Here is a 72,089-nt window from a genome sequence, read left to right as displayed (position 1 = left end):
GAGAGCCTTAGACCTTTTATGCACTTTGCTAACAAAACACTGTTATCAGCTGCTGCTGTGTCGCTTTGTGCAGGTACATATCAAACTTATTTAATATAGCACTTTATCTCTGACTGCTGTTAACTGACAGCACTTCAGGTGCATATTTCAGCACTTTCTCTGTCCTGGTTCAGATGCTGACTTGGACGTTATTTGCAAGTGGGAAATTGGTCATGGTGACTTTTGTGTTTTAAATTCAGTTATAATGAACACAGATCCAAAATAATTTCATGTTTTAAAGATCAGTTTGCAGAGTTTATCAGGTTACTGAAATCAATCAAAATTGCAGGTTTTTAAATATTTCTTAGAATAACTGAACACTGCAGAGATGTCTAAAAGCAGCATGATTCCTCCTTTCAGTAAATGTCTAACCAGCCATCCCGAAAATCAGCTTATCATTTCAGCACTGCCTAAAAAAATCAGATTTTTTTTTCCTCACACAGTTAAAACTGTGAGACTTGCAGGTTTAGTTCTACAGCACAGAGATTTCACCAAAGGCATGAAGAAATGCTTTCTCACTTTATTTATTTATTTTATTTAATTTTTGTTTTTCGAGTAGTTTGAACTTTCAGATTAATGTGAATTATAGCCAGGTTGTAACATAAATGGGGGCTTGTCCAGGATCATTTGGACCCTATTTTGGATATTTTTGTGGAGAAGAAACATGAAGGGGGTTTTCTTGGTGCGTGAGTGATGGGTTACTTATGGTGTTTATTGTGACTGAGCAAGCTCCCTTTAGTATGCTTCAGCTGGCTGGCTGTACTGTCTTTCCATCGAAGCACTTGTTTGTTATTTTGCTTTGTTTTAGTTTATTGTGTTTGGTGGTTATCCTGGTTTGCTCACGAGTTTAATGTTTAAAGTTGACTCGAGCCTAGTACTCCACTGAAGACTAATTAGGTGAAGTTAGTTTTTGTTTTGTTTGTATATTAGGCTGGGAGTTGCTCAAATTAAACCAGTGACATTTAACTTTATAATACATTTTTGAGAGCAATTTGAGACCAATTGAGACCAGCAATTTGAACAGGTTGGCCTTTTGTGGAGTTTGGCACGTAGTGACTGTACAGCTGTTTCTGTACATACCTGTGTGCATCTGTCAATATTCATGGATGCCAAATAATGACGTGAGTATGTTGTGGAGAAGCTGGCCACTTGTGCCACACTTGTGATCATTGTGTGGATATGGTTCTTCATTCGTGGTTGGTTACTAGTACATTTGCTTTACTGAATTTTGTAGATTTAACTTGATGTGGTATAGGGACCTCTTGTTTTGTGAGAACAACAGATCACTTGGTGGGATTATTGGTTGCTACTTTTGTGTTGTAGTAATTATGTTCGAGTAATCCTTTTGGTTTGTGGCTGTTGTGCCTCTCTTTGTAGGTATGTGACAAAAAATCTAAATCTCAATGGATCGTTATGAAAGTGGAACCATTGGAAAGCCCCTGAAAAGACCTTTTCAAGGACATCAAGATCAGCACCATAGGACAATAAATAAGGAAGTTATCACATTTTAAGTTATGCAAAAAAGTGCAGCTTCTTCAGCCCCTAATTACACTGGTAAAACAGATGTTCTGATCAGTCGTATGAGTCACTGTACTTGCTGAAACTTTCTTATTTCTTGTTCAATTTTAATGATTCCCATACCATTGGAAAGCTTATTAGGAGCTCTATGAGACTAGCCAATATATAATAGTTTCAATTAAAACATGACTGGTTGAAAACAGTTGAAAATACATGGATTGCGTTACCGCTGCCTGCCTCACAATAAATTCTGCATTAAATATAACGTACTTTGCATTATCAGATTTTGATGAGATTAGGCAGGCAGTTAGATAACACATTAAAGTAATGCCCTAGTTGTCTATAAAGATGTTACATACATCTGATCTTTGATTTTGAAAGCATTGAATCAGAGACAAATTTTCAAGTCGAGCGTAAACACAGAAAGAAGCAACATATTTTCACAAATCCAAAACGAGACTAAAGTAGAGGAATTCCTCTATGCCACAGAAAGGAATCACTGGAAAATACAAACAGTTAACCACTTCAAAGCCCATAATTGAAGGAGTGTACAGCAGCCTTCGGAAATGCTGAGTGCAATGCGATCATTGGTATTAGAGGGGTTTGTCACATACCTACTCTGTGTTGTCACATGTTACTTTACTGTGTTCTGTTCCACAACTTTTGAACCTCATGGTATTCGCGCGAAAAGATGTCCACTTAAATCCTTTCCACCATCTTTGGGCAGGAATGTTGTCTTTTAATGCACGCGCAGTATGACGTTCAATAGTTAGAGATTTGTACTCGTAAATTTGAGATTTGTACTTGTATTGTTGCAAAGTTGTAACTTTATAGCTTGTTTTCGTAACTTGTAAAATTGTATTCTCAGAACCTCTGATTTCACATGTATGTATGAGTTTGAAAACAGAACAAATACAAATCTTAAATTTATGCACGTTTATTGACTTACATTTACAAATTTAGACTCCTACGCTTACATTTTTTTGACAGTTATCTTACCCCATATTTTTGATGCTGGGCTAAGCGAGCACCTTTCCTGGCTCCACATTTAGCAGACCGATGTGAGAGCGATCCCAACACCCGCAAACTGTGAATAAATCAATGTTGGACTCCTCCTTTAAAACAGGACAGTATTAGGCACATGCACATTATGTAGAAGTTGCACAAAAATTAGCCTTAAAAACACTAAAAAGTGAAGAGGAGACTCCCTGTGAAGAAGAGTGTTTTTGTGTGTTTCAGTATATTTGTTTGAGATATTAAATGTTTTTATTTATTTGTATTTTTGTTGTGAGGTAAACCTGATCCCTGTGAAGAGACCGCTCTGCTGCTTTTAAACCTGCCTTGGCAGACTGTCGGCCTCTGCTGGATAAAGCAATGAATTTCAAAATGTCATTCATATGCTTTGTTTAGATGCACTGTCAAAGCACTGTTTTTATTTTTGTAATCTTTGACTCATAATTCCATGAAAGTTCAGCAATAACGTGAGCCAGTTACATGCTGACGTGAAGTCGTATCTTGTCCCAGTTTATGTCACATTGATTTAATTTAAATTGTGAAAGCCTCACTGACTCCTGTGCAGCTGCTCATCTCAAACATGGTTCGACACTCTCTATAAATGTACTCTTTTATAACTATTTTAATATCAATAAATGAGTTTTCTTCTATGATTTGTCCTCTTGTGTGTTTTCTGTAACTCCTCACGTGCATCTGCATGTAGCAGTTTCTTTTCTCCATCATGTGGGGGCGCTGTGGTGCACAGTGCCAACATGACCAACTTTTGGCTCTTTGGGTCGAGACACCAGGGAATCCAGTCTGTAACCAGTTTAGAAAACCAGTATGTGTCCTAGCTATGGTACCTGTGAACGTGTGCTCATTTCTTTGTTCCGCTGTGCGAATTAATCCAGTGTTCAACATCGTTTGCGCCCAACCGTGTGTCCAACCAGCGGGGTGCACCCCACAGTTTGAGAAACATCTATCTATCTGATGTGGTGTTAGCAGTACTGGGGCAATACAAGGGACAGTCCTATCTCAATTCCTGTTTACTTTGTATACCTCAGATTTCCAGTACAACAGTGAAACATGCCACCCTGCAGTGGTTGGGTGTATTAATATGGGGCTATTATTGTAGCAAAACCTTCGTGTGTGCATAAGTCAATCCGCGTGTGTGTATTGCCATCTGCGCATATGTATTCAGATCCGTGTCTTTAATCAGATATGTAAATGTGTAAATAAACCTGCATCTGTGCGCAGATATTATTGGCTGAAAAGTCTTAAATTTTGCTCGAATCACAGAAAACACACACAAGTCCTCACTTACAAGTCACCCAGCTTTTCAACTGGCTCTCATTACACACGTGACTTTTGCTACACTCCTACCGTAGCAGAGATTTGTCTGTATCAGTGGCTCTTATGAGACTTATTGAGGAAGAATTCTGCTCAGCAAAGGAGAAGGAACCTCACGGTTAACATATGCAGAATATTGGTTTCAGAATACCATCGTATGGGTGGACCAGTTATTCAATAGTGAAGGACTTTTGCTCATCTGAGAAGAATAGGAAATATAGTATCCCTGTAACTCCTGGAGACTATGCCAGGGTGTTTGGAGCCATCCTCTCTGGTTTATGTGTGCTTTTCAAGAGCCAAAAGAGGCTTGATGCTCACAGCCTCACCTGTCCGTCTCCAGCAGACACACCTGTAGGGAAAGTCTGTCTATCTGGTCATCGTGCAAATAACAACAGATCTATAAGAACCTTCTTTCGAAAGAACATCACAACAGGAGCAGGTGTTATTCCATACTGAAATAGGTTTGTGGATGTGATGCCATGGAAAACAGTCTGGCTTCTTCCAAACAGATATCTGATTACAAATAAAATCAAAGAAATCTCTTATAAAATTGTCCATAAAATCCACATTAAAAATAGATTCAACAGCGATATAGAGATTAACTGTAGCTTTTGTGATCTATGTCCTTATCCTGTTTTATCCCATTTGTTTTATTCATTCTTCTTTTCTGTACGGAGCTGCTGTAATGCACAAATTTCAACGTCACAGGATCATTAAAGTTTTATCTTAATCTGTTGTTCACCTGTTTTGGTGTTGCCCATTTGTTAATGTATTTTGGCAGGAACTGTGTGACTTTATTCAATAACATTGAAAAAGACTTTATCTTATCATGGATTAATGTTTGTTTGGCCTCTTTAAAAACTGTACACGCACACACACACACAAAAGAATCTCTGGCTACTTGATAAACTTTCTATTTATAAAGTCAGAATATCATATTAATTGTAGCAAATACTCTGGAAGGAAACCATGCTTTACTGCTTTTCAAAATGAGGTCAAACAATACATTCAGACCATTAAAGACACTGATAAACAAAAAGGATTTCTCACATGCTCAGTACGTACCACCAGGTGGCGTATTACTCAGACTTCCAGTGTGGCTGTGCTGATGCACGGCCGGCTCAGATGGACAGCTCACTGGATTCACCACATGCTAACTTAAGTACCTGTTTCTGTTTGTTCAGTAGCTTCATCAGCAGCTTGTATTGGAGCTGTGTGAAATATCAAATGCATCTGTAACTGGAACAGCTGATTACTCAGCTGATAGTTCAGCAGCAAACTGCAGTCAGCTGGCAGAGAGGAGCTAGCTGAAGCAGTTAGCTAAAACCGATTGCAGCATTAATTTCGTTGATGAAATATTTTTGTCATAGTTTATGTGAATGACCCTTTTTTCATGGTGAAAATGAGACGATAACTAAATAAAAACTACCTAAAATGATAAAAACGATGATGAAATTACTGACACTTTCGTCAACAAATGAAAACGAGACGAAATTGCTTGGCGGGGACGAAATCCAATCAGAACTGATTTAATTTTGTGGCAGGACGGGACAAGTTAGGAAAACATCCAATCAAACGCACAGTTGCACAAATCTGCTCTAAACCTGGGAAGGACAAACTAGCCTGTGATTGGTCGTTACTTCTGCTAGAACTAAGTTATGTAAGTTGTGTCAGCAGGGAGAAAGAGAAGAGCCGATGTATGGACACATTTGTCCTTTGACGTTGTGACAAACTAAACGATGTGTAAACCATGTGGGGCGACTATCTCGGGTAAAAACACGACAAATATTAAACTCTGCAAACCAGTCACCCAGATCTCCATGCAAAGGTCAGCATTTTAATGTCATGCAGGGTAAAGTGTTTTTCCCAGTTTGTGTTTAGAGAAAATCTCCACACCGCGGTGGATTAGCCTTTATAATCTTAGTCCTGAACACTGCCCTGTACCTTTCAGAGCGTCCTGCTGTAAAACGCTCGGATTATCTCAGTAAGGTGGTGTTAATGATCAGGTGTGTGGGAAGCAGGTGAAACGCTGATGTTAATATTATTAATAATATTCCATAACTTTGAATAAATGTTTAATTTTGTGTAAGTGTGTATAATGACTAATTCAAGGGAACTGAAGAAAAAGCATTTACATTTTACACCCTTTATATTTTAGTCATATGGTTCTTTTTTCATTATAGTTTGTAAGTCCTGTTATTGTCTCTGGAGCTTGAAAAAGGCGACTGGACTTCTTTTTGTTTCTTGAGACTCCCGCATAACCCATGCGGTTACCCCAACTGGGCCTTCATCAAATCAGCTAAGATGCACAGGAATGAAGGCCAAACACAAACTACAGAGAATAGGAAGGACAAGAGGAACAACATTGTCATCCCCAGAGGTGGCAAAAGTACTGACATTCTGTACTTAAGTAGAAGTACAAGTACTTATGTTAAAAAATACTTTAGTAAAAGTCGAAGTACTGGTTCAACTTCTCTACTTAAGTAAAAGTAAAAAAGTACAGGCTCCGAAATGTACTCAAAGTAAGAAAGTAAAAGTAGTTCTTTGGAGGATGTTTCTACCTGCTATTTTTGTGTAAAACAAACCGAACCTCATTATATATTATTGTAATAATATAAAATAATATATACTGAGAATACAAACGTTATTCCAATCTAAATTTTAATCCTAATGAGTGCACTCAGCTTGAAACTGTTATGTAGGACACAAACTGTGAAAGTGAATTTAAACACAGCTCTATTCTCTGTGTCCTCCATAGTAGAGGGTGACTGTGCCTCCACCTAAACACCAACATGAGGATACTCAGGGGTTACAGTGGGATTCAGAAAGTGGAGGAACCCTAAGATCAGCTGTAGTGGCTCTGCATGGGGAGAAGAATCACAACTTTCTATTGTAGCTGCAGTAAATGATGTTGGTGTGCAGGCTGTGATCAGCTGACCTGCTGCTGCTGCTCTGAGGTTTACTGCTCTGTGTGGATGAAGTGAACTCACAAAGATGTAACCCAGTATTTCACAGCTCTCTGAGCTGATCTCCATCCCCTACACTGACAGCATACAGGCTGTAGAAATGTTGGATTCAGTGAATGATTCTCAGCATCAGCAGCTTTGATTCAAACTCATCTCTGCTGCACTGATGTAACCTGTAACTCTGACCATGAACACAAACACTGTGCTCCAGTCCAACACAGAGCTTTACTGTAAATACAGTACAACAAGCTAACCTATTTATTACACACTAAACTGCAGTATTTTCATACAATCTTTGAATTACACAACGTCAGCATACTTGAGTTTATTTTCCAGTCCTTACCTTTAAATCTAACCTCTCTTCTTCCTCTCCTGTCCTCTTTCTCCATCTCTGAGTGAACTTCTCTCTCTTTGCTCTCCCTGAAATACAGCAGCTCTTCTTTTAGCTAGCAGACACACTGTATGACAAACGGCACACACTTTGTGTGTTTGCTGATATTTGTTGAGCATTTAGAAACGTTGCATTTACCTGCCACACGTTACTCCCTTCATGCTCGCTCCTCTATAGTACTGTAGCGCTAGCTAAGCTGTTTATGTGCCGCAGCGCAACTTACGGACTCGGTCCGGCCCGATTATAGCGCTATAAATGATACATTAATTATATGGGTTTGCGTATTTAATCCCTTTGTACGAGATCAGCCCCGATGATGAAGGATACACCAGTACGATTGTCTCTTGTGTGTTATTATTCCTCCGTTTAGGCTCAGATCGTTTGATGTTTGACGGCGCACTGACCGGAAATGCAAACTTCTCTCTGACGTGTTAAAAAGTAACGAGTCTGTTTGAAAATGTAAGAAGTAGAAAGTACAGATACTTGTGTAAAAATGTAGGGAGTAAAAGTAAAAAGTAGTCAGAAAAATAGATACTTAAGTAAAGTACAGATACCTGAAAAATCTACTTAAGTATAGTAACGAAGTATTTGTACTTCGTTACTTCCCACCTCTGGTCATCCCATATGTATCAGGCTTGTCAGAGAAACTCAGAAGAATTTTCTCCAAGCATGACATCCCAGTATACTTCAAACCAAGTCACACCCTAAGACAAAAACTGGTTCATCCCAAGGACAAACCCGCCAAACACAAGATCAGCGATGTAGTGTATGCTGTTCAGTGCAGTGAAGAGTGCTCGGACCTCTAAAAGTTTCAGTCAGGTTTTAGAATGCGGCACAGCACAGAGACGGCTCTTTTAAGAGTTTTTAACGATCTGCTTTTAACTGTGGACTCTGGTAGTCCTGCAGTTTTAGTACTTCTAGATCTGTCAGCTGCCTTTGACACTGTGGACCACGAGATCCTTCTATCCCGCCTAGAACATGAAATTGGCATTAAAGGCACGGTTCTGACTTGGTTCAGATCTTATCTTACTGATAGAAGTTTCTCTGTCCATCTAGGAAACTGTTTTTCTACCACAGCAAAGCTTTCTTGTGGAGTGCCTCAGGGGTCCATTCTGGGCCCAATTCTTTTCTCATTGTATATGTTGCCTCTAGGGTCGATTTTTAGGAAACATAATATTTGTTTCCACTGTTTTGCTGACGACATCCAGGTGTATATGCCCATCAAACTGAACAGCAGAGATCCATGGGAACCCCTGCTGAACTGTCTAAGTGACATCAAGTCCTGGATGAGAAACAATTTCCTAAATCTTAATGAAAGCAAAACCGAGGTCATATGCTTTGGTAAATTTGACCCCTCAAGCTACTCCTCTGGCACTCCGAGTCATTTGGCTCCTCACTGTCGTGATGCTGTGAAAAATCTGGGTGTTATTTTAGATAGTAGTTTTAAAATGGAGAAGCAAGTAAGTGCTGTTACCAAAATCAGTTTTTACCAACTCAGAGTTATTGCCAAGGTAAAACCTTATCTCCCGCAGCAGGACCTGGAAAAACTTATTCATGCTTTTATTACTTCCCGCCTGGACTACTGTAATTCTCTGTACTTTGGCATAGATCAATCATCTGTGCGCCGCCTGCAGGTAGTCCAGAATGCGGCAGCTCGTCTTTTAACCGGTTTAAAAAAGCATGAACACATTACCCCAGTCCTGTCATCCCTTCACTGGCTCCCTGTCCGTTTTAGAATCGATTTTAAGATTTTATTGCTTACTTTTAAAGCCTTAAACGGACTGGCACCTTTGTATCTGTCTGAGCTGCTTCACTGTCACACCCCTGTAAGAGCTCTGAGGTCATCGAACCAGCTGCTCTTACAGAGGCCTAAAACTAGACTAAAACAGAGAGGTGATCGAGCTTTTGCAGCAGCAGCACCAAAGCTATGGAACGATCTACCTCTCCATATCCGCACAGCTCAGACGATACACACATTTAAATCTCTATTAAAAACACATTTCTTTTCCTTGGCATTTGGCTGCAGTGCTACCTCCTTTTAGATGATTGTTTTATGGTATTTTATGGTACTTGTTTTAAACGTTTTAATTTTTAATTTTCTTATGTTATTTATTGTTCTTAATGTTTTTATTTATTTATTTTTATTTTATTATTTTATTTATTTATTTTTGGGCAGCACGGTGGCGTAGTGGTTAGCACTGCTGCCTCACAGTTAGAATACCATCTGGAAGGCCTGGGTTCGATTCCACCTTGGCCCAGGCCTCTCCCTCTCGGTGTGGAGTTTGCATGTTCTCCCCGTGCTTGCGTGGGTTTCCTCCGGGTACTCCGGTTTCCTCCCACTTTCCAAAGACATGCACTTACTGGGGTTAGGTTAATTGGCTAATCTAAATTGCCCATAGGTGTGAATGAGAGCATGAATGTGAGTGTGAAAGGTTGTCTGTCCCTCTGTGTTGGCCCTGCAACAGGCTGGCGACCTGTTCAGGGTGTACCCTGCCTCTCGCCCTATGACAGCTGGGAGAGGCTCCAGCCCCCCCGCGACCCTTAACAGGATGTGCGGAAGTGAATGGATGGATGGATGGATGGATATTTATTTATTTATATATTTTTATTTTTATTTAGTATAGTCCTTGGGGTTACAGATCTTGTACAGCACTTTGGTCAACGTCGTTGTTTTAAATGTGCTTTATAAATAAACTTGACTTGACTTGACTTGACTCTACATTGGTGAAACCAAACAGCCTCTTCACAAACGAATGGCACAACATAGAAGAGCCACCTCGACAGGACAAGATTCAGCAGTACATCTGCATCTGAAGGAAAAAGGGCACTCTTTTGAGGATGCCAATGTTCACATTTTGGACAGGGAAAACAGATGGTTTGAAAGAGGAGTGAAAGAAGCCATCTATGTCCACTGTGAACAACCATCATTGAACAGAGGAGGTGGATTACGTCACCAACTTTCCCCCGCTTACAGTGCTGTCCTGAGCTCCCTTCCCAGACGTCTCAACCCCCATTCACACCTTTGTTCCAGTGACCTCAATAGGCCACAGGAAACAATGGAGCGGAGTCCTAAATTGGTTTCAACTGAAACCACTGATTAAATATGACCCACGCCCCCTTCACACCTGGGCACATGTGTTCAAGCACATGATCAATAGAGGGTCATAACCACCTCCAGGGAACTACGCCCACAGGGGTTTAAATACCTGGGTCTCTCCACCATTTGGTTGAGAACTGAAGAAGCCTTTCGGATGAGAGGTGAAACGTCTTCAAGAAACAAAAAGAAGTCCAGTCGCCTTTTTCAAGCTCCAGAGACTACTATGACCTGGATGACTGAGAATCTACACAGACAAGTCCTGTTATTATTTATAGTTATATTGAATCCCAGTGTTCCGTCTCGCCCTCGTCTCTGTGCTCCGGTGTCCGTTTGTGCCGTTCCTCTTGTCTCGTATGTGTTTTGTTCCCAATGCTGTGACGAGTCTGCGTCCCTGTGCTCATGTGTTTCCTGTGTTACTTTGTCAGTCCTTGTGTTTAGTTCTCTCTCCTGGTCGTGTCTTTAGTGATGCCCTGCACCCGTGCTTCCCCCCTGTTGCCTGTTCCCTCGTTAGTCTTTTTGTATATATTGTCTGTGTTTTCCTCTGGTCCCTTGTCCTGTCGTTGTCATTGTCCCCCCCCCCCCCCCCCCCCCCCCCCCCCCCCCGCTGTGTGTCACCTGACCAACTCCAGTCTAACTGCAGCTACCACTTCCAGCGTTACTCCTCAATAAAACTATGTTGAAGTTCTGTTTTTGTCCTGAGCGTCCTGCATTTCTGGTCCTACCTCACCAGCCGACCAGCATCCGTGACAGCCTGCAGATCTCTGTTCAGAAACTGCAATTTAATTCAGCACTCAGATATCAGTGTGTTTGACTCCAAAATAAAGAACACAGAATAAAAAATACCAATTAAACTTTTATTCTGAAAGGTGAACCAATAATTCACACACAATTTAAATACAACAAAAGTTCAGTTGCACCACTTGGTTTAGCTCAGAAAAAAAATTAAAAACGTTTAATGAACTAAAAACTTGTCAGTGTAATCATCATTAATTATAAATAAAGTTCTGCAGACATGATTTGCAGAAGAGTCTGACTACAAAACAGAATTTATCTGTAACAAACTACTTTCTGCCATTTTTAGAGCTCCTTCAACATTCTCAGGGCCTTAAAGTGCTCGCTGATGATTTTTTCTTAAATTCTTGCAGATGCATCTGTGCATGTTTCCATTCAGGATCAAGGCAGATCCGCCTTTTCTCAGTACTGACTCTGTAAGAAACACAAAATGCACAATGTAAATATACGCACACTCACAACACACACAGTGCCGCTGATGGTAAGTTGATTGCAAGTAAAAATGATTCATTCAGAGTCACCAAAAAAACAAAAGAGACACAGCTAACAAACCCACTGATGAATATCACATAAATCTACAAATAAACTGGTTTTCTGCTTTACTTTCATACTGGCTCCAAAAGACCTGAACTGATTTTTCACTCTAACAGGTAAAGGCAAAAACTACAAAACTAACATTTTTACTTTAAAAAATGTAAATTATCAACAATAAAGGAACAGTGCAGTACACTACATATAGACGAAATTTATGACATCAACACCTGTCACATGACTTCCTGTCTATACTCACATGATTGCTTCACGAGGGCAGCCGCTGGTCATCACCACATGTGTCACCTTGTTCTTTGGTATGTAGATTTTATTACTCATGGTCTCACAGCATTCAGGATTTGTTATTGTCATCTGTATACCAACTGGTTCTGTGAACACACACACACACACACACACAGAGTTAATATGAGTGCAGCTCAGACTCACGACAGTCAGGAGGCACTCAGAGGTCAGAGGTCAGAGGTACTCACTGGCAGAGCTGTGTTTCAGGAAGCAGAGGAGAACCAGGACTGTGAGAGCCAGCAGAGTCTTCATGGTTCCCGACACAGACGGATGTTCTTCAGCTTGAATCTGCAGGCTGATGTGCTCTGACCGGCTCTCTGCTCCCTTTATATACAGCTCCACTGTGCACTCATTCATGATGACTTCTTTTCCAAGAAACTATGATTTCCCTTCTTGTTCTCCTTTCTCTGTCTCATGGCTATTTTTTTTTGTTCTATTACAAATTTAATGTGAAATTAGAAAACAAGAAAAAAGCAAGTTTCTACTGTTGTTTATTCACTCAAAGAAAGCTCACCTCATTTTAAATGGTCCAAAATCTGCATGCATGTCCAATTTTATACTTTACTTGACATCAAAACAGAAAAATTAAGACTGAAATGTCTGCAGAGCTGAAGCATTTTTAACAGTTAAAAAGTCTGAGGTTGATTTGAAATTCAGTTTGTACCGGCAGAACCACAGACTCTATATTAAAGAGGGACACAGCTTGCAGATCAAAAAAGTAGAGCCATTGCCAAGTGCCTAAAATCTACATTGTGTCTAATGTCCAGCAGGGGGTGCTCCACTGACTGCAAAAAAGATTTCTAGTAATGTAGATTTCTGCGAGAAAACAACCCTCAGCTCCCTTAATCTGATCTCAGTAAACACTTTCCTGACGAACTTATGGTCTCAGTCTCTAGTTTCTTAATGTCTCGCTGATTGATTATGGTAGTTACAATATGGGAATATTTTATATAAAAAACAACATCTGTCTGTTAAAGATAAATAAACCACATCCAGTTTTTGCACATTTGGTTATTGCTAGCAAAGACAATGCCACCCACAAGCACTCACTCTTTAGCATCACAACCACATGTCAGCAAAAATCTGACAGGAACTCAAACATAATCGTGAGCAGATCTAAAAATATCTGAGTAATGGTAAATGGACTAGTTCTTATATAGCGCTTTTCTACTCTGTCTGAGCACTCAGAGCACTTATACAACACGTTTACCGCATTCACACTCACTCATACAAGCACCTCCATGATTAACTAAGCTAAGTGCTTTTATTATCTAACATTCACACACTTTCACATTCCGACACTTGCATGGGAGAGCAACTTGGGGTTAAGTATCTTGCCCAAGGATACACTGGCCTTCCAATCAGTAGGTGACCTGCTCTACCTCCTGAGCTACAGCCAGGAGGTAGAGGAGTCAGTTAGTGGAACCCGTTCACTAAATATCAGGTCCAGTCTCTGCACGTGCTTTAGGCTACGTCCACAGAGAGGTGATTTAGCAGAGTCAAGTTGTAGGAAATGTGTTTGTGTGCTGTATTATATCATACATGATAACACCAACTTGAATGAGGAACCAGACACTTAATATTACATTGTGGTTACATAGTGCCCACCTGTCCCCACAGAGGAGGCCCCAGATGTGGCCCACATTTTACACCGGCACCAGGGCCCATAGTGGGCTGCCCATCTGTGGCCTACAGTGGGTTACCAAATAACACCCCACAAGAGGTACTTTTCATGTGTTTATTGAACACACAAAAAAAGTAATAACTTTGAAGTTCTTCCCCTGATTGTACAGAATACATCTTGCACATATCTTGATGGTATATGCTTAAAAATGATTAATTTACTGATTCACTTTGGGACATTTTATTGCCAAAACATTTATTTTTATATTTCAGACACCCCAAAAATACAGAGAAAATTATTAATTATTTCATTAATTCATACATAATAAGGCAACTGTTGCAGAGCAATAAAAACATCAGAAATGTTTCCAGAAATGTCAACAAATTCTGAAATAAAGAGCTGGAAAACACTCAGGCTCAGGTTTGTAATGATCCATTGTAACGTGGCTCACGACGAGTGAAAACTGCTGACCACAGCTGTAAATTAAGCTGGTGTAAAACGGGGTCTCGGTACTTTTCTTTTCCTGCTTTCACTTCCTCATCTGCCTTCTGCAGCTTTTCTCTGAACTTTCTGTGTTCTGCGTATGTTCACAGAAATCTGCAGAGAAAACATTCGAAAATTCCCTCCTTTTAAATTAGAGGAAAGGAAACACGTTCGTCCTCTTCGTCAAATCCACACCAGATCTCACAGCTTGTAGGTCGATCAGCTTCTTCTCTGTAAATCTAAGGATTCATTTTTTTGTAAGCATATTTCTGTTGAACTGTGGAATTAAATTCTTTTCTTAACCCTGTGAGGTCTCAGTCATCATTTGTGATCATCCTAACCCTGATGTGCAAGTCTTAGGGCCAGTTAGGGGACAGAAATATAATTCTAACTGAAAATACATTAATACAAACAAACATTTATTTTCCTTTCCAGAAAAGCAATTTTTGCTTTTTCCAAGACCTAGTCTGAGGGTTAGAGTGTGGGGTCATCACTAATGATGTCACAGGGTTAAATAAAATCATGTCAGTCACAAATAGTCCAAAGAATGAACAACAAAATTTGTCTTTGGTATGAAAAACAAACAGTTGTGACTGATAACCAAACAGCAGCAGAACCTCTGAAAAGACTTAAATGAAGACACTGAAGTAAAACAGGAAATGAATGTGGATCAACCCACGGATCACTTCAGTAACGGTGGACTAAACCACAGATCTTAAAGTCACTGACTCAAACTGTGTTCCTGTTTCTGTAAATATTCCTTCTCTGTGTTGAATACATTCTTTTTGCATTGAGGTTTTTTTTGGCATCATTCACACGCAGGCTCCATAAAGAACAAGTCAAGTCTGAGTACAGCCAGCACCTTCCATGCCCAGTAGCCCTAACGTTTGAACACAAGTGTAATTAATGTCACACTCAGCATGGGAGACGAATGACACACATCTGAGCTGTTTAATTTATTTAACCATCACACTGCCCACAGCAGGGAAACCATCTACAAACACACAGACCGCACAAAGCCAAACATAACTGTGACACACAAACCACAGTTTCACCACCACACCACCCGACCTTCGTCACCAGGTGTTGCAAACAGGTGAATGTAACTACCTTTAACCCTAAAAGACACACCCAGAGTGACACAGGGCCACAACCAAAACACAGCGAAAACTAAAATGCTCAACACACAAACAAAAACTTAGATAAATGACTCAAACACAAATTATGGAAGCTAACACTTAAACTGTGTCAGAATCACACTAACATCTGCTTCATTGTACTGTTGCTTCCTCCACCACGTTGGTCCAGACAGAAAAATTTAATTTAAATAGTAAAAACCTCCTTGAAATACCTTGGGGTAGAAGTGACACGCAGCTTGTCCTCAGTCTTTACTAAAAATTTTAAAGTTGTAATAGAAAATTGTAAGCAGGATCTAGATCTATGGAAAGATCTTCCTTTACCTGCAACTGGTAAGGTTAATGTGGTCAAAATGAATGTGTTGCCAAAATTTTTATATCTTTTCCAAAACATTCCTATTTTTATTTGAACATCCTTTCTTTAAATCACTTGATAAACTCTTGCTCTCCAAAGGCAGAAGAATAATGCTGGACTCTATTATTATTGGACTTGTAACATACATAAAATACTTCACTGGGTCCACTTTGATTCTGAAACCATAGACCATGATGGTCTGTGGGTGTCAGTGGAATATGCCACTAGCCACCTTAGGCTATACAATCACTTGTGGGTGAAACAATTAAAATTTGGAGGCAGTTCAGAAGACAAGTCTTTTTTTATACCATGTCTAGATTTCTTTTCTCTTGATCTTTTGTTTGTTCTTGATCGATTTTAATTCATTTCTTTTAATTTGTTGTTTCTACTTTCTCTTGTGTGAACACAGCAGAGTCTGCTGAGTCCTGCAGATACAAACTGATGATTTTTACACCAACATCAGGCTGTGAAGATAGTATGACAGGCAGAAAGGAAGAACCATGATCTGCTTCTGTGGATGTTGGAGCTGTATATAAAGGGAGCAGAGAGCCGGTCAGAGCACATCAGCCTGCAGATTCAAGCTGAAGAACATCCGTCTGTGCCGGGAACCATGAAGACTCTGCTGGCTCTCACGGTCCTGGTTCTCCTCTGCTTCCTGAAACACAGCTCTGCCAGTGAGTACCTCTGAGTGCCTCCTGACTGTCGTGAGTCTGAGCTGCTTTCATATTAACTCTGTGTGTGTGTGTGTGTGTGTGTGTGTGTGTGTGTGTGTGTGTGTGTGTGTGTGTGTGTGTTGACTTAGACCAAATTTATGGACATTTTTCAGAATACACACCAGTTGATTGAGGGCGGCTTTTCAACTGGGGACAAAAAAAAAATTGTCAGATTTCATTATAATCGTATCCTACATGCTCCATCGTGCAATTCTGTCTGAAATCATCACTGTCCCAAAAAGTGCTGCTATAGCCTCAGAAAATGAAATGAAAGTTTCTTTGCATCGTGCAGTGAGTGCAAACTAAAATCAGGACAAAGACAGTTAATTCTGCTCTTTTCTAATCTGACTCACTGTGTACTCTGACTTTATGCAAAGAAAATTCCATGAAGTGGAAATGCACAATGTAGGCAAAATATGACAGTTATTTTGTTGGTTATTCAGACATTACTTGTAATTGATTACTCTTTTCATTAAAAATGAATATACATGATATTCTCTATTCACTTTACTCCCTGATAAATCTGTTTAGTTTCATTCACATAAGACATTTGCTGCCTGTGTTGTTAGATCAGTTAAACGACATTTAGATAGCAGTCATGTTATATAGATTACAGACTGCTGCCAGTAACATTTACCATAATGTAATAGTGATTATAATAAAGTATGACTTTGATCGTTCACTTAAAACAAACATTCTTGCAAATTCTTCTGAAAATTTTCATTAGTTATTCTCTCCATTCAAAAGTTGTAAATGATCCAGCAATGGAGATACCTCAGCTGAATCAACAGATGAGAGCATTAATGCTGACTACAACGATGTTGATTATATACCTGACACGGCTGGAGCCGACTCTGATGACAGCCTATCTTTGAGCATTGAAGACAACCTAGAGAGGTCACCATTTCCCCAACTAATGCCTGTGATGGGGAAATGCACAGACAACAAAGCAGCTCAACAGTCATCCCAGACAGAGAAAGTTTCATGGAGAAAGACCAGGCAGTAATCCAGTCATCCAGCCCCCCCAAAAAAGGATAGCCAGCTCGAGGAAAAAGAGGAAGACGCTACTCCACGGAGAGAAAGAAAAAGGTTTGACAGTCAGCCGAGAGAAAGACAGCAGCTCCATCGTCAGCCCAGTAAAAGAAAGTTCCACCGAAGTACTGTGTACTACAAATACTCAGGAACTATTGCCTTTATTGCTCCAAAACAACATCAAAGATCTCCTGACACCTTCAAACTGTTCATCGCAATCAGTCGATTATCCACGAGATTCCAAAGAACGAGCTCGGATGGCCTTTTTAAAGAATGCAGGAAACCACAGATTTGGTTAAAAAAAAAAGGAACTGGGCATCTTGTTGCACTTTATCGCGCAAAGGAGGTCAGACATGGCAAAGATTTTATTCACTGTGTGCACTGTCAGGGTGAGAAGATGAGAAAAGCTGGAAGAAGCTCGAAAGGCTACGCCGCTAAAGAAAGTGGAGGAGTTCCCTTCATTCCCAACAACTTTCCACAGGTTATATCTGCAGTGTGGAAAGCAGCAGGATATGATCCTAAAATCAACACGTATCAAACCCATCTTTTTTGGCCACACTCTAAAGAAAATGCCCAGTATTGTTGAGAGCAGTGCTTTGATGCTTGGTGATCACATCACAGCACAATATGCTAAAAGGTAACAGGGCTATATACATGACAGCAGAAGAGTTCATCCCCGCGGCACACTCAGCACTCTGAGGGAGGCCGAGTGTAACACGCCACAGGCGTTATTATTTACCCAAGATGTGACACTGATGAACTTTTACACGGAAAACGAGCAAAGTATTTCTGAGAGAATCTCCACCACTCCAGAGAACTACGCTGCCCTGACTAAGGTAACACTTACTTTAGCAATTACATTCAAGTATCCTGGATGTTAATGACTGCATTCAGCCCCCACAAAAAATCAGTTCTGCATGATGACGTGGCGATCTGCTTGACTCCATTAGAGAGGAAGATGTGTGAGTTCTTCACATGGGTGGAGATCCGAGGGGAACATAGGAGGATGGTTCCTGTGCTGTCAAATCTGTGAATGGTGACTGCTCTGGAGCTGCTGGCTGAGACACGCAGTGCACCCAGTGACATATGTCACAGTTCAACGGGATGAGAGTGGATGACATTGAGATCGACCCTGAAGCACGCTTGTGGATACTTGTTTAATATTTCTGTTTCCAGAAGCACCACACTGGATTCTGCAGAGTCGGTGATGTTCTGCTTATTGCCTTCCCGTGTTGTGCTTCACCAGAGAAAGTGCCATAGTGCAATGAAGAAGAGGAGGCTTCAAGTGCTACTTCAGGCGAGGAAGATGAGTACCCCACCACTGACTGGGTATGTCATATGTCATACATCCTGGCATGGACACACCTGCTACTCCTCCTATACAAGGCTAAAATTTAGATCATGTGACAGAGAGAATGATGATTTATTGTGTCCTTTGTCTCCAGAACACGACATCCTTGCCAAACCACATTGTGGCTTTTGTATTTGTGTTGCGGCTTTTACGAATACGAATACCTATATTTGTCCCACAATGGGGACTAATAAAGGCATTTGTGTTGTGGCTTTTGTATTTGACCTGACACCTCTGGGCCACCATACTAAAGAGGCAGACCAGCATTTAAGTGAGGACTTTGGTATCCCTGCTGTCATATTCATATTCTAAACAACGTTCAGTTAAGCATCACAAAGATTTGTTAAGTTCACTGAAGTGATTACATCACAAATGTTCAAAATGTTTGGGTGTACACGGTTCTTTTTAGTTTGTTTTGCCCTTTTGTCAATAAAAGATAAATGAGGCTGCAAACCTCATTCCCAGCGTAGCTGCATGTGTGTCACAACATTTACTTGTCACAGTGCGACGCTTTGCTTTGAAGTAGCCATTAAGACGAGCTAGCAGGTTTCAATTGTCAGAAATCAGGCTAAACAGGCAACCATCAGACCTGCAGTCAGGTTTGGATTAGGGATTATCATTATACACAATGCCACCAAAGAGAAACGCTGTTAATGAGGACGAACTGGAAGATATAAAGAAGTCCCTTAACTTCTTGTCGGAAGAAGTTACAAACATCTCAAAGCAACAAAAAATGATTTTGGATTTAATGGGAGAGATAAAAGACCTCAAAAGACAAAATGAAGAAAAGGATAAAAGGATTACTGTTTTGGAAAATCGAGTTTGTGATTTGGAACAATATCTCAGACTAAATGATGTGATAATTAGTGGACTGGAAACTACTCATCGATCATATGCAAATGTTACTGCCGCAGATAATCGGGAACCTTTGGAACATGAAGTACTGTCCTTAGAACAACAGGTTACAGCCTTTTTTGAAAATAAGGGTATTCATTTAGATAGTAATGGGATTAAGGCTTGTCACTCTCTCCCAAGAAAAAACAAAAATGAAAAACCTGCGATTATCATTCGCTTTATTAACAGAAAACAAAAGAAACAACTACTCAAACAGGGCCGAAAGTTGAAAGGAACTAACGTTTATGTAAATGAACACCTAATAAAGAAAAACGCTGACATTGCAAGACAGGCAAGGCTATTGAGAAAGCAGAAAAAAATACAGTCGACATGGACGTCCGATTGCAAGGTGTATATAAAACTCAATGGAACTCCAGAGCAGGCCAAAGTCTTGGTCATCAGAGAGATAAATGAATTGGACAAGTACCAATAATTTCTCTCTCTTTTTTGTTTTGACTGTCTTGTTTTTTTTTTTTAAAGTGAGGATTATTTAAATTTGTTTTGTGTTATTTCTTTTTATTCTTTTTTGACAGTTTGGTATTAGATCTAATAAAATAAGGATGTTAGATAATGATAATGATTTAGATCCTGATCAAAATTTTCTAAATAATATGGAAACTAACTGTTGCTACTATAATGAGCAACAGTTAGATGACACAATTAAAAAGGTTCATGGAATTTCACTTATTCATTTTAATAGCAGGAGTCTATATAGAAATTTCCAGAACATAAAAGATTATTTAGTGCAGTTTAGAAAACCATTTAATATTATTGCAATCTCTGAAACATGGCTTACAGCTGATAAGGTAATGAATACTGAGTTAGATGGACATGAATTAATGTGTATGAATAGAAAGTCCAAAAAAGGGGGTGGTGTGGCTCTGTATGTTCAAAAGAGCCTTAGATATAGGATTGTGGATAGTATGACATTAGCCATTGATGACTTATTGGAGTGCCTTACTATTGAAATAGAGATGGAAAAAATGAAAAACATAGTTGTTAGTTGTGTGTACAGAACACCAGGATCTAATATTGAATTGTTTATTAATATAATGGAGGATCTGTTCTCATTAAAAATGCAAAAGATTAATTTAATTTGTGGGGATTTTAATATAGATCTGCTGAATCCCAACAAACACAAACGGACGGATGATTTTATTGAGTGCATGTACAGCATGAGTCTTTTTCCAACAATCACAAAGCCAAGTAGAATAACACCTTACAGTGCCACTCTGATTGATAATATCTTTATAAATAATATAGACAGTAATGTAATCAGTGGATTGTTGATGAATGACATTAGTGATCACCTACCTGTTTTTTTAGTATTAGAATGTAGCTATAGGAGAGAAATTGTGAAACAGGAGGTGCTATATAGAAGGGTGAGAACTGAGGAGGCCATATCCGCTTTCAAAATGAATTTACTAAACTATAACTGGAAGAGTGTATATGAAGAAGGTGATGTAAACAAAGCATATGAATTGTTCATACATACTTTTAAAACCTTGTACAATAAACACTGTCCAATACAACAATATTGTCACAAAAACAAGTTCTCAAAATGTCCTTGGATGTCCAAAGGATTACAGAATGCTTGTAGAAAAAAAAATACTCTTTATAGGCAATTTATAAACTGTAGAACGAAACAAAATGAACAAAGGTATAAAACATACAAGAATAGGTTAATCAGTATCATTAGGAAATCCAAAATTGAGTATTATAATAAGATATTTAATGAAAATAAGGACAATATTAAAGAAACATGGAATATATTAAATATTATTCGAAATAAATCAAGCAAAAATAATTATCCTGATTATTTTATAGAAAATAATATGACAATTACAAATAGGAATGTGGTGGTTAATAGATTTAATGATTTTTTTGTTAAGGTGGGTCCAAGACTGGCCAAGGAAATACAAAATATACCATCAGAGCAGAAAAGTGTAAGTGAGTTTTGTGGACTTAATAATTCAAATTCATTATTTTTGAAACCGGTAGAAGAAAGAGAGATTATTGAAATGGTAAATAAATGTAAAAATAAACTTTCCACAGACTGTGATGATATTGATATGATGGTAGTAAAAAAGGTAATTGATGGAATTGTGTCCCCTTTAACATATCTGTGTAATTTATCATTCAGAACAGGTACATTCCCTGAGAGAATGAAAATTGCTAAAGTTATTCCTTTACATAAAGCCGGTGATGTTCATGACTTTACTAACTATAGGCCAGTCTCTTTACTTTCACAGTTCTCTAAGATAATGGAGAAATTGTTTGTGGCAAGGCTTGACAATTTTAATGAAAAATGCAATGTATTAATGGAAAGTCAGTATGGTTTTAGGGCAGCCAGGTCAACAACATTGGCAATGATAGAGTTAGTGGAACATATAACGGAATATATACAAAACAGAAAATATGCAGTGGGGATATTTATTGACTTAAAAAAGGCCTTTGATACTATTGATCATAAAATATTAATATATAAAATGGAAAGATATGGAGTGAGAGGGGTAGCAAATAACTGGCTGAAAAGTTATCTTGACAACAGACAGCAATATGTACAAATTGGTCAGTCCAAATCTTTATGTTTGAATATTACATGTGGGGTTCCTCAAGGCTCAGTATTGGGTCCCAAATTGTTTATTATGTATATTAATGATATATGTAGAGTGACTAATGTTTTGAATTTTATTATATTTGCTGATGATACAATTATTTTTTATACTGGGGATGATCTAAAACAGGTTTTGGATGATGTTGGTAAAGAAATTGATAAACTTAAATATTGGTTTGACAGAAATAAATTATCTTTAAATTTAACTAAGACAAAATTTATGTTGTTTGGAAATAAAGAAATTAATACTGTGGTAAAGTTAGAAATTAATAATGTAAGGATTGAGCAAGTTTTTCAACATAAGTTTCTAGGAGTAATATTGGACCACAAGTTATGTTGGAAACCCCATATCAAACACGTGTGTAATAAGATGGCAAAAATTATAGGGATATTAGGGAAAAATAGGCATATCTTGAATATTAAAACTTTGCACACTTTATACTGTACAATGTTACTACCATATTTGGAGTATTGTGTTGAAGTTTGGGGTAACACATATAAGAGTTCTCTACAAAAAATATGTATTATGCAAAAAAGAGCACTGAGAATGATATATAATGTTGGGTATAGGGAACACACAAATCCACTATTCTTTAAATCAAAACTTATGAAATTTATGGATTTAGTAAAATTTAAAACTGCTCAGATGATGTTTAAAGCAAAAAACAGTATGCTTCCAAAGAATATTCAAAATTTCTTTAAAAATAGAGAAGGAAGGTTTGATCTAAGAGGGAAATGTAACTTTGTTCAACCATGTGTTCGCTCAAATCTTAAAAGTATGTGTGTATCAGTTTGTGGAGTGCGTTTGTGGAATGGTTTAGATGATGAAATTAAGTTAAGTACAACTATTGCACAATTCAAGAAAAAATATAAGGAGCATATAAATAATGTGTATAAATACGAATGAGATGTTTTGTTATTTTTGTTATTGTTGGATTGTAGCTTCATGTACATTAAAATGATCTATAGAAGATTGGGTAGATTGTATCACAGGGCACTTTGGCATGGGTAGGTGTGTGTAGCCATGCATGCTGGTGTTAGAGTATGCATGTTTGGTTAAAATGTTTGGTTAATATTATAATTCAGTTTAATTATGAACTTGTAAAAGGCAATGGGGACAGGACTAGATAAGCTATTGCTTCTTCCTGCTCCCTTTTCGAACACCTTGAGATTGTTATAAAATACATTGCTGGTCATTTTATTTATTTATTTATTGATGTTTGATTTGCATTTGTTATATAGGTGAATATGTGTATGTATGCATATATGGATATATGTATGTTTTATTTTCTTACACGTTTATTTATTTTTCGTTGTTGTTTTTTTTTTTTATTTTATTTTGATTGTTCGAAATAAATTGAATAAAAAAAAAAAAAAAAAAAAAAGTAAGTTCTGCTTTTTGGAGGGTGCCAGCCAGTCTCTCTCTCTCTCCTGACACGTAAGATTTTACAAACCTTTAAAGGATGCAAGTAACATGAGGACAAAGCTCAACGTATTCATTCTCTGAACTGCAAAATCGAATTCTCCGAAGACGAGTTCTGTCAGCTTGTGTATGACCCACATGCGCGTAATTTGCACATGTGTAATCCCCCCCCAATAATCAATAATTTGATTATTGGGGGGGTTAAAAAGTTACATCATTTCGATTTACAAAAAACATCTTACATGAACAACATGATCACCCAACCCGCTTTCTCTACCAAGAGGCAGTGTTCGCTTGTGGAAGCAGCTGCTGGGCAGCGGGTGTAGTTTGAAAAAATGAAGAGCACAACACCCCCTTGTAAAAAAGCGGAAAAATAAAAATGAGGTAAATGTATATGTATTGCTAGCTGATGATTTAATAACTATGCCGCTGTGTACCAGACACACTATGAATACCAGTTCAGGTATTTTAGCTCCGTTAGACCTGCTCCTCCTAATCTGACAGTGAGTCAAAGAAAAAGCACGCATGCGGCACAGTACAATACCTGTAATATGTAATAAACTAAACTCATCAAACAAGTATATAGTTTTACATAACATTTTATGTATTTAGTTAGTAATGACTAATATTAGTACTGATAACAGGACTGAAGATGAGTCCCAGAAAGGTCCAGGATGAGACTCGTTTTAACTTGATGAAACACATCAAGTTAAAACCTTTTTCTCTACAGAACGTGTTTAATAGTAAAGATTGCATTAAACTCTCACATGCTCAGTGGAGAACAGACTGCTGTAAAATATTGTATTTATTATATTTGGCCAAATTAAAACAGTTTCTTTAAAAGTGGAATGAGGGGCTGCAAAATTGGTAGTAAAACAAAACAGGTTCATGAAAGATATTTGTTACTGTTGGAAGAAATGTGAAAAATGTAAGCCTTAATTGTTGAAGGTGCAGAGTAAATACAAAGAAAGTTAAATAAATACATAGTAAAAGCATTACAATGTATTTCTAATACATTTCTAATTAACCTCAAATCTCCTGAATCCTTTTAGAAAAGTAAATGATTTAATAAATGAATAAATAGGCAGAGAGCTTAACCCCCCCAATGTTGGACCCAAAGTTACGCCCTTGATGACCCAAGTCCCCAAAGGTCACTTAAATAACGTATGTCCCCAATCTCTGAGTCACACTGGACAAAACGAGCTTTAATAGAAAAAAATGTGATTTTTGTCATTTTTACGTTTTTTTACATAAGGAAAAGTTGTTTCTCTCTAAACCACGTAAAAATATGCAGTTCCATTGAGTCAGGAAGCCTAAGTACATGTGTGTCTGTGTGTGCGTGTGCGTGCGCGCCGACAGCCGCTTCATGTACAGATGACGATGATGGTGAATGCTGTCAACCCGTCAGTAATAAAACCTACATGTGTTATGTATGTGTTGCTGTGTGCTGTTATTGTCCTCATGATGAAAACAGGACTTAATTGTCGCATCAGCCAGATGTCGCTCCCCGAGACGCAAGAAGAAAGCAAAAATATATCTTTGTACTGAGGAAGATGACAAACATAGTAACACACAGTGACTTGGATAAGTACTTTAATCTGATTACTGGACTGCAAATAGTAACGTGTTAGATTACTCGTCGAAAAAAGTAGTCAGATTGGAGTAATGCGTTACTGACATCACTGATGGATGGATTTTTTGACTGCTTCATTATTAAAATGTAATCCTTCAAAACATACTACCATCACTGTTACACAGCTAACAACAGAAGAAAAGTTTATTATTTTTACCTCCACCGAGGAGCTTCTGGGTTTTGTGAGTCATTCTGTCTGTTAACACGATAGTTCAAAAAGTTGTATGAATTTTGATAAAAACGTTGCAGTGGTGCATAGTGGGGTCACGTTAACAATCCCTTAAAATTTAGCTTCCATCCACCAAAGTCTTCAAGGTCAACGTCATGATTTGTTGGTCGAAAATGGGAAAAACGGCATATAACTTAAAAACAATGATTCCTGCAGGTATGGTGTGTATTGTCAGCATACAGAGTATGGTATAAAGATTTACTTGTTACAAATTGAATGCAACTTCATCACCACATTACATTTTGTCATCTTTGAACTTAGAGATTTCTAGTTTAAGGATGAGTTTAGCTGTATAGTCTGTGTAGCTCGATTTATCTGGATAACGGCATATTTCAGTGTAATCTTCATGTGCTTTATCTAAAGCAGACTCTGCTGAATCACCTGCATTCACATTATTCTCAAAGTCTGCTTTTAGGAATTTGCTAGCATAGCGCAGCTAGTAGCTTAGCTCTTAGTCGACTCACTAGTAGGGCTGCAACTAAAGACTATTTTACCATTCAAATAATCTGTTAATTTTTTTTAATCGATTAGTCAACAGTTATTTCAATCTTAACTCACCTGTTTAAGCCTGTCCACCTGTTAACATCACTTTGTTGTCTCTTATCACAATTAAAATAAAAATAAAAATACGAGTTTGAAACTAATCAGTATATTTTAACATTAATGTAAGTATGTTACAAAAATTTTCATTCTTTCCAGTTACATCTGAAACCCGAAAGAGCATGGTAAAAAATGACATTGTGATACCAAAACCACACTAATAGCACAAATAATAAAGTTACACGCAATTAAATACTCAGCATGCACTGTTTTACCATATAACCAATGGAAAACTGTGATCCTAACGTGCATTACACGCAGAAAAATCTAACATTTTTTTCTCTGACTTTAAATCAATATTTGAATGAAATTTTCAGGAAAGAGATGCAGAAGTACAGCAAACAGAAAATGTAAGAGCTGAGAAAACAGCTTTTTAGTTTTAGTTGAATTTTGTATAAACTGACTTTTTTTTCATTTTTTGAATGCGTTGGCCACCATGGACTGTTGCTTTGACAATGTACATTTTCCTTAGGTTATTAAACTACTTTCTGATCAAGAAACCTTGATGAAACTTTAACTGTTTTAAGTTAAAACCTAAAATTACATGTCCGTATACTTTAAATTGATGTCCATATGTGCCATTAGTGTTTTGACAAACAACGTAAAGACAAACCTTACCTTAACTTTGGCGAGGTTAATGGAAAACAACCGTTCAATACAAAAGACTTGACAGAATGAAAAAAATTCTACAAAGAGGCTGTCCAGGGGGAGTCCCCCTACATTACAGCAAAAAAATCACGGAAAATACACGCCTTCATTTGATCCGAAGCCCGGTTTTTGGCAGACCGCTTCAGCGTATTATCCAAGGCTACAAACAGGTTAGCTCGGACTGTGTTGCTAGGCTATTATGCAGTGATTGGAACATACCTAATTAATGTAACTATCACAATAAATATCAAATAAACCATGCATATATAAGTGAATACAATTTTTATTTTTAAATGAAAATATAATGTACAAATGAATAAAAATGGCCTCTGTCCAACAGTGCAAATAAGGCTTCAAATTAAAGTTTTTTCCATCCAAAACAACTGAAAAGTTTACAGATGATTCAGTTCATGAAGAGGTTTACTATTCAGAATGAACGATAATATTAATGTGAGAAAAAAACAGGAACCAATGTAGCTGCTCCTGTTGTCCTTCACTCGTTAGCCACATAATTGAAATGGTGGCGCTTAACAAACATCGTCCATGAGAGCTTGTTTCCGACAGGTAAACTAACAGAAACATTACTGTACAAACATTAACAGGTCTCTATGACGCACTAATGTACCCATCCAGAGCTGACGTCACAGCTCCAGGGTGCCGGCGTTTTAAACGCTCAGCACTGCAGTGATGCTGCCGTGGAAGGAAAGCTCTGCTCTGCATTCAGCTTTATTTTGGTTTTCTGTCAAATGCTCCCACACCTTTGACATGTCAGACTCCGTAGTTTTCTCTGAGCCCCTCCCCAATCAGACCAGGAGCGCCGTCTCAGACCGGCTGTCTGAGTGAAAAAACAACGTGGGCTTCATAGATAATTGGCAAAGTTTCTGGGGAAAACCTGGTCTTGTTAGGAGAGACGGCATCCATCCCACTTTGGATGGAGCAGCTCTCATTTCTAGAAATATGGCCAAATTTATTAACCCTCCTAAAACCTGACCACCCAGGGTTGAGACCAGGAAGCAGAGTTGCAGTCTTACACGCCTCTCTGCAGCTTCTCTCCTCCTGCCATCCCCCCAAAACCCCATCCCCACAGAGTCGGTGCCTGCTCCCAGACCACCAAAAAACAAAGCTGAAATCAGCAAAAACCTATTTAAGCATAAAAATTCAAAAACAATATATAATACAGCTTCATCAACTGCACCAAGAATAAAACAATTAAATGTGGATTATTAAACATTAGGTCTCTCTCTTCCAAGTCCCTATTAGTAAATGATTTAATAATTGATCATCATATTGATTTAAAATATATGTTACTTTTTAAAATGTTACTTTTTTGACATTTTGCCTTCCCCTCCAATTGAGAGGGTTAAGCAAAATGTCAAAAAAGTAACTTAAAGGGCCAAATTGTATGTTATTTTTGACATCAATTCGCGGACCGGAAGTGGGCGGGGCCGGAAGCGGCCCGCAAGTTTGGACACCCCTGACTTAGAACCTTCTTCAGATCCAGTACAGTAATTCCTCTCTTATCGCAGGTTACGTTCCAGGACCACCCGCGACAAGTGAAAATCCACGAAGTAGGGACGCTATGTTTAATACTTATACATTATTTTAGTAGTTATTTTAAGTTTTTATAAACCCTCCCCACACACTTATACACCAAATATATACATTACTGTACAGCACGTACTACGCATGTGAAGAACGTCTACCGCAAAAACCAGCGAAACAGCGAAAATAACACGGTAAATATTTTACACTAATATTGATTGAAAACCTGCGAAACAGCGAGTCCGCGAACCGCAAAATAGCGAGGAATTACTGTAGTGCAAAATGCAAATTCTTGCAATTTTTTAACTGGTTTTAAGATTTTGATCAGGAGTGTATATCAACATTCTGACTACCGTTTTTTACACTTCACTTATCGTCAGCTCCACCTAGTGACCTGGAGTGGGATTACACTACATACAAACAAAAGTCTCTGACACACTGACTGTTGTGAAAGTTGGGTTGAAATGCTTTTAAAGGTCTGCTTTCGTGACACAAGGACAGATTCTCAAGGTCATGATGTTGAAATTTGAATGGGCACAAATGTAGCGATGGGAACGCAATCCTCATGCAAAAATCAAAAGTAAATATTATTTTATTTAAAATTCTGAAGGCATTTTTAGGGCCAAGGATGAACTCTCTCATACTAGTTCTTTATTTCTAGAAGCAGAGGAGAAGGAGGCATGGAAAGGAAGCAAAAAGCTCAGAGTAAATGTACTTAGTTACATTTCACCACTGAAAAGCATCATTTCCAAGTCCTTAGTTTTTCTCATTTAAACCAACTCAAATAAATTGAGTTGATCACTTGTAACTAAAAGTGAGTGTTAATAAAAAGCTGAAAAAAACTGAGTTTATCTGATTTTGTAGTGGCCATTTGTCCACATCAAAACCCAACAAATCCAAATGGCCACTGAGGCACCTCAGAACTGGATCTTACGCAGGTCAAAGAGGTCTTAAAAATAACACAATGTCCATACAAAAGTGCATTTGGGTCGGTTTATTCTCCATTACGCAGCAAAACTTACAGACATAAGCAATTTGGTCTGCAGCCTTTCTGTCGCCTGGTAAAAAACCGTATGACCCGGTGCCTCTGACCCCTCCCACTTGACCTACTTACCGTATTTTCCGGAGTATAAGTCGCACTTTTTTTCATAGTTTGGCTGGGGGTGCGACCTATACTCCGGAGCGACGTATATGTGACATTTATAACACATGAACCAAAATACTCCAGCCACTTGACATCTCCGTGAACTGCAGCTTTAAGGCAGTCTTGCGTAACCTGTGGGCGCAGTGGATGATGGATGGAGAGCACAGCTTAACGGCAACTGGGAGAATGCGCCACCCAACTTTCCTGGAAGTCATTGGATGGATCAAGAAAACATGGGCTTCAGTGACAAACCATCCTGTTGGGATTCAGAAAGGCTGGAATAATTGGAACTGCAGCTGACGACGAGTCTGACTAACGCGACACAGAAGAGGAAGCGGCGCTTCGTCTACGGAGTGTACGGAATTGTTTAGAAGTGACACCGAGGATGAAGAATTCAATGGATTGATGGTTTGGTTAACTTGTTAGTATGTTCTTTATGCTATGGTTATCTGAATAACTTAATGTTACGTTAACATACCGAACACGTGTTCGTTGTGCGTCACGTAGCTGAATGTGTTACGTTAGCATAACGTAGGCGTAACCGTGTTCGTCCTGTTCTTTAATCCATTATTATTTTAAATTGCCGTTCAGGATGGAATTTCTGCTCTGAGTCTCGGATTCTATCAACCCCCCCCCCAAAAAAGTGCAACTTATAGTCCAGTGCGACCTATATATGTTTTTTTCTTCTTTATTGTGCATTTTTTGGCTGGAGTGACCTATACTCCGGAGCGACGTATAGTCCGAAAAATACGGTAAGTAGATTAAGTGTACGCCTGCTTAGCCATAAACCCAAAAAGTGAACCCAAATTTACCAAAAGAATAATAAACCATAAACTTAACCTTAGCAAAAATAAACTCAACACTTTAATCCAAAAGCAAAAATAACCCAGAAATAGCTCCAACAGATTTAATTGAATTAATAATCAGCATGTCAGTATTTCAGAGTGAACCCCTCACACATAAACATAATGCTGTCCACTAGGCAGTGCTGTTTATCACACTGTTGCAAAAAAGATACCAAAACACCAGAAAAATCAGTCAGATCACATACAGAACAGTCCCAGATTGAGGTACTATTCTGAATTAAAAATACTGCAGTACAAGTTAGAGTGCTGGTGTTTATGTGCTGTCTGTCTGTTTGTGGTCATTTGTTTAATTGTCCAACAGGAAATGATCTCTTCAACTTGCAGCTTTAGGAAAATATCAAATGTTACTGAGTAGATTGAAACTTGTCTCTCATGATTTTTTGATTGAGAATATTTTCTCATTTCATTTCCCAGAAGCTGTGTATGATTTTGATAAATCATATAAGACCAGAGAACAGGGACAGGAACAGGGAAAAAAAAAACAGCTCTAAATAAACATGACAGAGAGGTTCACATACTGGGAAGTTGGTCTGTGCGCTGGTATACATGTTGAAGCCACAGGAAGTGAGGCTTTCTGGGTAAAACCACCAGGAACAAACCAACCAACCAGTGTTATACTTGGTATGAGTGACCTCAATAACTACAATTTCAATTCGTAACAGCAACATTGGTTTTAAAATATCTCTGGACTTTTTCATTTTCACTTCCTTGTCTGTGTACGTGGGAGAAAAGTGACACAATGTGACTAATTTTAAATCCATATGAAGAGTTGAGGAAGCCAGTTTTTTTTTTTTTGACGCCCTCATCCTTAAAACCACAACACGATCTCTGTTGCGTCTTCTGCACTGATGCAACACTGCTGGTGTTTCCTGGTTGATCTGAGCAGTTTTCAGTTTGACCGCCAGCAGCAGTGGAAAAGTATTCAGAACCACAGCCAAAAAAAGTATTACCAGAAAAATGTCCCTTTGGTATGAAAAGCAAATGACCCAAGTATGGTTGATAATTACATCTTAAGGTTCAAAAAGTCAAATCATACTAACAATGGATGATTTACCACTTTGGTCCAAAAATATTTTAACAAATAGAAAAGTCATCCTCCAGAAACCTGCAACCTGGATTTATGCTTCAACGATCTCAACGTAGCTGCGTCAAAAGCACAAACTCCTCTGAAACCCTACGCCGTAACCTGATGCGCACCTCCCCAGAAATGCAACTACACGTCGATGCAGCCCGCACCTGTGATTGGCCCGTTCAGGTCGATTCCTACCACGCATTTCCGCATTCATCACTGAAGGAATAATAATTATCTCAGCATAAGAAACAATAATCATAGCATCAATATAAGGACACACAAATGTCGCAATCGCTGTAACTATCGGATGTAAGCAAATGAATAAAGAAGTGGAAAATCCTGACGAACAAATACGTAACATCATTTAAAACACCAGGACACGACCACACGGTAATTAAGCCATAAAGCACCAGCACGAGCATAAATATTGGTCACTTATGTCTGAATCAGGTCTAAGTCAGCAGACTGCACTGCTTTTTTTGTGACTGTTTGTGCTAAATAACAGAATTAAGAACTATCAAAACTAAATTATTATTTAAATACACAGCTAATCACACGGCCAGCACTGAATCAGAGGTTAGACTGATGCATTTTCATTCTCCTGTTTCAGACATTTGGAGTTATATTTTTGATCAGGGTTATTGTGCGTGTATGTATTAACATGTTTAGCTGTGACGATTGCAGGAATGGGAGCAGGGGTGAATAAGGAAACTGAAACTGGTTTTCTTTCACCTCTCCCCTTTTCTGAATGGTGTGCCCAGAATAACGAAGTACAAACATTTATTGTGAATGTGTGAATTTTTTTTTTCTTCAGAGTAACAAAACAGATTCTCAGAAACTTCCTTTTTCTGGTGGGAATAGGCATGGAAGTGAAACTTGTATAAAGCTGACCCCATGTCAGGTTTGCAGTGATCTAAACTCACAGCAGACAGCTTTACAGGTTCCAGCTGTTTATCCTGCTACTGCTAACAGAATTACTACTATTATTTCACTTAACACAAAACGTGAGGAAATTTGATTATTTCTTTGTTGCTTCTTGGCAATAAATCTTACACCACTGGAAAGCCTGTTTATTGTTCATTTATTGTTTGGTATTGTTTATTGGATCAGATGATTGAAGTCTGAAGAAACAATTTATTCATGTAGCAAACAGGAGCCTCAGCAGCATGTGGAAGAACCACACACAGCCTGGCACCTCCTCATGCTGGTCACCATCTTGGTCACACTGCTGTGGGATGGCATCCCATTCTTCAACCAGCATTTGTTGCAACTCAGCCAGTCAGCACATCAAAGTTTCAATGGGGTTGAGATCAGGCCTGCAGGCAGGCCGTTCCTGCAGTTATCAGGTAGTCTCTGACAAAGCCGCTCTGCGGCGGCGAGTGTTGTCATCTTGAAGGACAGAGTTCGGTCACAGACTGTGGAAATATGGGACTGACACTGGTTGCAGAATCTCATTTCAATATCTCGTTGCATTGAGATTGTAGTGATGACGAGCCTGACTGTCAGCACCTGGGGTACCAGTAGCTCAAAACAAGAGTCAGTAGTAGAATAAGCTGTTTTGTCTCCATATACACTTCCAGTCACATGAAACTGAGAATATTTCTGCCCCACGTACAAATATAAAAGAACTTCACTGAATTCAATCAGTGGAAGACAAAACCATCCTAACCATCCCAAGTTTATCTTCAAACTCCAACTTTAACTGTAACTTTAACTCCAACTGTTACAGATTTTTGCTCACGCCCATCTGTATCTGTTCATTCATTTGCCTCACATGGAAAACACTTTAGATTTGAATGTGTTTTAAATGTGAAATATATAAGCACTACACCCAGTGGTAGCAACACTGATTCCACTTCTTCGGCCATTATCACAGCAAACACAGCAGCACTTCAGTTTGATTCATTCTTGTATTTACTGCACTCTTTCTCGTTGTGTTACTGTGGCATGTGGGGCTGCAATTCTCAGGGTTAGTTCATGTAACAGTAAACTACCTAAAGTATTATTCATAAAACTCTGAGTAATTCAGACTCAAACACTTCTGTATAAAACATCTGATTTAGAGGTGTTTCTATCTACTCGGTGATGACACAAAAACTGCAGCTAATCATCAGTGACTGACTCCTTGGTGCCTGTTGGACAGGGCAGCCCGTTCCTACGTGGCTCTAAAATAGCACCAGGTAAATTTTTTAAAGACGGCTTGTCAAGCTGTACAGAGCAGGCGAGGAGGGCAGGAAGTCAGACACAGGGATGGCACACAGAATCCAGTCTTTTTTCAAAATAAAAGACCCTGTGTGGTCTAAAAAACCCTTCTGAAACGGCCCCAGTGTGATTTCAAGGGTCACAAATTAATATTAAAGACCTGCAGCTGCAGCAGAGGCAGCTCGGCCCTGCTGCTCACTCTTTTCCGGGTCGTTCTGCCAGTAGCATGTTGCTCTTGTGTCAGATGTTTTCAAGATGGGAAGACGTGGTAAAGTGACTTGTTTTAGAGAGAGGATGAACTGAGGGGTTGCACCAATGCCCAGTAGATAAAGAAGGATTATTTTGATCTTTGCATTATAAAAAGCTTCTCTAGAATCCAGTAATCCAGTGGAGCTGGGAATGAGGAGGATAGGGCCCCTTTAGCTACTAATCATTTCCACTACATTGCATTCCTCTCTCCTTTCTGTGTGGGTTCTCTCCAGGTTCTCTGGCTTCCTAGTTGTGTACATGTCTTTGTAGCTGTGTAAATTGTTGACCCACAGATTTGAGCTCTGCCAATACAAACTGGCAATTTTCAAATCAACAGCAGCATTTTTATTAAAATGCTTCAGAAAATGCAGCACTGGCATGCAAACGGTTCTTTTTTCTCAGTATTGGAGAAAATAGCCCGTGTGAAAGAGAAAGGAGAAGCGGAAGCAGAGGGGAAGCGTGATTTCTTAGAACAGATCTAACCATGAATGAGGCAGAGTGGATGTTGGAGCTGTATATAAAGGGAGCAGAGAGCAGGTCAGAGCACATCAGCCTGCAGATTCAAGCTGAAGAACATCTGTCTGTGTCGGGAATCATGAAGACTCTGCTGGCTCTCACAGTCCTGATTCTCCTCTGCTTCCTGAAACACAGCTCTGCCAGTGAGTACCTCTGACCTCTGAGTGCCTCCTGACTGCCGTGAGTCTGTGCTGCACTCATATTAACTCTGTGTGTGTGTGTGTGTGTTCACAGAACCAGTTGGTATACAGATGACAATAACAAATGATGGCTGCTGTGTGAACGTCACTAATGAAGTGCACATACCAAAGAAAAAGGTGAAACATGTGGTGGTGACCAGCGACTGCACTAATAAAGCAATCATGTGAGTATAGACAGGAAGTCATGTGACAGGTGTTTGAACGTTCATGTCGTCGTATCTGTCCACGTGTGGTCACTGCAGTGTTCTTCCACTTTGTCTTTTTGCTGACATAGAAACAGCAACATCACAATGTAGAAATATGTCTTTACAAGTAAATGTGGCTGTAAGGAGGCGCTCCTGTGAATGAGGCATGTTGTGTAAAGTGCTTTGAGTGTTCAACATAGAGTACATAAGAACCAGTCCATTTAAGTATTTTCTTCATAGTTAACCCCTTTAACCCTGAAAGTGTCAGTGCAGGGAACAGGCTGTCTCCATTATGAAATATAAAGTGTAAACTGATTGCCATTAAAAGTGGATTGCTGTGTTTCATTATGTTGCATCAGCGTTTTTAGGTCAGTAACATCAGTGTGACTGACTCTTTGTTATCAGGGTCTTTTTAACTCTCTAATTTGCAGTTTTTAAGTAAAATCATTTGTTTTTTTTATTCTCACTGTGACCCACTCGCACTTTTTCTTGTAGTTCAGTTTGGCCTCAGGCCTCGCTGTGACTGAATCTTACTGGTGATTTTTTTTAAACTGCTGAGACCATTAAGGTTTAATCAGCTACAGTACAATGACTCATGTTGTTGCATTATTGTGGCTCATTGCTTAGCTGCTCAGCTACAGCTTCACGTCACCAGTACAGTCTCAGCCTTCTCGTAGCGCTGCTGATTGTCAGTGAAAAATGTTTGAAAGTGTAAGTCTACTCTGTTTTGGCTCCATTTCTGGGCTCCTCCAGCAGATCTGTGATCATTCTCTGTGGGTTCATCATCTGTTCCCCTTCTTTGGGTTATACTCAGGAAACATTTTTATTTGTAGTCAGGTATTTTGTGTCTTTCAGTTTCTTTCCATCACTGACACTGTGTGTGTTGTTCATGTGTTTATTTATAATGTACATTATGTGTTTGTTTCAGAGTCACGACTGTGGCTGACAGGAAGATCTGCCTTGATCCCAAATGGAAACATGCACAGATGCACCTGGAAGAATTTAAGAAAAAGACATCATCCAGCACTCAGTAACTCTGAAAACCTTGAAGGAATTTTGTGTGCATGTGGAACCATTACAGATAAATTATGTTTTTAATAACGGTGTTCATGTATGTTTTGAACTGTTGCAGAACCTAAACTGATAATTTATGACCTCCTACAGAGAAAAGTTGTAAAAGTTGTGTGTATGTGTGTTTACCAAGGCAATGCCAAGTAGTACAACTGAACCTTTCAGAATAAAAGCACTATTTTTGAATTTGGTATTCTCTGCAATTTATTTTGGAGTTTAAATCCAAGTTGGATGAGTTTTCCTCACGCAATAAAGATCATCTCATACCAGAGATGATCTGTACAAATAAAATGCCAGTCTAACCAGGCGCATACTCAGCACTATTGTGAGGGACTCTGGATGTCCTTCACCATTTTTTCTCTGAAGGATGCTGAATCACTGCACCACTAAAAAAAATAATGAAATAAAGGTCACAGGCCTGATCGTCACAGTAACACAAAGTGTATCGAACTTCAGGTCCAAAGTAGAGAGCGTTGGTGCAAATCAAAGAGACAACAAGTCCACTGGAGAGGCCACTACAAGGCCCCCCCCCCCAAACAGGTAATGTTTTAGCAGGTGGTGACCACAGATCATTGCTCTCTTCTTATCCCTCCTGACTGATTTCGCTCTAATTTTATTTAGTAAGACTTGTGCTCACAGCTGAGGGCCCTCCTAGGCAGGACAATTGGTTGGTTGTCCTTCAGAAGCCTTCAGCTGGTTTTCCTTGGCCTTCATGGTTTAATTGTAGTATTAGTGAACTGCATTTCTAAGTTATGGTTAGCAAGTGTTAACTGTTGGTAGCAGCACAGAGGCTCTGAGGCATAAATGTGCATAAATGTCACGTCAGTATTTTTTATTTTTTGGTGGACAATGTTCAGAAAATTTGATCAGCACATCAGAGTCACCCCACAGGCTGCTGGAGGCCACTGCGGGAATCCTTAGATGTCTCATTGTTATGTTATCTGATATGATAAATTATATCTGTTCACACACTGACATTAAAAAGCATCTAATACATGAAAAATGTTGCTTTAAATATTGATTTTACACTGATAAAGTGAAATCTGAGGCAAATGGAGGGGCCTGAATACTTCCTGGAGCCTTAGTATGCATGTTACGGTTGAACCAGCAGGGTGCGCTAAAGCAGCACTGCAGCTTTGTTCAGTGCAGTCAGAGCCACGTGGTCCCACAGCTCGGTGAGTCTGAGTTCACTGTAGATTTATTGTAATGGGCATCAGTGCAGCCGATGAACCACGAGTTTGATTTGGAAAACATTTCATGTCAGATGCCCTTTCTGATGCATCCCTCCACATTTACTTGGGTTGGGAATGTTGCTAGGACTACAGGCCTAAATCAAACCTTAGGCTGGCTCTGTTCTGCTGTTCATAATATTTGGGAGTTTGGAGACAAAGTTAGAGGCAAGGCTGAGATGGTTTGGACATGAGCAGCAGAGGGTTGGTGTGACAGAGGAGGATGCTGGGATAGGGTGAGACAGCCAAAAGAAGCTCATGATAGCAAGTTGCAGGCTTTTAATATCACCTAGGTGTTATTAGCTGATGAAGGACGTGTCAGTAATGCAGTTTCCTTCCCACAGTGTTGATGTTTCAGCTTCGTCTCCTGTGAGGACAGCAGGCTGCGCAGGGTGGATCTAAACAAGAGATCACAGACAAGAACGAGTGCCTTTTGGACTCTTCGATGTTCCCATTGTTTGTAATTTAACCTGAAGCAGCCAACAAGTGTCTGAATAAGTTCTGCAGAGATAGAAAGAGGCTCTGGAACAGCCTCCATCTGCGTCTTCAAACACCAACGATAAGAACAGACGTCAGTGTGACGAGACTTCGCTGCAAATGAAATGTGTCAGAGGAGAGCCACGCACGCAAACAGATCAACGATCTATTCAGGTTTCAGTAGAATATCTGGAAGAAAAATAAGAGCTCTTTATCTGTCAGAGCAGCTGAATTCAAACTGATGCCAGAACTGTAATAATGATAATATCAGAGCAGAAATGTGCATGAAACCGTGATGGCAGAGATCCCATTAGTACACACAGCTTAGCAGAGTTACAGCCACTGATTAACAGATCTTTCTAGTTTATTTCAATGTATTTAATATGAGACTGGCTAAAGCTATTTTTTAAACCAGTTGAAATTTTGTGTTTTCCTCAAAGGAAACACAGAAATCTGCCATCTGAAGATATTTTGCCAGATTTCAGCATTCTCCAGTCAGGCTGCCTGTCTTACAGTGAGGACCACATTATTTTATCTGACGTTACATTTCTATCAGGAGAGGTGTGAATAATCCCGTCCAAGATTCAGGTGTCATCAGGAGGCTCAACATCTAACTTTTATTTATTTATTCATTTCTTTTTTCTTCTTCTCCTTTTTTTAATGATCTGCCTGATTTGTCTGAAGTTGGAAGAAGTCTCTCTGGGCACATCCGGTGTCCCAGTACTCAGACAGGACAAAGATGGGTGCAGCGACCATGATGTCACCCACTGGTGTGTGAAATTCAGTTTATGGTTCTGGCTCTCACCTTCTTGCTTTTCTTGAAGCCAGAAGTGACTGTAGTAAGAGGACTGTTATCAGCTGATGCTAGCTGTAACATCCAAATAAAATTCCAGAATTTCATTCAGCAAACTGGAGCTCTGCCTTCTTGAACGGTCTGCTAGTCCAATTTAGCCACAGCAGCCATTTTACTGGTAGGATAATGTCATTAAAAATGCTCCAAAAGGCTCCAGCAGCACAAACACGGTCCAGAGGTCCTGTTCAGGGACTCCAGTTAGGAGGTGCGGCCTAGCAGACAGCTAGCAGCTACAGCCGCCTGTGTCGCCATACACCTGTCGGTGAAAGAGGCTACGCCCCTAAAAATGCAAACTTTAAGCCTTAATCCAATTTAAACAGGTGAGTTTTAACAACATCCTCCCCTCATACAGCTGTTATGAAGGGGGAAATTATCTACAGAGACCAAAGACGTTTCTGTTTATTTCTGCTTGAAAGGTTTGACATAGGAGTCTATATGGACTGACTCACTGTGGCGCCTCTGCTGGACTGCAGAGGAACTGCAGCTTTTGGAGGCTGCCGCTCTGTTAACACACAGATTAGGGGTATTAACATACCTGTCAAGTTTTGTATTTAAAAATACGGGAAATTTTCTGCTGCTAAAAATAGAAGTCGCTATGTGACGTAGTCGTCTAATTTGCATAATTGGTCATTTGCATGTAATTGCAATCGAGGCTGTAGGAGAGAGGAAAAACATCTTTGGAGAGACAAAAAATGAAGAAAAAATATGTTTAGAACAGCAAATGAACTTTATGAAATAACTTAATAACTTTAATGTAATTACTTTAATGTTAGAATATCAAATTTAACGAAAACACTGTGGGGTGAGACTGCCAGCTACGTTCAACCCTCCTCCATTATCTGGGCCACTGTTGCCAACTTGTGTAAGAAAACTCGCTGTCGGCTGTCTCAGAGGTTGATAACAGCTGAAGCGAGGGCCGGGGATGGGAGGCTCGGTGTTAAGTGAGGTTCGGGGGTTGGAGGGTGGAGTCGAAGTGAGGTCTGGGCGATGCCCAGAAGGGCCGCAATAAGATGGCTTTATGTACTCAAAACACAGCGACAGCGAAATCCTCCACTGTTTAGAAAAAAGTCACTACAGGAGTCTGAAAAGCCGCTAAGTTGGCAACAGTGAGCCCAACCGAGGTCCAGTTATTTTTCCTGGTTTGTTCCTGCTGTCGGCACTAAAGAGAGAATTCAGTTTGGAGCAGCACAGGAATGCTTTTAAAAATTAGTAAATTACAATACGGGAAATTTATGGGAAAATAATACGAGAGGACGGCGGGACAGAGGGGTAAAATATGGGAGCTTCCCGGCCAAAACAGGAGATTTGACAGGTATGGGTATTACCCAGTTAGAGCTGTAGGTGCCCGAGGGCGGCTTTTGTTGGGTAATGCTGAATTTAAATATTATTTTAGTTTGTTTACAATAAACCACCACAGGAAGTCTTTATTACAGTGTGTAACTCATTGCAGCTGATTGTCACTTTCAACGTGCAGAGACCAGAAAAGACGTGTGGCAGTGCTGCATTTTCCTGATTACTAACTAGTGTTTTGATTCAGTCACTGATTGTTATAATCAAACCCTCTGCTTCTTTCTCTGAAGACCTCTTTTTAAGTCACATTTTTCTGCCACGTAGTCATTAAAACTAGAAGAGCATGCTCAGCAGCTACACGTGAAGAAAAAATACCAAACCATTCATCGTTGAAAATGAATACAATTGTTATTTTATTTTAAAAATGCCACAGACGAGAGCAGTTGAAGGATGACATTTATCTGCACATTAAAGGACTGAGTTGGTGGTTCTCAAAAATGCTTCAACACCTCCACTGATTGGTTTTTAGATGACTTTCTTCCCTCCAGGCAGCCACCGACTCCTCTGAAAAAATCTACTCTGAGACGTGACGCTCTCTGTGTAATCCATCACAGCGACGTTTTCATCACCAGTTTTTCTGCTGATTGGTTCTGAGTGCTGATGGTGCATTTGGGGACACTCCAACATCCAGGAATTCAGAGCCGGGTCAGCACGGCGTGTGAATGAAGTTCAAAAACGGGAAGTTGTTGTCAAACCTTTCAGTTATCTGACTAAAACTGGAAGAACTAAAAGGGAGAAATGTGATCTTCCATTACACTGATGTTCTCCAGACAACGATACTGTAATTGGATTGGTGCAATTTTATGTGTGTTGGTGAGTACAAAAATAGTGTATTACTATAGACACAGTGTCTCCTACCAGCCACAGAGATAAGGAAGAACATTAAGATTTTAGTGTCCAGTTTCTTAAGACAAAGCTCAGAAAACTACGCTGCTCATTTCCAGCTCCACGCTTTTGTTCTCAGACTCTCCAGGAGCTCTGAACGTGCCGGTTCAGCTCCTTCCCCTTTAAACCAATCTTCTGATTGGCTTGCAGACAAAAAGATTTGAACACCAGGTGGTTCAGCGCTCACAACCAGAGCTGCCTGAGATGACCATATAAGGAGATCCACTCTGACATCATACAGAGCCAAGAGTAGAATAAACTGCGATCAGCTGAGTGCATAGAGCAGTCTGCAGCCTGAGGTTTTGGAGCACAGGGATTACTTGTACATACACTGACCTCATTATTAAAAACTTCAGACATGTTTAATATGAACATCCACCAACAGAAGAGGACGCACACGGCAGGAAATGAGGCGGAGCAGAACTTTAACCTCTTAACATCCACCAGGCCAGCAGTGACGTGTGTAGGGTTGGAGATGCATTTACTTTCAGTTGTATGGTAAATAGACACATTTTCAAAAACTAGAAGATATTACATTTTAACCGAAGTCTCATATTATTATTATATATTTCTCTCGTAGTTTTCACTTAAAAGCGTTGAGATTTGGATGCATAAACAGGCAAGAATTCCATAAAACTGGATGGAAGTCGACAGGGCTGCACGATTATTGGTCATGATCATTCATTGACTTTAGTGACAAAAATGTTTTTATTGCACTGTCATGTTAACAGAACAGTGCTTTCACATCTTCACATTTATACTAATCTTTGCATCAAAAGACATTAATTTTAAAAACTGTACCAAAACCTATCACATATCTTTCACGTTTACATTGTGCTACGTTCCTGTAAAGTAATCTTTGCAGACAAATAAAGTGTTCATTTATTTGGCCCAAGCACATCCCCGAGAAGCAAACTCTGAAGCTCTCCCTCCGTTCACTGTACCTGCTCGATCGATGTGGATAATTCGAAGCAAAACACTCGACAGCTGCGACGTTTTGCACACAGCGCTGGTTGTGCCGCTTTGTTTTCCTGAAGCTTTCATTACTCACTGTGTTTAGTGGACACTTATCTTTGGCCATATGGAATGTGATTGATGATTTCATTGTGTCTCTGTGAGCTGGATGGATACACTGATGCGCTGCACAGGCTCGATTTTACGGACATCTGAGCTGATGTTGGACGATTCACGTTTGCAGCTTTTGTGTTGTTTTTCTTGGCCTTCATGTGTTAATTATACTGCAGTCTGTGGTCTTAAAACTTTCCTTATAGTTAGAGCTGGATCAGGTGACCCTGAATCCTCAGGCCTAGGGTGCTGGGGGGTTCCTATGATGCACTGTTTCTTTTCATTGACCTCTTTTACTCTGTTTATACCCCACTCTGCATTTAATCATTAGTTATTATTAATCTCTGGCTCTCTTCCACATGTGGTTGAATAAAATAGTTGCTCTGTGGTACTCTCCAGCAAACCTTTGCTGCTCCTCCAAGAAAGTTCAAGCTCCAGGGAACAGCTGTGATTGGCTCATGCAGGCTTGTGGTCAGAGGTTGAGTTGTGCAGCATGTTGAGTTGTGTGGAACATGCATTTTCAATATTGCTCGATCAGGTTATTTAAAATCTGGGAAGCCAAAAATCATGATCAAGATTAAATTTTGATTAATTGTGCAGCCCAAACATAAATAAACCCAAACCCTAGATGGGTCCTTAATGACCTGGTGTAGGTTAAGACATTAATACTATAACGTGATAAACAGCAAACAGACTTTGACGGAAACATGAATCAAGAACATGGAATATTATATTGTTTATCATATAAGTGCTTTGGAGTTTAAATATACAGGAAGGAGAAAGTTCCACCGTTTTAAGTTAATGAAAAAAAGTGTCTGACTGCTTACATGCAGCTGCATCAGAACGCTGCAGAGGGAAGTGCAGAAGGCTGAGTCTTCATCATCCTGTCATTACCATTCTTTGAGATGGATTTGATTTCATCTAATGAAGAATCAACCTTGGACCAACTCTTTTCCGACTCAGCGGCTATTTCCTCATCTCGCTCCTCCTTCCACACCCGCTTATACTCCTGCTTGAGCTCCTGATAAGAGCGGGAGAAGGTGTGGAAGATTGAGGTGGCTGGGAACGCCATGATGAGGATGCCGCTCAGGATGCTGGTCAGTGCCACGATCTGTCCGGGGATGCTGCGCGGGACCATGTCACCGTAGCCCACTGTGGTCATGGAGATGATGGCCCACCAATAAGAGGCCGGGATGCTGCTGAAGCTGTGGTGGGGATGCGTGGCGGCATATGGCGCTAATTCACTCTCCGCTAGATGGACCAGGGGTGAGAAGAGGGTCACGGCCACGCAGACGAACAGCAGCAGCAGGCCGAACTCCCTCATGCTGCGCTGCATGGTCAGTCCCAGCGTCTGGAGGCCCAGAGAGTGGCGTGCCAGCCGCATCACGTAGAGGATTCGCAGGGCTCGTAGCAGGCGAAGGATCAGGCTTAGTTTGTCCAGGTAGCCTCTGCCAGCACCCATGATGACATCCTCATGCGACTCATCTCTGATATCGACCACCAGGGACACATAGTACGGTAGGATAGCAATGGCATCGATGATGTTGAGCGGGCCACGGGCGAAGGCCAGCTTGCTTTGGGCGTTGATAAATCGCAGCACAAACTCTAAGGTGAACCAGGCCACACAGATGGACTCCACCACAAACATGTTGTGACACTTCTGGGAGCACTCACCCTGCAGACAGGGACAAAGAAACAAGGAGCAAATATAAAGTGCCGCTCCACCAATTTTACACATGATGCTCAGATTGCCTGAGAAAACCTGCAAGGGTCACAAACTCTTGTACTGCTGAGTGCAAACACCTGCTCAGTTTTCCTTACTATCACTTCAATCCCACATCTGTCTGTGCAAAGTAAGAAATTGGAAAACATTTAAAAGCTGCAGAGCACTTACATTGATTTCTCTGGAGCTGAATGTTGGAAAAAAAAAAAGTTGTAATATGAAGTATGGGTCATTTGGGTGAAAAAAATCCATTTCCATTCCAGTGTTATTTTAAAAGCCGAAAGAATAATGAGAAAAAAAAATGAGAAAACAAGATGACTGAATGAAGAATGGTGTCCACAAATACGAGTGTGACAAAAAGATAAGTGAAAATTACAGCCTGGTACAACACAGGCTTTTCTAACTGCACATAACGCTGTCAGGGTGCTTCCTTCAAGCATTAAAATTCATATTTTTAATCTAGAGCTCTGTGTTCCCCGGTAAAATACTACTCCTGGAAATAGGTGAATTATTTGTGAGGGACGTAATATTTAGGAAAAGATCGTACCATCTTTATTTCTACAAGCACAGCTGACACAAAGCCCTGTACAGCAAAACAAAAACAAACTGAAAAAGGAGCTATTGAGTTTAAAAACATACAATTTAATCCTCGGTCTCACTGGGGTTCAAAGCCAAGGAAAAAAGACATTGAAGTGGCCTCTCCAACATGCAAAGGCAAGTTATTATACAAGGACAGTGAACTTCATGCGAACCTTCTACCTGCAACATGATGAAAGCTGTATATTGAAAATTATTTTGCCTGTTTCATTAAAGTGGACCTATTCTGCGTTTCCCTATTTTACGCCATCATATCTCCCATTCCAGTGGTGGATGTTCATATTAAACATGGCCAGAGTTTCTCATAATGAGGTCAGTGTATGTAGAAATAATCTGTGTGAGCTCAGGCTGCAGACTGCTCTAAACACTCAGTTTATCATGTTTTTTTCTACTCCTGGATCTATATGATGTCACAGCAAGCATCCAATCAGAAGAAAGTAGTCTTTAAGGTTGGCCTTAAAGTGGAAGAAGCTATAATGGTTTGTGGATGACTGAGGAGCTGCACCAAGGCCAGTATAAGATAAATAAGGGACATTTTGAACTTTAAATCATGCAGAGCTGCTCTAGTGGAGTCCAAGAATTAAATTACGGGGCTGGAAATGAACAGAAATCTTTTTATTTAAATCCCAGAAACCACTCTGAACAGTTTCAACATACTGCTTGATGCTTTTTTATTGATCTAATTGAGTTGCTTCTTAGCAGCTTAGGCTGTGGTAATTACCTATACAGATATACTGATGTATCTTGGGCTTTTATTGTGAAAGGTGCAGTTAGGAATTAGAGATTTTTGAAAATTCGCAGAACAAAAATCAGATCTGTGGTGACAGGAACAGCAAACCTGCCAGTGCTTTAGTTTTTTTTTTTTTTTTAGTAAAGAAACAAAAGCCCTGGTGATTAACAATTAAAAACATACTTTTGTTGTAGGTTAAGCTGATGTTAGCTTAACAGTATCTGCAGTAGCACCACCACCACGCATATCAGCCAAATGTTCAGCTTCTGTTACTGCACATATCCACACTTTGATTTTCTGTCGGCTCGATTAGCGCGACGGACTGCAAATACGATCAGGAGGAATCGATCCGACGTCTCTGGCTCAGAAATGTCAAAATCAGACTCTTTACACTGACAACAACAGTCAGCTCTGCTTCCTGTCTCCTTCTCTTAACTCAGACTGCCGGCAGAAAGGGAACATCACACAGGGCTGGGCCCCATTATTTTTGTCTTTGTACTGTCATCGCTGTTTCCATCAGTAAAGTTATACTGATCACATTTGTATATTTTTTGATCTAATAACTGTTTTTAGTTTAAACTTTATTAATCCCTTTGGGAGGGTTCCATCAGGGAAATTAAAGTTCTTATGAAGCTATTTATTATTAAAGAGGATCTATTCTCCTGATGATGTTTATTCCTGGACTCTCTGGAGCAGCTCTGTGTGATTTACAGTTCAAATAATTCCTATTTATCTTATACTGAGCTTTTGTGCAGCCCTTCAGTTCATCATCTGTCTGAACTCAAACTCAAATTTATTTATAAAGCACAATTTAAAAACAACTCACATCGACCAAAGTGTTACGCAAGAAGGTAGGCTGGGGGAAAAACTGGGAATAAATAAAACTAGATCAAAAAATAGTGAAATACATGTTAGCAGGTGCAAAACAGTCAAGGCCGAAAAAGTAACAGGAGGCAGTGAGCCAATCAGACGGAATCAAATGCCAGTGAGTAAAAATGAGCTCTAAGTTTTAAAAGACTCAATGCAGGGAGCAGATTTGAACGCTGTTCCACAGTTTGGGGACAAACATGCACTCTCTCCCCTGAGTTTAAATCAGTTAGAAGCATTCAATCAGCTGACCAGAGAGACCTGGAGGCTGAGTGAGGATGTAGGAGGTCAGAGATGCGGGAAGGAGCCAAAACCTGAAGGTCTTTGTACACAAACAGGAGGATCCTGAAATTGATTCTAAACCTCACTGAAAACCAGTGGAGAGAAAGTAAATTGGGGGTAATACGATTTATTTTTTGGGTGCCTGTGAGGGCCCTACAGCAGCACTGAGCTGGAGAAGGGACAGAGAGGAGAGACTGAGACAGCATAAAGTGAACTGCAGTAGTCCAAGTGAGAGGAAATGACAGCACAAATGACAATTTTGCGATCTCCCACAGAAAGAAAAAATCATTTTTTGATTTGGAGCGTTGTTTTTAACCACTGAGTCAATTTGTTTGTCCAACTTGAAGCCTGATACATAAGTGGACAGATCCCCAAGCTAATCAGAAAACCCTCTGATGGAACTGGAGCCAACAAGTTTTATCTGTTTTATCTGTTTTATCCTCATTCAGCTGAAGGAAGTTCTGTTCCATCCGGTTCTTAATGTCCTCAAAGCATATGAGGATGTTATCCAGCCTGGACGTGTTGGGATTGAGGGGAAGATATAACTGAGCATCGGCAGCATAGAAGTGAAACAAACTGTTTTAGCTCTTCCTTTTTTTTGAACTAGTGATGCCATGCTAGCCATATATTGCCTATATTAGATTTATTTAATATTGTTTTTGGCCTTTATTAGATGGGGAGAGAGAGATGCAGGAAAGGGTCACAGGTCGTACCTGGGCCACCCGCACTACATGGTTGCCTGCTCATCCACTGAGTCACCCTGGCGCTCCATAACTCTGATTTTTAATATTAATATTGTGCCAATACAAACATTACATAATTGTGCATCTCTTCTCTTTGCATGTTTTTGTACAGTTATAGTTACTCTCCTTCCACCTCCACACACATGTTTGAATTTAAGCAAATAAACCAGCACAGAATTCGTACAGTTAAATAAATTTGACATCATTGTTTTTTCATGCATACATCACACACAGTATTTATTTATTAATTTTACCATGAAAAAAATCACAGGATGACTATCATGACAGCAGGTCTGTGATCAAAGCAGAACTGTGTGCCTCAGATAACCATATTAGGAATGTCAGCCCTCTATGACATCACACAAATCCAAGAGGAGAAAAAAATGTGACAATGTTCTTTTTCACAGAAAAATTAAAAACTCAGGATCGTTCCCCACTAAAAGGGTGATGTCTTATGTATCTGTAGCCAGTAGGTGGAGGGTGGGCACATGTAGCTGTTTATGCTTTTTCATGGTAAAATAAATAAATATGTGAGAAACATGTGAGCTCCTGACAGCTAATATGTGATAAATAATATGATATTTTTTACACACACATATATATATAAATAAAGGAACATGAGAGGGAAACTAACTGCAGGTTTGATTATGTTTGAGAGTCTCACTCTGTACTTGCATGACATACATTTTTGTTTTCACTAAAGGATCCTGATTCAAAGTTATAAATAAATCATGCATTTAATTCAGACTTATGTAATGTTGGAAATGGCAGACAAATGTTAACCATCAACTACACAAAGAGAAGAATGTAAATGTGACTTCAGACATGTTATTAATGGGGCTGGATTTTTAATAAATTCCAATGCACATGTAAATAAACTGTTATATTACTGTGCTGAGCTGATATGATTAATGTGTTAGCAAAGAGCTGCCTTTTTACACATCCAGCCTACACATCGCACATTCATCTGTAGTCACATTTCCATATCCACTCTCACTCACTGTCTGTTGCTGGGTGCTGGGCAGGTATCGTACAGTGTGTTTATCAGTTCTGTCTTTCTTCTTTTTCTCTAAAAACAGCTTCCGTCTGTAAATATCACAGAGAAAAAAAGAAAACAGCAGCACTCTGAGTTTACCTGCAGAGTCTTTAATCTTACAGCTATCTGATCCATTGCCAATAGGAACAAATATTGATTAGTGCAGTGTAAATGTTTCTCAATCAACACACAATCTTCTCTCTGAAGTTATGATTCATTTAATTAACCCCTGAAATTTCTACCTAAAAACACATCCGTCAGTAACACCTCCACAGCTGAGAGGCTGGAGAAAACGACCCTGGGCATCAGAGACCTACATCAGCGTGGGAGCTGGAAAACTGCAGCGGAAATTTGTATTTTCATCTCCACTACACACAAAACTGTGAATTAGAAAGTAATTAAGAGTTTTACAGCGACAAGCTGGTGAAACATGTTCCCAAAAACTCTTAAATGCAGCTCAACCAAACCTGCTGCAACAGGAAAGAAGCACAACATTCATGCTCCCATTTTAACCAGCAGCACCGGGGCCCATCTTCATCGGGCTTAGCTACATTCGATATTTCCTCCAACAAAGCAGTCATCAGTAATTGTCCCTAACATCCGAAACGACCTATGAAAAGCATCTTAATCATCATATAGGAGTGTTTACTGTACAAGAATGGGACTAAGTCCGTGTGAGCAAACAAACACATGAATGTTGACCATGAGCCTCTGCTGGGACCACTTCAGGTTTACTCGATAGATTTAGGTACCAAGACTGTTGACGACTTTAAACACGTGTTAGAAATAGGTCATCAGAGCACCACAGCCTGCCCCGTGTAGAGGGGCAATCACACATCATAACATTCACTCATACAAACTTCTGAATAAGGGAAACAGGGGTCACCACAGCGAATCATCTGTCTCCATCTCACCCTATCCCAGCATCCTCCTCTGTCACACCACGCCTTCACTACATCCATGCATCTTTTCTGTGGGTTTCCATGAACGGTTCTCTTTAAAATGTATCTGTTGGTCAGCCGGGTTATCAAAGGGGTCATATTAGCATCTGCGTGATTAGATTCTTATATTATTTAAATATTTTTATTTGGTTACTTCAGAAACATCCTTTTCAAAATTGGCACATCCACAGTTTAGCAGTGAGTGCAACACAGTGGCTACTGTGCCAACTGCTATCTCAGAGTTGAAGCCAGCATCGCTGTGCCGTTGACTATATAAAAGACGGGCCCAGCCAAAGTCCACATGAGGAAAATGTTTACTAATGTCACTGATCAAGAGGGTCGAGGACTGTTGTCGCCAAACCTTTAATACAAAAAGGTGTCTTTTTGAAACCAGAGGAGTCGCCCCCTGCTCACCATTAGAAAGAATGAAGGTTTAAGGTGCTTCCATGTGTTTACAGTCTGTGCTCAGGGCTGGATTGAAGTCTTTATCTATTATGACAAACCAAAACATACAGTTAATCACCAAATCCAGTTTTTATGGAAATGTGAAACATTGTTTCAAACCTTTTTCCAGCTCATTATGAGTTGTTACACCGTTAGGTTTTTTGCTAAAGGGACTGCTACTATGCTAAGTGCTAAATAAGAGCGCTAGTTAGTGCTACAAGTTCTGGAGCAGCAGAAATGAAGCACAATGATGCTGCATACATTTCAGTCACAGTGGAGCCTGATGCAGACAGATCCTAGAAATTTCTTTCTGCTGCATAACATTTAAACACTTTATGCATTTCACACAGATTCAGCAGGCTGTTTTGTGAATTTTGTAAGCTTTCTACCTTTGTCTCTTCATCTCTGAGGTCCGGCATGGTGCTGATGCACAGGCTGATGACGGTGACCATCACCATGAGGATGGAGAGGCAGGCGAACATCTTCCCAGCCAACCCCGAGTGAGGGTTTTCCACCATGTCGCGCAGCATCATGATCAGTCTGCGATAGCCCTTTTCTGTCTGTATGCTGCTTTTCTTCAGCATCATCCTCTTCTGCCTCCACTCTTCCTCCTTACGCTCCCGCTCCACCACCTCCTCCACGCGGGCCATCATTCGGCGACGGCAGCAGCGCTCCATATGGCCGGGGTCCACGCCCCAGTAGTCGAGCTCATCGTGCAGGGAAACAGCACATAACTCCCGAAGCAGACGCAGTTTGCCTGCCGCCAGGAAGTTGAGTATGACCCTGAAGGCTGTCGGGTTTCGGTCGAAAAAGTACTCCTGGCAGGTCTCGTCATAGTCGTCGCAGAGTCGTGCGATCTCCTCAGGGGTGGTACAAAAGCGCAGGCGACCCAGTCGACTCTGGGGAAACTGCTCCAGGGTGCTCCAGGGGAAGGTGTAGCGGTTTCCGCCAACATTGATGAGAACCTGCAGGGTGTGGTCGACCACATACGAGGCCTTCGGGTCACGCAGCAGCTGGACGCGCTGGAAGTAAACACCCTTGAGGGTCTCGGTCTCCGGGATCTCGGTGAAGAAGCGGTCGAGGCTGCTGTCGTCACTGCTGATGGAGTAGGTGCTGAAGTCATGGTTGGCATTGCTGATGATGGGCATGCTGGCAGCAGGATGTGTGACGGGATGGATGAGATTTTATTAAGTCCAACTGACCGGAGGTTTTCGGAAGCTCCACTGAAACTGTGGGGAGGCAAAAAGACAGATTCAGTCTTGTTAATTTTCCATTATTATAAACTTTTTTGTCTCAGGTCCAAGAGGAACCACCATGGAGTGAGTGCCGCAAAGCTCTGTCCCTGATCCCCTGCTGCTCTGTGTATGTTAGGAACACAGCTGATCCAATCCACACTTCAAATCCAAATCTTTTTGTTTCACTTACTGAGCTTCTTTAGGGATGATTCACATTTATCGACATTTTCCAATGCGTACAAAGCATACAACAGTGGGGAGGGGGTTAACACCCAGCGTACGCTTTTCAAATAGTTAGAAAATGTCGGTCGGTCCACCAGGTGGTGGTAAATCACCTCTAAGCTGGCTTGCCAACCGCCAGTAAAACCACTAGAAGAAGAGGCAATCATTTTCTGGCAAATACCGGAAATCACTTTTTGGCAGACGATCACTTCTTGGCACAACACCGGCAATGCCCGAGAGATCCACACCACTGCACCATGGTCTGCAGCGATATGGCCTTCGGTCTGGCGGATCAGTTCAAAGGCCTGATTGAATTATTTAAAACAGTTCATCACTGATTCACAAAATGAGTCTACTGACAATATTAGACATGAACGAGCTGCGAGTGCCGCGCAGCAGGTGTGGAAAGTGGCCAAAGCCGCCGGAGATAAATTCAACAAGGAAGTGGAAGCATTGTTCCAAATATGGAAACCGTATGCAGTAAACTGAAGAAAACAATGACGGATTTTATTCAGAAGGTATGAACATTAATTCTGCATGTTCTTGCCGTGTTTTCATCTATGCTGGCCCGTATATTTGTGCGTAATCTGGTGATTGGCAGCCGGCACCGTTGCCAACTTTTGTGTAAAAAAAAAAAAAAAAAAAAAAGAGTACTCTTTGTACACTTTAGAAAATGTTGATGATTGTCAATCATCCCTTATGTTCAAATTTTAACATTTGCAATTAACTAGAGGTCAAAAGTAACTCAACTCAATCTTCTTTTTTTTGCAGAGAAGCCCAAAATATCTTCTTTAATGTTCACAACCCACAACATAAAATTATTATGAAATGTTTTTTTAATGCGTCTGACACATTCAATTAACCGCTATACCCTTCTGAGCTTCATAAATGTTCTGATGTTAGAAATCCAAATTCAGAAATTTAGGTTAAGTTTGATGTGACGTGAGAATCAGTACTTCTGTTTTCTGTGCAGGCTCTTGCTTTCATAACCTGTCAGATACCATCAAACCTCACAGAAAGAAAAAGCAATAAACGGAGTGCGAGCAGGAAGCCGGTTTCTGATGTGTTCAAACACAGGAAAAAAATGAACAAACATATTGAGACATAGCAGCAATACACCCAAAAACACGGAGAGAGAAGTTGAGGACTTACATGTTTGCGTGAGCCTCATCGTCTGTAACGACTTTGATGTGGCTGGAAAAAGAACTCAGATCACTGCAGTCCCTCACTGCCATGAGAACAACAATCCCCAGTGAAACACAAAACCACGTATATGACTGAATCTGATGTGCATCCTCCTAAAACACTGAATGCAACTACAATGTCATCTTAGTGTCAGCGCATGATAGCACCAGTTATTCTTCTGCCATGAATTTAGTGATGCATTTCAAATAGAGCTTTTCAGCTTCCCCTTATTTCCTGTCATATCTTAAATATTGTTTTAAATAATGAGATCAGTGTGTGGATAAATAATCCCAAAAGCTCAGGTTTCAAACAGCTCTAAAGGCTCAGTTTCAGACCGTTCTTTCCATTCTTGGAGCTGTATGATGATGTTAGAGAAGGGATATCTCCAAATATGGTCGTCTCAGGCACAGAAACCCCGCCCACCTGCTCCGTCTGACTCAGAGCTCTGGAACGAAGTACTTGGCTAGTTTTGAGGTTGACTTTCTCAGGAAGAAAGCACAACAACAACAGTTTGGACCAAAACCAAAACTGGACTTTTAATAATAGAGTCCGATATGAAGCTGATACTAAACTACTACAAGGGCGATACTGAAGAGTTGGAACTGCGAGCAGGACAGCTCGTGACCACGGTTTCAGTGATGGGCATTTTTAAATGAGCTATGGTTTTCATTGTTCATCTTAGTTCTGGTTTTGTTATCAGTTGTGGGTTTCTAGTTCCCTTTGTCCCTGTCTCCCCTGCGTCTGTGTTCTTGTGTCTGTTTTGTCATGACCCTAACCTCCTGTGTTTTCGTATTGATTTTTATTCCCAGTGTTGTGACTAGTCGGCGTCTCTGTCTCATGTCTGTGTCTCTCTTTGTTTCCCTGTGCCTTGGTCCCTGTTTAGTTTCCTCTGTGTGCCAGCCCCCTGTGTTAAGTCTGCGTGTACCTCGTTAGGTGTTTCCTGTTATCCCTCATCATTCCCTGTGTATTTATTGTCTGCATTTCCCTCTGTTCTCTGCTGCGTCCTCCCTCGTGGAGGTGTGGTTTTGTCCTGTTTCCGTTCAGTTTGAGTTTTGTTACAGTGCCATTCCTCTGCGTTATGTTTCATATCATCTACCATAAAGCCACCTTTTAAGTTCAGTTTGCCTCAGAGTCCTGCCACACCGTTTCTCCCATGACACTGCCTATAAATTCTGCTAACCCTGAAAAGCCTTTTATATGCTGTAAAAAAACTGCCTTCTTTTTTTTTTTTTTTTCTACAGACACTGATACCGATGTCCTGTATTAAGCTCCTTTAACTAGGCACTTTTTTCTACTGAAATGTGTGTAGGGTGTTTGAAAAACATGAATCTGTGGCTGTCTGGGCTTCAGGTGCAACAAAGCTGACAATAAATCCAGCTCTGTTAATAGATGCATGTTTTGCTGTTCAGTAATTAATCAACAAATCATTTAAAGACTAATCAATGAGTCCGCATTATTCCCTGTAATGACTCAGTAAAACATAAAATTCACTAAAAAGGGAAAAGACCTTAGCGCTCCAGTTTTAGCCCTGACACTCTTCATAGTTGCTTCACACCAGCTCACGCCTCGATGTGTGAGACTCGAGGGTGAGACATCGAGGTCTGAATGACCCAGAGGGGTCAAAATGTCTGAGAATCACCAAAGAAGCTCCTTCAGCTCTACGGGCTCAAGCAGAGTAGTTTCACCTCAGCCTGTCAACAACATTAATATAGCATCTGCTCACATGGAAACAAACCTGAGTTTAACAGGTCAGTTAGTGGGATTTATAAACAGCAGGGTTCCTCGTTTTTAGTCACACTAACCCACACATAAGTCTGGGTTTTGATATTTGAAAAACTGAAAGCCACGTGTCCTGTTTCACAAGCTCTTCGTACCTTCACCTGTGTTGTAGAGCCAATGTTAAATGAAGCAATTTCTACACTCGATAATTTTTCAGATTTATTAAAAAGCAGATTGCGCTCTGTGCATGCATGAGGTTACGCCAACATTAATGCACATATTCAGAGTGCCGACTAGGGTTGTGCAATTAATCGAGCTTTGATTTTGATTTCGGCTCCAAACAATCACAAAGACAGTGTAATTGCCATAAAGTGATTACTGCAAGTGTTCTCTTAGGCCGGAATCGTGCTTCTGCGTCGGGTCTTTGCAGGCTTACGCAGTTACTGGAAAACCCTCTGGATTCCATGCAGAAACACACTTCCTGAGGGCCCGACGTCCTCTAGTGGGCCTTGTGCTCACTGCCCAGCACTGTGGAGCCCACTTGGCATTTGCCATAAAATACCAGAACTGGGAGGTTGACAAGTGGCACCCTGTGCTTTTCACATATGAGAGCAGGTTCATCCTGAGCACATGTGACAGATGTGAAAGGGTCTGGAGAAGCTGTGGCGGAAGTTATGCTGCCTGTAACATCATTCACCATGACCGGTTTGGTCGGTGTCTCAGTTTTACTGAGTAAAATTCTGTGATTTTAGTTGTTACTTAGCAGTAATATCTGCGTCTGCGTGAGGCCTGAACCAAACTAGCTAACATTAGCTAAGAACTCCGCCCTCTACGCTCTCATCCAAATGTGGTCACTTCGCCCGTTGCTGCATCGTGGCTGCAGTCAAAATGTTGAGACTTTAAAATGTGGATTCCAGAAACCAGTGGGTGAGGTGAATGTAGCTACCTCCATCTTTTACGTACAGTCTATAGTTTCTGCCCAGAGTAAAACAGTTTTCTTCAGCCTTCCTGACCCAAAACCAACTATCAGCACATATTTTTATTAAAAATATGAACTGAGACACTTTCTAGCTGAACATTTGTAATGCGAAGTCTAGTTTTGACACTGAAATTCAAGACTTAATTTGACAGAAATGGGGCTTAATAACTAAACCGCGGGGTAAAGTTACATATAGGCCAGTTGTTATTCACTCACCTTTCAGGGCGCAGATGAGCCGCCACGGATCTTTACTGTGTCCCGTTCATTTTCTCATTAAGAGGCTTCTCATCAATTAAGACCGGAGCATAACTGCGCTAATTACGAGGCTCCACGCCGGTGGGAGGCAGAGGTGCTGCTCCTGCTCCAGTTTATGAATCCACTCTGAAGTTTGTGGGCTCGGTGTGTATCCGTGCACCATCCCCGGGCTGCACGCACACGTCGCCTCTCCAGCGGCTCCGGAGTTGGAGGAAAATTAAATGAAAATGATTCTTTGTGCGCAGCTCGTCGCTCGGTGTCCACTGCGCCCCCACCCTCTGCGTCCGAGGAGCCACTAAATACGATTACCTAACGGCGGTGTCCTCCTGAAACCTGAGGCTGTATTTTCATCTGTGTTTGACAGCAGGACCGTCCTCCTCCTCCTCCCTCCCCCTCATCCTCCTCTTCCTCCTCCCTCACCCTCCCATCCTCAGCTCTCTCCTCTGATGCACTGTAAAACACAGACAGACTGTAGAGGAACAAGTTTTGGACCTTTTTATTTGCTATTGGAGATACACCGTGATGGCGGGGGGGGGTTTAAGACGCTCTCTGTAAAAAGTTTAACCCCTTAATCTTCAGGGTAAAAAAAAAGCTCCACAGCTGTGAGGTCAAACTGGATGGTTATATGCTCAAAGGCATGCTGCAGAATTTAGACCTACAACGAGTCTGCGTCTCCATCACAGGTCAGAATGAGAGCTGGAGAATTGCAGCATAAATACTGACAATGTTACTTTTACCTGATCCAAACTCTACACCAGCCTTCTGACAGAAACACTGATGTAACGGAAGCTGTTTGTAAAAGCGCTCAGCTGTAACTGTAAGTCTGATGCAACAGGAAAAAAAAATCAAAAGAGCGCTGCATCCATTCTAATCAAAGCAGGAGCTCCACAGCCTCTTTATTAGGCCAGTGTTGTGCTTTCCACATCTACATTCAAGAGGTAGAGTGGATTAAATTTCATCTTCATCTGTATCCCTGTACCCTCCAATTTACTGCTGCCACACTGCACATGCGTTCTCCAAGCCGACTGGAGAGTATTATAAAGCTAGATTAGACTCCTCACAACTGACACCACTACGATGGAGGTTTAGGGCCACATTAAGAACAAAAATTAAAGGACATGGGTTTTCCAGAGCCAATAATAACCAGAGGGCATCGTGTAGTTTTTTCAGGTGATTTTGGTGCGGCTAGTTAACAGATTTATGTCTGTGTGCGATACAAAATATCCCAATTAAAAGCAAAGAGCGATTAACTAATTGTGTTTCATGTTATTCTGCTGAATTTCAACAAAATAGCACAGCTCAAAAACACTGCTTATGACCGGAGAGTTCATTTATTTATATATATATATATATATATATATATATATATATATATATATATATATATATATATATATATAAGTGTGTGTGTGTGTGTGGTTGTGTGTGATTGTACCAGCAAGAATTTATAACTACTTTCACCCCTGGGTATCCTGCTGCTCCAGCTATCCACAGAGGCTGTTTGTAGTTTTTGCATTTCAGTATTTGCACTGATAAATTTCCATCTGGATTCAGTCGTATGTTTTTGATGTGATTTTGTTGCTACAGTACTTTACGTGTTAAAGCATCACAAATGCTGTTAAACAGCTGGGAAGAAGATGTTGCAAGACTTTAATGTTTTATGGGAAATATGCTCTCATGAGCTGATTATTCAAGGTTGTCAGATTTTGAACAGCACGAAGCATCCAACCTTTAAGGGAACTGTTCTTTAAAAATGAAAATTCAGTAATTATGTAACTTTCATGTTGGAAGTTAAATCTTTTAAATAAAAATTTTTTTTAACTAATTTAATTTTGTCATTGTCTTTTCTTGCTTAATGCAACTGAAATCACACATGCTTAAGCCTTTAAGTTCAATTCACTTTTCATTTTACATTACTTGAATTTTTCTAAGGTAACTCACCTTAGCGGGGCTTTCAGTGCATCAGTATCCTCGCATCTGTCCAGCGCCAGTTTGTGTGATTTTTCCTTCTGACCAGCTGCAGCTTCCTGCACCATCTCTTAAACATCCTCATGCTTATCATTACATCATGTTTATGTGCTGAAAGAGAAATAATTTCCTTGTTACTAAAACCGATTCTAAAGTAAAGTTTCACTAACTCATCTACACAAGACAGTTTGGAGAGAGTAGAGCAGACATAGCGTGGCAGTTGTGTTTCCCTCAAAATAGTATTTCGACTTTTTTCTCAAAATTTTGACTGGAACAGACAGCATTAAGCGAAAATGAAACTTAAAAAAGACTTAAAAGAAACCTACTCCCTTAATCTTAATCTCCTGGATGAAAGGCTTTTATATTATCTCTTCATCAACCTCAGCTGCCTGCTTATGTGAATTCTGTCAGTCCTTTATGCTGTAAACATATCAGCCAGAGAGAAAACACGTTCCCTCTAAATGTAATGTAGAATGCAGTTATACTGTGTAAAAATGTCATTTTTAGAAGTCAGGGTTGCTTTTCAGTTAGCTGAAAACAACCCTGCAAGAGGTCCTCCACACAAACCGCACAACTGTGATGAAAAACAGCCGACAATGCGACAGCTCAGTCACCTTCTACAAAAGGTTGCATGAGCAATCTGTTAACCAAATATTAAAGGAGGGGACCACATGCACACCATTGCTCCAAGCTGTTCAAGTCCCAGTCTGCTGCATGCCAATCCCCTCATCTGTCTGGGTGTGTTTCCTGTATTTCCTCTCCACTATGCCCACCAATAAAGGCCCAAAACAAAGGTTACTTTATGATAATACATTCAGTCTGACTCTGCTTAAGAGGCCCCCAGGGTGGAAGGGTGGGGCTGGGTGGAAATAGCTTTAAGGTACTTTTACTTAGCTGGGTTGCTTCAGTTGTTTTTACACCAAACACCAGCGGTCATTTGTCCAAGATGCTCTCCTAAATTAAAATAAAATTAGTATTGTATTCTAAGTAGTATATTATCATTTTATATATAAATTTTCCTTCAAATTTATACTATTTTTAATGATGTGATGTGCTCTGTTATGTTGATGGTTGTTATGGAAACACTGCAATTGTGTGCACGGGAAACAATAAAATGTTACATGAGAGCATCGAGTTTATCTCTTTGTTGTTGATTTTTTTAATGAAATGAAATCTGCCTGGAAACTTTTCTTTTAAATGAGCTTTTTCTTTTTAAAAATCTGGATCTTACAGTAAAGTTTAGTAATTTCGTTTCACAGACACTAGTGAGGTGCCTTTTTTTCAAAAATGTAAATTATAGTAATTTATCTACTTTTTAACAAATAATATATTTTTTGAGGCAAAACCAGCTAAATCTTCAGTCCGTCCTCTTCCAGTGTGAATGAAGGCAAAAGGCACGACTATGATAGAAAGATTTCGACATAGATTCACACAGTACAACCACAAAGGTACAAAATGGCAGCACCTTTATTTTAACAATAACAGTAGATTGTAGGCCGTGGGATTCGTGACAACCGAGGGACGGACACTTACGGAGGGGCTGCGACCAGCCACGCTGGTACAGCTACCCGCCCGGTCCCCCCACAAGCAGACCGTGAGAGAGACCCTCACAGGAAAGGAGAAGGTGCTCGGCAGCCAGTAACGATCCTTCCGCAGGTTCACCGACGGAAACGACTCTCTTTACCACTTTTACTTCCTTTAGTTTTTCTACACCAGGGGTTTTCAAAGTATGAAAGGGTGAGCCCCCCTCCAAGGAGCACAATGCCTGCCGCACCCCCCCCAATAATCAACCCACACACAAACAAATGCCACTACAAAACACCTTCTAATTGCCTTTATTTTAGAACCATCTCATCTTTTAAAATGTCACTAACAGTACTGAACGTCTCTATTGTTTTTTTCTGTGTGCACAGCTCCTTCAGCTTCCTCTCAAAAAACTCCCGCAGCTTGGTCACTAAACTTGGGTGCTTTGTTTCAATGTGACGCCGGAGCTTACAGGGTCTCATGCTATCATTAGCCAGAACCTCCTTGTAGATTACACATTGCGGCCTTGGAGCATCATCGGGAGCAGTCCAGGAAAATCCAAACTTTAAGTAGTCCTGGTCATACTTCCTCTTTTTTCTACTTACGCCAGAGCTTGTCTCCCCTGCCTTTTTCTTTACAAAAAATTTGTCCATTCTTTCTCTCACATCAGTAGACAGCAAGCAGATAGCTTCTTTTCCCGGTTTATTTTTACCCTCGCACCGCGCCTCCCCTAAAGTGCTCTGGCGCCCCCTAGGGGAGGCGCGCCTCACACTTTGAAAACCGCGGTTCTACACAAAACAAGGTTAGACTCACCTTCAGCTGTGTTTACAATATGATCACCACAAACTACCAGAGGTGGCAAAAGTACTGACATTCTGTACTTAAGTAGAAGTACAAGTACTTATGTTAAAAAATACTTTAGTAAAAGTCGAAGTACTGGTTCAACTTCTCTACTTAAGTAAAAGTAAAAAAGTACAGGCTCTGAAATGTACTCAAAGTAAGAAAGTAAAAGTAGTTCTTTGGAGGACGTTTCTACCTGCTATTTTTGTGTAAAACTAACCGAACCTCGTTATATATTATTGTAATAATATAAAATAAAATTACATGAGAATGCAAACATTATTCCAATTTAAATTTTAATCCTAATGAATGCACTCAGCTTGAATCTGTTATGTAGGACACAAACTGTGAAAGTGAATTTAAACACAGCTCTATTCTCTGTGTCCTCCAGAGGGTGACTGTGCCTCCACCTAAACACCAACATGAGGATACTCAGGGGTTACAGTGGGATTCAGAAGGTGGAGGAACCCTAAGATCAGCTGTAGTGGCTCTGCATGGGGAGAAGAATCACAGCTTTCTATTGTAGCTGCAGTAAATGATGTTGGTGTGCAGGCTGTGATCAGCTGACCTGCTGCTGCTGCTCTGAGGTTTACTGCTCTGTGTGGATGAAGTGAACTCACAAAGATGTAACCCAGTATTTCACAGCTCTCTGAGCTGATCTCCATCCCCTACACTGACAGCATACAGGCTGTAGAAATGTTGGATTCAGTGAATGAATCTCAGCATCAGCAGCTTTGATTCAAACTCATCTCTGCTGCACTGATGTAACCTGTAACTCTGACCATGAACACAAACACTGTGCTCCAGTCCAACACAGAGCTTTACTGTAAATACAGTACAACAAGCTAACCTATTTATTACACACTAAACTGCAGTATTTTCATAGAATCTTTGAATTACACAAAGTCAGCATACTTCAGTTTATTTTCCAGTCCTTACCTTTAAATCTAACCTCTCTTCTTCCTCTCCTGTCCTCTTTCTCCATCTCTGAGTGAACTTCTCTCTCTTTGCTCTCCCTGAAATACAGCAGCTCTTCTTTTAGCTAGCAGACACACTGTGTGACAAACTGCACACACTTTGTGTGTTTGCTAATATTTGTTGAGCATTTAGAAACGTTGCATTTACCTGCCACACGTTACTCCCTTCATGCTCGCTCCTCTTCAGTAGCGCTAGCTAAGCTGTTTATGTGCCGCAGCGCAACTTACGGACTCGGTCTGGCCCGATTATAGCGCTATAAATGATACATTAATTATATGGGTTTGCGTATTTAATCCCTTTGTACGAGATAAGCCCCGATGATGGAGGATACACCAGTACGATTGTCTCTTATGTTATTATTCCTCCGTTTAGGCTCAGATCGTTTGATGTTTGACGGCGCACTGACCGGAAATGCAAATTTCTCTCTGACGTGTTAAAAAGTAACGAGTCTGTTTGAAAATGTAAGAAGTAGAAAGTACAGATACTTGTGTAAAAATGTAGGGAGTAAAAGTAAAAAGTAGTCAGAAAAATAAATACTTAAGTAAAGTACAGATACCTGAAAAATCTACTTAAGTACAGGAACGAAGTATTTGTACTTCGTTACTTCCCACCTCTGCCAACTACTGATGGCTCGATCGCAATCTAAGAGCCGGCTCTTCGAAGTGAACGATGGCAGCGGCCCCTGGTAGTGAGCCGTTTCTTTTTTCTTTTTTTTTTTTGTGGAAGCCACACGTGATTGATTAAGATGAACGGTAGCAAATGATCGTCTACACCATGTCATGGTCCTGGGCCAGTGGCCCAATGCGCCTTGTTTCTTTGAGTTATGTTTTCAGTTCTGAGTTAGGATTTTAGGTTGCTATGATTTTCTGTTATAGTGTATCTGTTTTGTTCTCGTGTCTTAGTCCTTTGTATCTTGTCGTGTGTAGTTTTGTTTTATCTTCTTCAGGTTGTGTTTCTTATAGTTCAGTTTCTCAGTTTGTTGTTGGGTGATCTATTTAGTTATTTATGTATTCAGGTTTCTCCATTTATCTTGTCTGTTTTGTTCCCATATCTGTTTAGTTTCCCTTCCCATTGTTTCCTTGTGTAATGTTTGATTCCCTCTGTCAGGTTTTCTGTGTTAGGCAAGGGCTTAGGAAGGAGTTTACTAATGGGGGGGACACATATCGGAAACCTGACAGATTGTTAAATACTCGGAGCAAAGCATAAAAAATGCTATTTGATCTTTTACTTTCTTCTTTTTCAAATGTTTCTTGGAAAAATAGTGTTGTGTACACCTATATTATTGCATGTATAATTTAAATATATATATATTTTATAAACATAAAACGTGGACAAACCACCAACCAAAATGGCTTGAGTCTTTTATGAAGCATAATGACCATGTCATTCCAGGCTGTAGGGCTTACTTTATCAGCTGGCCGCACTGGTATTAGTACAAAGGAGTATTAGGGCCACAATGAGAAAAAAAATAAATTGTGCATTTTGAGAATAAATTAAAAATTTTGAGAAAAAAGTCGAAATATGCAGATTAAAGTTGTTTCAAGTCAAACAACTGCCACAGCACGTCTGTCATCCCCTCCAGGATGTCTTGTACTATGAGTTAGTGAAACTACACTTTAGAATCGGTTTTAGTAACAAGGAAATGATTTCTCTTTTAGTACATGAACACGATGTAGTGATAAGTATGAGGACGTTAAAGAGAGAGTGCAGAAAGCTGCATCTGCAACGGTTAGATGGAAGGACGGCTGCACCTTCGTACAGCACAGAGGGGACATGTAGAACCACAAGACACAATAACACAGCTGATCAAGTTGTTTCTACCCAAAGGCATTTTGTAGAGTGTAGCAGCTGTGCCCGTTATTTGACTTAAAATGACGACTTTGACTATTTTGACTTTATTCTCAAAATGCACAAAATGATTTCTTTTTTTCTCAATGTGGCCCTCACACTCCTTCATATACTAGCAAGCTAAATATTTCAGTAGCACAAAAACAATTTAGTAACGCACAGAAGTGCAAAGTTTGATATGTTTTATTGGTCGAAAACATTTAATAATGGTCAAAAATGCATTTATGTAGGCTGACTGGCAACAGAGCTGGTTCTTTAATTAAACAACATTCTGACATGAAGGAATCCTCACAGATAATGTAATGAACTAATTATTCACTTTTTAATATCAACCTTAAGTTAAAAAAAACAGCTATTAAAATATGCCTATTCAGTTTGAAACTCTAATAAATCAAAATAAATATCAATAAAAATAATAATAACCAAAATAAATAAATAAAAGTGATACCTCTTACATTTAATAGACAAGCTGTGTGCCTCTTTACAGACCTGCATTTAGCCAAACAAAAGGTTAAAAACATTGGCCTAAGGAGAAGAGCCAAAATGATTTTTCCACCTCTCATTAGAAATTCATTGCAAATTGCCTTCTTGTCCAGTAAGTAAACTTTATTCTATGTATGAAAGTAAACTGACAAACAGCCATATTCATGGTAACTTTCCCAACAGACCGTTTTACCTCATTCAGAGAGTTTCTGACTCCTGTCACTGTCTCCCAAACACTCGGAGCTGTTCAGAGGGGGCGGGGGCAGCGCAGTGGCATGATGCTATGTTGCGCCTTCAAAATAAAACCACGCGAATTAAAATTTTTTCTCCATGCTGTAATTTTTGGGTGGGACAAATGCACCTGTCTCTAATATTGCCCCCCCCCCGGTTCCTACACCTATGGTGTTAGGTGTGCGTGTTTGGTTGGGTCACTTCCTGTTTTATTTTGGCAATCTTGAGTTCCTTGTGTTTTGTATCTAGGTTTACTTCCCCTTGAGTTGTCAGTGTATTGTGTTCCGCTGAGCTCTCACCTCTCGCCCATTCCCTCGTTATCCCTTTGTGTATATATTTTCTGTGTTTTTACTCATTCGTGGTCGCGTCCTTGTCTCTGTATGGTCAGTGGCATCGTCACGCTTAGCTATGTTGAAGTTTAGTATTGTGTACTGCTGGCACCTGACCAGCACTGCTTTAGTTCGTCGTTATAAATAAAGTTTAAGCTTAAGTATAAGCTCTGCCTCTGAGTCCTGCTTTGGGGTCCTCTGCTTTGCCTGCACCAGCAGAACGTGACACACCAGGGATCCTCAACTCCAGGCCTCGAGGGCCGGTGCCCTGCAACTTTTAGATGTGTCCCTGATCCAAGACACCTGAGTCAAATATAGAAGTCATTAGCAGGACTCTGGAGAACTTGACTGCATACTGAGGAGGTAATTCAGCCATTTGAATCAGGTGCGTTGGATCAGGGACACATCTAAAACCTGCAGGACACTGGACCTCGAGGCCTGGAGTTGAGGATCCCTGGTCTATGCTGAGCGGGAGGGGGAGGGTCCAAGCACACACTGAGTAAACAAACACCAGAGAGGGAGGGCCTCCTGCAAAATTTGCTCGGAGACAGGAAAGAGCTAAAGGAAGTTGCGCGTTACACAGAGGCTACACACGGAAAGGTGGGGAAAATGAGTGACAGAAACGTAGCAAAGACTGGACACATTTTAACCTTATACCTCCAAACATGTCGAAGGAGACACAGCGTGTCTCGGCGTTTGTGGACTTCCGGCAACAAATACCATAATACCACTACATGACTGTGAAGTGCAATTTCTGAGCTTTCAGGAACCGTTTGAATTTTTTTCGATAGCACGAATGGTCGTGGAGTTACGGTGATCTGATCAAGTTCCTTTGACCAGCTGACTCTGCGGTGAGACGCCACGTTTTAATTAGCTGTTCGCGGATAGTAAGGTCAGGAAACCTGCAATTCAGCAGCGATCACCTGGCGTTAAAGGATTAATGTGACAGACAGAGCATAGACTGCAAATTTAAAATGTAACATCGAGCAGGCTCCACAAACAACCTACACAGGCATTTACGAATTGTTCATCCCTGAGTGTAATTAGAAGAACAAAACAGGGCAGGTCATCAGGCAGGAGAAACAGGATCAACTCCTTATAATTTGTATTTGGAGCACTCTATTATATGTTGAGTATGTAAAAAAATGTCTGATATAGGCCTAACATATGTTTTTACATTAGTAATTCATTTTACACTTTTTAAAAAATTAAAATCTAAGGAGCCGTTTGGGAGGGCAGCACGGTGGCGTAGTGGTTAGCACTGCTGCCTCACAGTTAGAATGCCATCTGGAAGGCCTGGGTTCGATTCCACCTTGGCCCAGGCCTCTCCCTCTCTCTGTGTGGAGTTTGCATGTTCTCCCCGTGCTTGCGTGGGTTTCCTCCGGGTACTCCGGTTTCCTCCCACATTCCAAAGACATGCACTTACTGGGGTTAGGTTAATTGGCTAATCTAAATTGCCCATAGGTGTGAATGAGCGCGTGAATGTGAGTGTGAAAGGTTGTCTGTCCCTCCGTGTTGGCCCTGCAACAGGCTGGCGACCTGTTCAGGGTGTACCCTGCCTCTCGCCCTGTGACAGCTGGGATAGGCTCCAGCCCCCCCGCGACCCTTAACAGGATGTGCGGAAGCGAATGGATGGATGGATGGATGGAGCCGTTTGGGAGCCAAAAGAGCCGGCTCTCTGAAAAGAGCTGGAATTCCCATCACTACCACCAACAAAAGCCGGCTCCTCAGTGCAGTGCTGAGAAATATTTGAAGTCACATGGTCTGATCTTGCATTCTGATTGGTTCTTTCCTCCTCAATACGCAGTAGTATTTCAGCAATATTTGGGGGGCTGGATGGAAATCTCTGGCAGGTCGTATGTGGTTGATGTTCACTGCCATACATGGTTCTAGCCAGAAAAAAATTTTCAGTCTGGCGCGTTTGGGGGTAGCATTAACAAGCTAATGCTAATTAGCTAACAAGCTATGCTAATTAGCTTGTTAATGCTAAATGCCGCGCCAACTTGCTAATTGCCGCGCCAACTTGCTAATTGAGTGACGGAGAACAGTTTGGCCTGAATTAGACTTCTTCCTCAGAGCTTTGAGGGGGATATGTATGTAACCAGAAATCACCTCTGAAGCCTACGGGGTAATCACAGTCCTTACAGGCTACATCGACCTGACGTGTAGTTACATTTCTTGAGAGGTGCACGTCAGGTTACTAATTTAGGGTTGAGAGGGAATTTCCAGTTACGTACGTAGGACTGACAAAGAACTCTAATTCAGGCCTTATTAGATCAATAGTGATAATTCTTTTTGCATATAAATCAGAAGAGTTACACTTACATATCACGCATTCAACGTGCCCCAGAGCCATGTTTCCTTCCACTCATGGGTTTGCAGAATTCATGTAAAAAGTGTACACAACAAAAACATTATAATCCAGATGTTTTATCGATCAGATCAACTGCTAAGAGCATTTCCTAGTTCGAATATACGTTATCATGTTGCCAGCATGAAATGTCTCATTTTTAATGCAAGCCACTACGAGAACGGTAAGTAACATCACTTTGCTGGGAACTGTAGTTTTTTCTCCAAGGCCTCTAACAGCTCTTCAGATTTTGTGTTTAATAGGAAGCCCAGAATTGTCCTTTGAGCTCCCTTTTCCTCTTCTTCTCCCTCGTGTTCACGCTAGTCACCATTTTGCTTTCTGTAGCCCTGCAAAATCAAGCGTGAACGGGACCGTCGTGAGCTTGCGTGTGCACGTTGTGAACGAAACTGGCCGTGCCCGGTTGTAGATTGCAAATTGCAGTGAAATAACACTATAGTGCAGTGATCTAGTGAGGAAAAAATAAAATCAGAGTTAGTTCGGAGTGCGTGTGCACCCGCTTGCTAATTGGAGTGGTAGGAAAGAGTTCCAACAGTGAACCCGTGAAATTCCCAGCGCAGCGCCGGGCAATCAACCGCTGGCTAGAACCCTGCCATATAAACAGGAACTAAATCGTGAGATGGAGCCTCGTTCCTCAACCGTACCAATTGTTTATTACACAGTGGTCATATTACAGCAGTGTGCATGTCACCTTCAGAGTGCCTGTTGCTCTGGTTATTAGATCTGGACTGGAACAACCACCTGCTTCTTGTAAAGCAGCAATGCAAATCATCAATGACATAATAGTGTGTGTTTCCACGTGTGTGTGAGACTGTGTGTTTGCAATGCACACACACACACACACTGAGGCTCTGTGTTTTATCATCTGTCCATTTTATTAATCCTCTCTGTGTTTGGACACCAGCCTGCACAAACTTTAACAATCAGGCTTTCACTGCACTTAAACAAAAGCTTCTCAGTAAAATCCAGTTTATACAGAAGAGCCACAAGCAAGTACACAAACAGCTGTGCACTGTAAAAACACACATGAAGAAAACAGACCTGCATAACAGGATCAGCTACAGAGAGTGTTCAACTTCAGGATAGCCAGGATTTCTTTGTTTTAGCTGATTCAACAAAACCTGTTTTTTTTTTTGTTTTTTTTGACCCATGGAGGTTTTTCACCAACAGGATCTAAGTGAGCAAGGTAATCATCGTTAATGAAAACGAATGAAATAACAAAATTGGAAGTGCCAGTCTGCAAAATGATGCCAACAGCAAAAGCAGCAGAGCCCCGTATGGGGTTTCTTTGAGTACGACAGTGAGACAGACAGAAGTGAGTGTCGTGTTGTGGATGATGGCAAAATGTGTGGAACATTTCTCAAGCAGAAATACCACCAGCCTCAAAGTCCACAAGGTGGCTACGGAAACCCTTCTGAACCTACGCAGTGACCTACGACCTAACCTGACCTGCACTTCTTGAGAAATGCAGCTACATGTCGGGTCCATGCAGCCCAGAACAACTGTGATTTGACCTGTTCAGCACTGCTGAGTCCTTTCGTGAATTTCCAGCTAATTTTTGCTGCAGTTTCTGAATTTATCAGTGACAGAATAACAATCAGGGATAATAATCAAAGCATATATAAGGACTCAAAAATGTCAGCAAATTCCTGGAGGTAGACTGCTGAAACTATCAGAATGGATATGAGGGAATGAAAAAAAACAGATGGACAAATGTTTGACCACAAAGAGCGAGAACCAAGGAGGGGAAAAAGTCCCAGCATTTCTGTTTCTGTCGACCGGACCGCACATAAAAGCAAGCATAAATGCGGCGTCGGCCACTTACATAGGTTGTGTACATAGCCCCCCCCCCCCCAAAGATCCAGCAGAAGTCTCGTTAGTATCTAACTAAGCTAGCGTCTCTGAGCAGCTCCGACAGAGAACTAGCATCACGTGGTGGATAACGTCAGACTGCAGCTGGATGTGATCTTCAAAGCTCAAACACAGCTGTGTTCTGATGTTATACACATGCGAGGTGTTAGTCCACTGCACTGATGCTGAGGTTTACTGTAGATTGGGTTTTGGAGTTTCTGTTTTTCTTTGTTTAATGTCTCATGATGTTCATGTGTGTCCTTAGTATTACACACATTTAGTACATAATGCTGCTATCTTGTGAGCTGTTGGTTGTTGAATACAATTTTTTTAATTGTATGTTTTGTTGAGCTCTTATTGCACAATAGTCACTCTTGCACCTTGAATCTTTCACCTGACAAAGTATGAAAGAACTAAAATTAATAAAAAACTAAACTAAAACTAAGCATTAAAAAATAAAAACGAGCAAAATCACTCTAAAAACTAATTAAAACTAACTTAATTAGAGAAAGATTGTTACAACAAAATGAAACTAAACTATAATGTAAAATCAAAACTATTATAAACCTGCAACTGAGCACCACCTGCTTTAGTAAAGAGCATAGACTGTATATAAAAGATGGACATGTGGCTTCACATAGTGACGTGAAGAACTCCCTTATACCTGCATTCCTGCTGATGACCATCAGGGGACAATTTGTGTGCTTGCATGTAAATTAGAAGTCTTTGGGACAACTTCCATCAGCAAATCAAAAATCAAAGTGTTTCACACGACTTTTACTATTTAAGTTTAAACACAAAGCCGACAGCTAAGCTGAACACCAGCCCAAAGAGCACCAGGCAGTGATTCTCCTGTAGAACCGGAGGCTCTCAGGCTGACTGCTTATCACTGCTCTTGTTACCCGTTGAAGGCTCTGTCTGCTCAGTTCTAGCGTCACTCTGGGATCTTTGCTGCTAGCTTTGTGCCAGAATGGCTGTCTGTGAAGATGCTTGCAAAGAGTCAGTGTCGTGTTTCTGGCCTGACTTGGAATGGAAACCCACTCCATGAAGCTCTCTACACACTGTTCTTGAGCTGATCTGAAGGCCACATGAAGGTTGGAGGTCTGTAGTGATTGACTCTGCAGAAAGCTGGTGACCTCTGTGCACTATGACCCTCAGCATCCACTGACCCTGCTCTGTGATTTTACGTGGCCTACCACTTCATGGATGAGCTGCTGTCTTTCCCAATCGCTTCCACTTTGTTATAATCCCCCTAACAGCTGACTGTGGAATATTTAGTAGTGACTGGACTTGTTGCACAGGTATCATCCTATCACGGTACCACGCTGGAGTTCACTGAGCTCCTGAGAGCTCATCTTTATGTTTTGTTGAGTTGTCTGCTTCAGTTTCCTCTGAATAAATGGTGACAACAAGAAACACTGGTGTTATAAATACAGTAAGAGAGCAATGATGCAGAAAAGCCTGATTTTTTTTTAAGTGAATATCTTTTAATTAATTTTTTAGCCTTTCATTCATTTCTAGCTGCACGTTAGAGCTGTGTCACATTGTTCTCAGTGGAAATGATGGTTAGAAATGTGATACTCAGAGCTGATTTAAATCCAGATCCTGAAGACTTGCTTCAGGCAAGAAAGTCAGCAGGAGGACGGGAGGTTTACGTGACAGCTTTAGGAATGCAAGACGAGTAATTAACTACCACGAAACATTTGATTTTCTCAACTTAATGAACATGACATGTATTGAAAATGCTTCCGATGTGTTTTAGGTCTGTGTTGAGGAATTCCTCTGTACTCAGAGACAAAATGTTTCCATTTTTTAGTATTAAATAAAGGAAGCAGATTTAAGGGGTTAATATTCTGGGAAGCTGCAGCTAACATGCAGGCGCTGTGTGTCAAAAGGTTTGTTTTTTTTTTCCAGTGTTCACAGCTTTTTTTTTCTTTTACGCTGCTTTTGTTTTGTTGGTATTGGATCTCCTTAATCATTCTGGTGTATTATCACACACACACACACACACACGCAGGCACGCACACACACACACACCTGCTGGCTTGTGAGGTGTGCAGAAACTTGTGAGAAACATCTGCTGCAGACCCTCTCGTGTTGAACTGTGTCTGCAGAATCCAGCCATAGAGAGCAAAGTCAGAGAACTGTACTAAAATGACCTTGAACCTCGCCGGCTGATGAATATCAGGGATTACATGATAATCCACAAGCAGAAAGAGGGTGGAGGGAAGGAAAACCAGAGAGCACGCTGGATCACAAAGAGACTGCCAGGCACGGCCGGATTAACCTCCTAAAAGGTCCCGAGGCAAATGCTGGGCCCCTTCTGACCCCCACTGTACAAGGCAATGTCACTGCTGGTGTTTCTTCACTGCAGCCAATAGGTTTATCAATGGATTCAATATAAATGTTAATTAAATTAAATTAAATATTAAGTCAGGTTCTAAGATTAGTTTCAGGCCCTTTGTTTCAGTTGATTTGTGGCGTATCTCCTGCAGCAGGGTTCTTGTATCAGAGGGTGACCATGGCCTCTTTTATGGTCCTTTATGTTGGATCCTGGATGTATACTCAGCCTTTTTTGGCTCCTCGCAGCTCATTTACATGTTTGTAATGTCAAAGACTTCAGCTGGCCTTTCATTTCATCTTGCTTGGAAACCTTAAGCTTCTTTTGTAACTTAATTTGCTGATGGTGTTGAGGCTTAGCAGAGTTCAGTGGAATCGCTCTGACAGAAGAAATTAAACCAAACTCCTGGGGAATTGCTTCGCTCTCTCAATTTGTGGCAAATTGCCAGGGGACGTGCTCACCAGGGCAACTGATAACCCACCCTTGATTCGGCACAAACAGTCCTCTCAAACACTCGTTAATTAGCTCCTGCCTCCAAACCCTTATCAGGCCTTCCAAAGTCTACTTGTAAAGGCTTGTCCTTGATTCAAAATGCAGCTGAACAGCATTTCATTAATATGGCATGTTGGTGTGAGCGTTGCTTCAGTGAGCATTCAGGTTGTGGTTGCACTGTTTCCTCTCAGTCTCCTGTTTTTCATAATGCAATGAAGAAAGAGAGGAAGCCTGTGGAACGTCTATGGAGGAAATCCTTAGAAATGAATCAGATTATATGGGCCAGGTGTCCTTTTACAGTTACTGACTAGCTGGGCTCTCAGCCCCCAGACTCAGCTTACGTTTCTCCCTCACAGGTTCTGGATGTACAGAGCGGATCTCCCTGTAAACAAAGCTGCACAGACTGCTCGTTAAAGCCAGTGATGTTTGACCAAATTGCTTTCTGCATCAGCAAAGTTGTAGCTCTTCCTATGGCGGGTTTAGTTTTATTTGTTAAAGGTTCAAACGTCTGTGTAAATCCCACAAACGTCACCGGGCACTCCGTGAATCAAAATCTTTGAAACCGGTGACATGCTGACAAATCGACCGTTTCCTGTGTGAGTGTGTGGATGAGGCGCTCTTCTTTTTAACGTGCTGCTTTGCTTGATTTTTGAACAGACACCCAAAAACTATTCAGTCACCATTCTCATCCACTCCAGCTTTTTATCAGCACTCTTCATGTGCAAGAGCTTTTAAAAGCTCAGTTTTTAAAGACTCATGCTGTAATTACAGCTCACGGGCTCATGGTGTCCTGGGCACCAAATATCTGAACGCTTCTGAAAAGCATCCCAGTGTGGACATGAAGCTGAGCGGCAGGACTTTTCATAGCCAGTCATCCAAACCGCGCAGTGTTGGGGATTTTTTTTAATCACTTTTATATTGGTATTTACTGTCACTATTTCTATATCATGTATAAAGTATATTAGTCACACACACACTGAATTAATGAACACTGAATATGCTAAGGTTACTGGGGTAAAGGTAAGGCCTGTTATATCTATCACTCATATACAGTATGCTTGAGGCCTCGGTGGGATGCAGAAACATCTTTGGTTCACATGACTTTTGTAACCTCATGTTGTATTTTAGGAAGTCTTATTACAGGTAGGCTCCAAAAGTTGAGTTCTGCAGACCCACCTTTGTTTTTGTAACATTAGTAAAGGGATAAATTCTAGCTAAGTGGGGACTGTCAAAGAGGGGTTTTCTCAGCAGAGGTTTTAATAGAAAGAAGATCCTTCATTAGGACACCTGTCAGAGCTGTTGGAAATCATTGAGGTACCCTGGTGCCCACGTGGGACACAAGTGGGCAGAGCCTCAACAGCTGATTGGTTGGGGGTTAAGTTTCAGGGGTTGAGCCTTCATGTAAATTAGGAGGGGTCAAAGGCAAGTGGGCAGTTGCCATCTTTAAGATATAAATGTTGGCCCGCTCTTTGTCTGAGGCTCTTACTTTTTTACTCTTCCCTTTCCTCTTCTTCTTCTTCTCTTCCTATTTCTGCGTCTTTCTCTGTCTCTGTGTTTCTCTCTTCTTCTGTGTGTGTGTGTGTGTGTGTGTGTGTGTGTGTGTGTGTGTGTGTGTGTGTGTGTGTGTGTGTTTGTGTGTATCTCAGTTTTAACTGTCTGTGTTTTGGTCTTTGTCTGTGTTCTGTGTAACTAAGATGCCTAATAAACAGCCTGCACTGGAACCTGCTCATCCCAGTGATTTTTTTTGGAAACTTTGGACTTAATTGGGTTTGACTTTTCAGCCAAAAGGAACATGGAGACCCCCCCAAAAAACAACAACAGCTACACAATAATGACTAACTTCACGCTGGATCATCTCAGTCGTTCTCTTGGCTGAAGTTTGATCCGTGTTTAGCATCTTCTTCCTGTCATATGATGGCATCTGTCTCAGCCCTCTATACTGTAGACCAAAGTCAAGAGTGCTGTGGCCCACTTAAAAACCAGAAAATCCCACGGGCCCCCCCTTCCCCCGGTTGTCCGTTAGCGCCGGCCTGTGAAATTTTCCTGGCTAGAAGCCTGTCTTCACTCTCATCAAAATACAAGAGAAAGTGATGGATTTCCTTTGAACACAGGCTGCTGGCTATAAATTGCTAAAACTGCCCCATCAGAGTATTGAGTCATATCACAAACTAACCACCTCCTATTAGCAGTTTTAATTAACTTTTTATATAAATATGTAACTATACATACTTGTGAGTCATTTCAAACTGAATTT

At 40.5% G+C, this 72,089-nt stretch overlaps 2 protein-coding genes across 2 annotated transcripts; both read right to left on the bottom strand.

The window, feature by feature from the left end:
- Positions 1-11,320: 11,320 nt before the first annotated feature.
- LOC115776422 (C-C motif chemokine 13-like) lies at positions 11,321-12,267 on the bottom strand. The gene is made up of 3 exons (XM_030724089.1): positions 12,169-12,267; positions 11,937-12,066; positions 11,321-11,560 (listed from the first exon to the last, which is right to left on the bottom strand). Exons 1-3 carry the CDS (start codon positions 12,230-12,232, stop codon positions 11,452-11,454), a joined length of 303 nt encoding a protein of 100 aa, XP_030579949.1. The 5' UTR covers positions 12,233-12,267; the 3' UTR covers positions 11,321-11,451.
- Positions 12,268-40,019: 27,752 nt separating this feature from the next.
- On the bottom strand, positions 40,020-54,749 carry LOC115776457 (potassium voltage-gated channel subfamily G member 4-like). The gene is made up of 3 exons (XM_030724170.1): positions 54,544-54,749; positions 49,377-50,216; positions 40,020-43,299 (listed from the first exon to the last, which is right to left on the bottom strand). The coding sequence occupies exons 2-3, from the start codon at positions 50,133-50,135 to the stop codon at positions 42,463-42,465; spliced, it is 1,596 nt and encodes a 531-aa protein (XP_030580030.1). The 5' UTR covers positions 50,136-50,216; positions 54,544-54,749; the 3' UTR covers positions 40,020-42,462.
- Positions 54,750-72,089: the final 17,340 nt, after the last annotated feature.

The sequence above is a fragment of the Archocentrus centrarchus genome, unplaced genomic scaffold, assembly GCF_007364275.1.
Source record: "Archocentrus centrarchus isolate MPI-CPG fArcCen1 unplaced genomic scaffold, fArcCen1 scaffold_32_ctg1, whole genome shotgun sequence".
In the NCBI taxonomy this organism is placed as follows: Eukaryota; Metazoa; Chordata; class Actinopteri; order Cichliformes; family Cichlidae; genus Archocentrus; species Archocentrus centrarchus.
The sequence above is the reverse complement of the archived record's forward strand: the minus strand, read 5'-3'. Positions and strand labels throughout refer to the sequence as shown.

Coding starts and splice junctions, on each gene's coding strand:
- LOC115776457 (XM_030724170.1), bottom strand. CDS start 50,135: ATGCCCATCATCAGCAATGCCAACCATGACTTCAGCACCTACTCCATC. Junction 43,300..49,376: donor TCAGAGATGAAGAGACAAAG/GTAGAAAGCTTA, acceptor CCCTGTCTGCAG/GGTGAGTGCTCCCAGAAGTG.
- LOC115776422 (XM_030724089.1), bottom strand. CDS start 12,232: ATGAAGACTCTGCTGGCTCTCACAGTCCTGGTTCTCCTCTGCTTCCTG. Junction 12,067..12,168: donor CCTGAAACACAGCTCTGCCA/GTGAGTACCTCT, acceptor GTGTGTTCACAG/AACCAGTTGGTATACAGATG. Junction 11,561..11,936: donor TGCCCTCGTGAAGCAATCAT/GTGAGTATAGAC, acceptor TGTTTCTTACAG/AGTCAGTACTGAGAAAAGGC.